Below are 72089 nucleotides of genomic sequence, written 5' to 3'. Positions count from 1 at the left end.
CCGGATTTGACTAACACTGTGCTAGACCTGCATTATCTACTGGGAAAATGTTTTAGCTAAAACTGTGCTAGTTTGCATATTTGAATTGCTATAAAATGTTTGATTAAAAACTATACCAACAGTAAGAAATACATTCCTTCAGAAAGACACTTATAACTTACTATAAATGAAAGATATCTTTTAAATCTTTCATATACATCTCCTATACATAAAGGAGTGTAACCTTACATATATATCCTATTAATAAAGGATGAATTTAAATCTTTCATATGCTTATCCTGCAATATTCAGATATATGTTTAAATAAAGTTCTCGACCCTAATTCTCCTGAAAGCTACCGCCCCATATCACTGCTTCCACTAACATAAAAAGTCCTTGAAAAACTAGTTTACAATCGCCTAACCCACTTTCTGTCCGCCAACTCATTGCTTGACCCCCTGCAATCCGGATTCCGCCCCACGCAACTGAGACTGCCCTTACCAAGGTTACTAACGGTCTCTGTGCTAAAAATATTGGCCACTACTCTATACTCATCTTACTTGACCTCTCAGCTGCCTTCAACACAGTTGACCACCCCCTCCTCCTACAGACCCTTAGCTCTTTTAGCCTCTGTGACACTGCTCTTTCCTGGATTCACTCTTATCTTTCTCACAGGTCTTTCTGTGTCATTTGCCGGCGACTCCTCTCCAATGCCTCTGTCTGTTTAAGTACCTCAAGGATCTGTTCTGGGTCCTCTACTCTTCTCCATTTATACTTCTTCAATTATCAACAGTTATGGCTTCAAATATCACCTCTATGCTGATGACACCCAGATCTGCCTCTCCACCCCTGCTCTCTCTCCCTCTGTCTTTTCTCACGTCAACGACTGCTTATCTGGTATTTCTTCCTGGATGGCCTCTCACCACCTAAAGATTAACATGTCCAAGACTGAGCTCCTTCTTATCCCTCCTCAAGCTCTACGCCGACTTGTGACTTCTCTATCCCTGTTGACGGCATCACCATTTCCCCATCGCCCCAATTCCGCTGCCTCGGAGTTACACTTGACTCAAATCTATATTTCGCCCCCTATATCCAATCGCTTTCTACATCCTGCCGCAACCATCTACGCAATATTTCCAAGATTCAACCTTTTCTGTGTGCTAGCACCACAAAGAAAATAATCCACTCCCTTGTTATTTCCCGACTTGACTACTGCAATAACCTACATAACCTACTTACTGGCCTTCCTCTTTCCCGACTCTCCCCCCTTCAATCCATCCTAAATTTCTCTTACCTAACAACATTTCCCTCATCTAACTCTGCATTAACATCTTTCTCAATCTTGCAGTCCTCACCTCCTGTTTCTCAACCTCCTACCCTTCTAGATTGTAAGTTCCCACTGGAATAGGGCCCTCAATTCCTCCTGTATGTGTTTGTAAATTTTGTCCTGTCTCTTATAAGTTTTATATTATTGTTTTATTTAAATGAACTGTATCCATGGACAGCGCTGCGGAATATGATGGTGCTTCATAAGTATAATAATAATAAAGTTCTTTTACAATATATAAGATTTATAACTATGTTTAGTGGAATTAAAATAGCAACAAATGATGTTATATGATTTTCTGTACTAAAACTAAAATGGAGGATTGTTTAACCTTGTATTAGAAAATCCTAAAATGGATGCTCATTGCAATAATTACAAGTTCGTATGTCTAACTCAAGACCACGTTGTTGATGTACAAAACTGTTGATGCTAGAAAAAGCTAGACAAGTTTTGTTGATGTTATAATGATGCCAAAAATACATATAAAATGAAAACAATAAATGATGATGTTATCCAAATAAAAAACACTATAAATACACCTTGTAAACATGAGGCAGGTGACTCTGACAGGATGTTATAGAGCATCTCAAAGTATAAGATTTGGTTGCTGGAAGTCATTTCGAGTGGTATAAAAACAATTGTTATTGAAAGCAAGTTTAACTGATAGTCTTTTAACTCTGTGTATTTTGGATTTAAATGAATTTATTTTTTTTATTACTTCTGTAAGCTAATTTGTCTGCATAATAAAAATGTATTAAAAACAATATTTCTCGGACTTCCGGTGGGCGGAGCTACAGACCGGCAGCATAGTGAAAGAGCTCCTCAGATTGTGCTGCGTTTAAGCCAAAAAACTGCCGGTCTCTGCTACCCACACACGCCATCCTTGTTGGGGTATTATCTGGACCCTAGCCCCAACGGACTAGAAAGTGTGAAGGGCCGAATATCGCCCTAGTCCCTGGAAGGAACGAAAGTGCACAACGAAGCGCAAACCGCGGGCGCCATCTTGGAGTGCGGCCCACGCTAGCATCGCATTGGAACCGGCTGCTACCCGGCTACCAGAGGACATTCTTCGCCGCTGTATGTTACCGGAGGGAGTGAGTACAAGCCCTACTGAATGCATCTTAGCCCCACAAGCAGTGCATAAACATAACAAGTGCAAGAACGGAGGTATTGATGCATGCAGGAGACCGTGTAAAACCTGATACACGCACATTCAGAGGTTTTTTATCAGAGGTACACCCCTAAAGACTTACATTTGTGGGAGGTTGGGAACACTTCTTCTGTCTGGACTATACAGCTCACAATAAAAGAAGTATCATACAATCAACGGGACATTATTTCAAAGCATTTATTGTGAAACATATGACATATTATGCTGAACGTTTACTAACAACAGAATAAAAAAAAAAATGGTTGTCTCATGAAACACTTGTATTAAGATCATCGATGGGGAGTTTGTTCCTTTTGGCTTGCTGATACGTGGGCTGATGCTGCCACTTAGAGGACTCTCACACTTAACAAGAGAACTTTGTCTATACTGTAAGCAAATTAGTGCAGGGTTTGCATGAAGCTAGATCATTACTTTAAGCCTGTATCAAACACACTGGCTGACAAAATGACATCCAGGCATAAGCAAGCAGATAAGAAGAGGCCTGCACCAGAATTACATACTGAATCCCCACCCTCTCCCAAATCCTCACATGTGATCACATCTGACTCCTCTGCTCTCCTCCAGGAACTTAAGTCCTTCTTTCTACCGAAGATGGAGTCCCTTCAGGCTGGGGTAGATACATTGACCAGCGAAATACGCCAATTCTCTACCAGAATGTCCCACGTGGAGCAGCGTGTGTCAGATGTAGAAGACAGACAAGAATCAACCTCTACCTCAGTAAGGCAGCTACAACGCCAAAACCAAATCTTGCAAGAAAAGGTAGACGACCTCGAAAATCGGAGTCGGAGGAACAATCTCCGAATGGTGGGTGTACCTGAAACAGTGAAAAACAAAGATTTGCTTGAGTTTACCGCTTTAACCATCCCTAAACTGCTGAAAATGAACCCAGATCACTTACCCCTTGACATAGAGCGAGCCCATCGCATAGGCCCGGATAGAGGCCTTGAGACTTTAAATTCTCGCCCACGCCAAGTGATTTATAAGTGCCTCAACTACCAGGAAAAACTCGCACTATTGCAAGCTTATAGGGCTCATACGGGAGATTTGATTTTTGAAGGAAAGAAAATATTGATTTTTCAGGACTTTTCTGCAGAGGTTACCAAACTCCGGAAAGAATTCGCTCCACTGTGCTCTCGACTTCACAAGGAGGGGAGACAGGCTTCACTGCTATATCCTGCTAAATTAAGACTGCAAACACCAGCTGGTCCCAAGTTTTTCAGTTCCCCCAAAGATCTGCAAGCATACCTTGATAGAGATAAAGATGACCAACGAGATGTACACTGAACATAGAAGAATTTCTTTTCAGCCTCAATTTTCTCCAAGCTCTCCGTTACATAATGGAGGGATGGAGTGCTGCAACATGCCCAGTGGCAGAAAGAGTAACTGGGACTAATCTCAGGCATACTGAACTGCATGAAAGGCTCATGTGGGAACTGCAGAAACTCCCAGGAACTATGCTATGGGGGCATATACATTCTCCCACTTCTTGGTTCATGAAGACCAAACTTATACATTTTGGGGAGATACTGGTTTGGTTCCTCAATGTTATCTTGTTTTGTGTTACAAGTTATGTTCTGCATGCATTTTCAAAGACAGTAATTTATGCTTTTTGTCTCCCAGGTCTGACACTAACCCCCTCCCCACATAAAGGTAGAGGGATAGCATTTTTTCTCCTCCCAGGTTTTAAAACTAAGCCATGCATGGGGTCCCTATCCTCTAACAGGGCTGGCAAGCTTCCCTGCCCTTGCTTTAAACCTTCTATACCCAATATTCAAACAGCCTGGGAAAAGGCCCAAAGTGGCTTTAATTCTAATTACAGTACTCCCAGCCAAGTAGAACCCCACTCCCCCTTAACCGTAACAGAGAGATATTTCAGGCTCCTAGCCCATGTTTGCCTAACCATTTCTCTCTTTTTGTTACTATTACATGTGTCCTTAGGGATGTTTATGTTTATGCTGAGATTGACATGCTCTTTGTTAGGTGCCAAGCCTGCTACCAGGATACTCTTATGTTAAAGCAGGGTCTCCAACCGCTTTCTCAGGCTGATGAAGTCTGCTGGTTTCTGGGTGGAATTTGTTTGTTATGTTTATGTGTTTTGCCTACAGTGTCAATGTTATGTGATGCACTAATGCTTTTGTGTCTCTGCCTCCAGCAACAGATGCTCCTCCACTCTGGGGGGTCCCCACACCATGCAATCCTTGACACATGGAAACCTTCTGGTTTGGCTTCCCGACTCTCTCCCATCTGGCTGATTCGTGAGTACAACTCCCTGGCACAAATTGATATCATGCCCTCCCGATACCACATTTTTCCACATACCTTAAGGTACCCATGTTTTATCCTATTGATCCGCCTGCTCCACAGACCGCACCTCAGAATAGCAGAGCTGCAGGAACATTCCATACTTTCATTAGACAATGGCGCAGCGCTATAATGTAGTATCTTGGAATGTTGGAGGTATCACCTCTCCAGGTAAAAGAAGCAAGATACTCCACTACCTCAACTCAATCCACGCAGATATTGCACTGTTGCAAGAAACCCACTTGACACAGGAAGAGCACGCTAAGCTGAAGGTTAGATGGGTAGGTCAAGTTATAAACACGCCAACGACAGGCAGAAAAAAGGGGGTAGCGATACTGGTCAGGAAAGGGTTACCAATAGTGCTTACAGATACACATATCGACGTGCAGGGAAGGTATATCATCACTAGCTTGCATGTATCTTCCAAAACCTATACACTTTGCAGTGTCTATGGGCCGAATAGTCTCTCTCCCCACTTTTGGTCCCAGATTCAATCACTCCTAACTAAACGTAATAGCTCTCAAATCCTCATGGGAGGGGACTTCAACATGGCCCAACTATCCCCTCTCGATAGATTTATAAACCCCTCACAACCCTCTAGCATAAAACAGGGCTCTCAGCGACAGAAAATTGAATCTAAAATTACTTTAAGGCTTAAGGAGGGCTTGGGATTGGTTGATTTATGGAGATTGCGTAATCCAGAGGTTAGGGACTACACCTGTATGTCTAAATCACACCACACATTGTCCAGGATTGACTACTTCCTCACGTCTCCTGCTCTCACCCCTTTTATACCCTATACTAAAATACAACCCATCACCATATCAGATCACGCCCCTATCACACTGGTGCTGGACTTTACCCCCGCCGATAATTTACACAAAACATGGAGGTTTCCCTCTCATCTTTACAACAATGTAGATTTCCGCCAAAACTTACTTGCATACTGGATAGACTATGATGCAGATAACGCCCAACACCACGACAACACGGATCTCTTTTGGCATGCCTCAAAGGCTGTGCTAAGGGGGAGAATTACAGCATACACTTCACATCATAAGAAACAGACTAAGAGGCTCACTGATCAAATGCTAAGAAATCTCACAGATGCATATAATACATATCTGCAACACCCGACCAGCCAATCGAGGCAACACTATTACAACTTGAAGCAAGAAAGAGACACCCATATCCAAATGGTAGATAACATACACACATTGCACAGGCAGGGACAATTCTACAGGTACGGGAACAAGGCAGGGAAAATAATGGCAAACATGGTCAAAGTGGTCACCCCTAGATCTAACATTCCAGCAATCATTACAGATAAGGGCCTTTGTAATGACACCCCTACGATTATGAAAGAGTTTGTGTCATACTACACTAAACTATACACTAAGCAGGACATATCAGAACATAATAAACAGTCATTCTGGCGCAATGTCACCGTCCCCACCATGACCCAGGAACAATTGGCTACGCTTAATGCCCCTATTCAAATACAAGAAGTTGTGAATACCATACGAAGCATTAAACTAGGGAAGGCGGCGGGACCTGACGGTCTCCCCGCAGAATATTATAAAATCTTATGCCCGGCGATAGCGCCCACTTTGGCAAAGCTTTTTTCAGACTACTTAGCAGGGAAGTCTGTACCGGACTCTAGATTTACCGATGCTAACATATGCGTCATTCCCAAACCGGATAGAGATTCGACTCTGCCGTCTTCTTATAGGCCGATTTCTTTATTAAATGGGGACTATAAGTTAATGACCAAAATCCTCGCTAATCGGCTGGCAGATGTTCTGCCACTGCTGGTCCACCCAGACCAGACGGGTTTTGTCAAACACAGATCATCAGTTATCAATTTACGCAAAGCACTGGCAGTCATAGCACAATACCATCAAGCCCGACATAACCGGTCAGATGCCTCACTACAGGATGCCTGCTTCCTCTCTGTCGACGCTGAGAAGGCGTTCGACAGGGTGGAGTGGGATCACTTATACACTACGCTTATTAACTTTGGTATCACAGGCCACTTCTTGGATGCTGTACGTAGACTATATAATTCACCCTCGGCATCCATCATTATCAATGGTGGTCTCTCCCCTTCCTTTAAGCTAGAAAGGGGCACAAGGCAAGGTTGCCCATTGTCCCCGCTCCTATTCGATCTTGCCATTGAGCCGCTGGCTTGCTATATCCGACAACACTGTGCTGGCCTTAAACTACACGCACAGTGTCTACATATCTCATTGTTTGCTGATGACCTCTTGTTGTATATTAGCAACCCTGATCTTAACGTTCCTCAAATATTACAAGTAATGACAAAATTTGGTACCTTTACTGGATACAAAATAAACGAAGACAAATCTGAAGTCACTTGGCTTCAAAACCAGGGAGGCAGCTCCCTACAGAACATGAGTCTCAAGGTCACGGACGGGTCTTTTAAGTATCTGGGGATTCACTTACATGTAGACCCCACAAAGATTTATCAACTTAATATCCCAAAAGTTATACTTAGTTCACAGAACACCATCCGAGGTTGGAGGGGTCTTCCCCTCTCCCTTCACGGTAGAATTCATTTATTGAAAATGGTAATACTACCAAAAATCTTGTATCCCTTGCAAATGCTCCCTCTTCTGCTCCACAACAAGGACATACAGGTAATCTCTTCTACTTTTGCCTCCTTTGTGTGGAACCAAAAAAAGCATAGGATCAACACCACCAGACTCTCTATGCCACTGGGGGTGGGGGGACTTAGGTTTCCGAACATACAGTGGTACAATTGGGCAACACTAACTAAGCTGGTGCTTGGCTGGTTGGCCGGATCTGAATACTTCAGCCATGCTGTAGAGGCGGACTGTGCGTCACCGCTGAACTTGGCCTACCTCCCACACTCTACCTTGTCTGCCTTACCCCATCACATTTCTCAGAACATACTGTTTAGAGACCCGCTGAGAGCATGGCACAAGCTATGTCGATTCTGGGGTAGTGATCACAAAGTGACCAAATATCTGCCCATACAGGGAAACCCTACGTTCATACCTGGTTTCACCACCAGGGCCTTTCAGAAATGGAGGGCCTCTGGCCTGACCTCTATTGCACAATTTATCAATCCTAACACGCTTCAGGTTCTCCCTTTCCAGGAACTGAGAGAAACCTTTGCTATCCCCGCTGATACCATGTTCGCATATTTTCAGTGTAGGCACTTTGTCAGGGCTCTCATCTTAGACAATCGGCTTACTAAAGTAAGTTCTGGCGTGGACAGACTAGTCCGCATGACGAAACAAGGATCATATTCCATAACCCGCATATATAACGAAATCACAAGTCACTTAGAACAACCTGTCCTTCAAACAATACACAACAAATGGCAAGGGACAAGAGACATACAGATTACGGCACAAGAGATCGAAGATAGCTTTCAGAGAGTAAGAGCAGCTACCCTTTCAGCTTATTCTAGAGAGGCACACACTAAACTAATACATCAGGCATATATCCTCCCTAAACTAAGACTAAGGTGGGCCCCTCAGGCAGTAGATAAGTGTAACAAGTGCTCCTTTGCATCACCTGATCTCACACACTTAATATGGGACTGCCCCAAAATAAAAAGACTGTGGGGTAAAGTTCAGTTTTGGCTCCAGAGGGTACTCCAGCAAGAGATAGCTTTAACTCCCTCCACCATTATTTTTCTGACAGACCTGGGGATTACATCCCAACATCAGAAATTTCTGAACTCTGTGATTCTGCTCTCTAGGCGACTAATCATGCAGTATTGGGTAAGGGATAAGGCCCCACCCTTCAAGAAACTGTTGGGGGCAATACACACTCAGGTTTTGGTGGAACAGGCGGACGAACAGGGAGATCTTGATAAAAGAATAAAATCTTATATATATAAATGGGAACCTTATTTACTGTACATCTCTCCACAAGTAAGACATAGAATACTTTATCCTTTTCGCAATTCAACATTTATCATGGAGGAAAATCTGAGAGGGAACTGGTGTCTTTCTCTGTCGCCCCCCCCCCCCCCTCAGCCAACCTGACCACATACGCATAGCTTCGTAGTAGCCCTTAAATTCTCTTTGACATAAGTGCCAGGGAGCTCAGTCCCCCCCCCCCTCCCCAAAATCTATCCCTACCCCCCCCCGAAGTGGAAGGACCTGATTCGATTTGATTGGATTGTTTACTGTTTATGGTTTGTATTAGTTACTTGATGCTTTATAAAAAAAATGGAAAAAACCAGATTAACATCTCAGTATGGAGATATCTTATTTTGGGAAGGCTCTTTCCCCCGGACTGTGGGGGAGGAGGGTCGTCGAATTCCCTTTCTGTATCTTAAAATGTAAATTCTGATGTATTACATACTATGACTTCCATGTTGTGATGGATCTGGATTATAAATAAAGTTTAAAAAAAAACAAAACAAAAAAAAACAATATTTCTCTCTCAATACCATTTCTTATTATTGAAACTTTCCTTATAAGAAATGAGATCTGTTTCACTGATATAATATTTAAAGGTCAGTGCTTGGAAATCATATTTCCATATAACTGTGCATTAAGACTTTATAAGTGAATTAGGTGTGAACCACTACAATAGTGATCACGAACGCCAGCCTGTTGGGCTGGAAACTATGAATTTGGGAGGAGTTGGCTCTTCCCTTAACCATTTTGGAGTTGAGAGTGATCTACAATGCTCTGAGGGCTTGGCCTCAGTTGTCTTTAGCCCTTTTTTTTAGGTTCTAGTTCATCAATCTCCTGGGAGGAAACTGGAGCTCCTTAGCTATGATAGAGGTGGTGTTGATTGTTCAGTCGGACATTCGCAAATGTTATCCACATTCCAGTGGATACTGGGAGCGGACTTCTTGAGCAGTCAGACATCTCTTTCCGGGGGGCGCCTTCCGGAGGTGTTCTCCAGGTTAACCCTCAAATGATGGGTGCTGGAGTTGGATCAGATTGCAGTTCGCCAAGCTTCCAAGGTACGTTTTAAGGTAAAGAGATCAGCAGGTTGCCCTGATAGATGCTCTGTCGGTTCCTTGGGTTTTTAGTCTAACATACCTTTTTCCTCAGTTTGCTCTCCTTCCACGAGTCATTGCTCGTATCATATTAGAGAGAGCATCTGTAATTTTAATAGTTTCTGCGTATTCTCGCAGGATCTTGTATGCAGACCTTGTTGAGATGTCCTATCTTCCCCTTTGGAGGTTGTCCCTGAGGAAGGACCTTCTAATTCAGGGTCCATTCCTTCATCCAATTTCGTTTGTCTGAAGCTCTCTGCTTGGAGATTGAACGCTTAGTTCTGTATAAGCATGGTTTTTCTGAATCGGTCATTGAGACCATGCTTCAGGATCGCAAACCTGTTACTGGTAACTTTTACCATGAGGTATGATGTAAATTCCTTTACTGGTGTGAATCCTAGGGCTACTCTTGGAAGTAGGGTCATGATTCCTTAGATTTTGTCCTTTATCCAGGTAGGTCTGGAAAATGTGAGTCAGTTCCCTGAAGGATCAGATTTCTTTTGAGCCTTTGCCTTCCATAGATATTAAGTTGTTTTATTGGAAGGTTTTCTTTCTTTTTGCTTTCTCTTCTGCTCAGAGATTTTCAGAATTCTTGGTTTTGCAGTGTGATTCGTCCTGGTTTCGAATAGAAATTTTAATCGGGAACTTGTTGTTCCTTCTTTATGTCCGAATCCTTATTCTCTTAAAAACGTTTGATGCGCAGCTTGGTTGTTGTGCGTGATTTTAATACTTTTTAATTCTGTCGATTAGGATTTTTTGCCAGTCTTCTGCCCTGTTTGTTTGTTTCGCTGGAAAGCTTAAAGATCAGAAAGCTACTGCTACTTCTCTTTCTTTCTGGTTAAGAAGTATAATTCGGTTTTCTTATGAGACTGCTGGTGTGCAGCCTCCTGAGAGAATTACAGCTCTTTCCTCGAGAGCTGTTTCCTCTTCTTGGGCCTTCAAAAATTAAGCTTATGTGGAACAGATTTGCAAGACTGCAACTTGGTTCTCTCTACATACTTTGTCTAAATTTTACAAATGTTATACTTTTGACTCGGTTGAGGTTTCTTTTGGGAGTAAGGTTCTTCAAGCGGTAGTGCCTTCAGTTTAGGTCTGCCTGTCTTGTTCTCCCTCCCTTGTCATCTGTGTCCTCTAGCTTGGGTATTGGTTCCCAACAGTAATTTAGGGCGTCTTAGACTCACCATATCTTAGGAAAGAAAACAAAATGTATGCTAAACTGATAAATGTCTCTCTTTCCGGATATGGTGAGTCCACGACCCCACCCTTTATTTTAAGACAGTTGTTTTTGACTAAATCTCAGACACCTCTACACCTTTGTGTTACTTCTTTTTTCCATTTCCCTTCGGTCGAATGACTAGGGTTTGTGGAAAGGAGAGTGATACTTAACAGCTTTGCTGTGGTGCTCTTTGCCTCCTCCTACTGTCCAGTAATGATATTTCCAACAGTAATTGAGGACTCACCATATCCAGAAATAAATACATTTATCAGGTAATCATACATTTTGTTTTTTTCTACATTCCTCTGAGTTTCTATAATGTAGGGTTTCCACCATGTCTGAACTTAAAGGGACAGGAAATCCCAAAAATTTCTTTCATGATTTGGATAGAACTTACCATTTTAAACAACTTTCCAACGTACTTCTATTATCAAATTTGCTTCATAATCTTGCTACCCTTTGTTGAAGGAACAACATTGCACTACTGGCAGCTAGCTTACCACATCTAGTTAGCCAATCACAAGAGACAAATGTGTGCAGGCACCAATCAGCAGCTAGCTTCCACTAATGTAGAATATGTGTGTATTATGTTTCAACAAGGGATACCAAGAGAACAAACCATATTTGAAAATAGAAGTGAATTAAAATGACATGCTCTATCTGAATCATGGAAGTTTAACTTTGACTTAACTATCTCTTTTAAGTTTTCCTTGTATCTAATTCTAATGAGAACAATTATGGACAGACAAAAAATAGGCACTAAAAGAGACTGCCCAAACAAGGCTGTGTTGAACATAAGATTATCCAACAGCATTTCAGAACAATCTTGGTTTGCACAATTTTTTTTTTAATTTATATTTTTATTGAGGAGTTGCACATTACAAATACATTTTTTATAAGAATATACATTGAACAAAAATGCAAGTGTATAAATAATATAAAACAAAGTTGTATATCTTAGCTGATGTTCCTCATTTTAGTCCCCAATACAATGACTGTGGATCACTTTTGGATCTTTATAAATGTTAAATTGTAAATAAATATATATATATATATATATAGATAGATAGATAGATAGATAGATAAAAGCCTTAACTAAGCATTCTAAAAACATTCAGAAGAAAACATAAGCTCTATGTTTAATATTAGCTAGAGGGATTACATAGCAGATGTCATGGTGAGAATATTATAGCAGGAAAGATTCCTGATCTATTTGTTATAAGCAATCGTACTTAGTCTGTGTAAGTATGACTTTGTACTCCACAGAAGGATTGTGTGTATGAAGACAGCTATCACTGTAATAGGGTATATTGTCCCCTTAAAATACTTTAAGTGTTCGCTAAAGCTTAGTTCTCTTTGATAAGAGCAAGGTATATCTTACATGTATCTCCCATCTGGCCTTGGCCGCTGGCCACGAGGGATACGTTGGCAATTTATCAAGCTTATAAATATGAGTGAAGGAAACAAGTTCCCGTGTGTATTAGTCTCACTGGGGGGGCCCCCCACATACCCTCTAAAAAACACACAAGTATAAAGTAATAACATTGTGGCAATAACAGTGTCTCCATCACAAGTATCAGCAGAAGTATAACAGTGAAATACTAGGGTTTCATACAGTATTGCAATAAATGCTTGTGGAGTTTAGTAATGCAGCATAGTAGCTAAGTGTTGAAATAAAATTTTAAACAATTAAACCTACTCACGCTAATCAACTGATGTAAACAAACTAACACCTAGATTACGAGTTTTGCGTTAGAGGCTATGCGGTGCTAACGAGCAGTTTATGCTCACCGCTCACTTACAGACAGCGCTGGTATTACAGGTTTTTACAACCCAGACAAGAAGTGAGGGCTGAGCAAAATTTAGCTCCTTACCGCACTCCAATACCAGTGCTGCTTACGTTAGCGGTGAGCTGGTGTAATGTGCTCGTGCATGATTTCCCCATAGTAAACAACGGGGAGAGCAGGCTGAAAAAAAGTCTAACACCTGCAAAAAAGCAGCGTAAAGCTCCTTAACGCAGCCCCATTGATTCCTATGGGGAAATAAAAGTTATGTCTACACCTAACACCCTAACATGAACCCCGAGTCTAAACACCCCATATCTTACACTTATTAACCCCTAATCTGCCACCCCCAACATCGCCGCAACCTACATTATAATTATTAACCCCTAATCTGTCGCTCCGGACTCCCCCGCCACCTACATTATACTTATGAACCCCTAATCTGCTGCCCCAACATCGCCGCCACTATAATAAACATATTAACCCCTAAACCGCTGCACTCCCGCCTCGCAAAAATTAGTTAAATATTATTAACCCCTAATCTGCCGGCCCTAACGTCGCCGCCACCTACTTACATTTATTAACCCCTAATCTGGCGCCCCCAACGTCGCCGCCACTATATTAAAGTTATTAACCCCTAAACCTAAGTCTAACCCTAAACATAACACCCCCTAACTTAAATATAATTTAAATAAATCTAAATAAAATTACTATAATCAACTAAATTATTCCTATTTAAAACTACTTACCTGTAAAATAAACCCTAAGATAGCTACAATATGACTAATAGTTACATTGTATTTAGTTTAGGGTTTATTTTTATTTTACAGACAAGTTTGTATTTATTTTAACTAGGTACAATAGTTATTAACTATTTAATAAATACCTAGCTAAAATAAATACAAAAGTACTTGTAACATAAAACCTAACCTAAGTTACAATTACACCTAACACTACACTACAATTAAATTATTTCCCTAAATTAAATACAATTAAATGAAATTATCTAAAGTACAAAAAAACAAACAAACACTAAATTACAGAAAATAATAAAAAAATTACAAGATTTTTAAACTAATTACACCTAATCTAATCCCCCTAACAAAATAAAAAAGCCCCGCCAAAAGTTAGGGGGTGTTAGGGTTAGACTTAGGTTTAGGGGTTAATAACTTTAATATAGTGGGGGCGGCAGATTAGGGGTTAATAAATGCAGGTAGGTGGCGTCGATGTTAGGGACGGCAGATTAGGGGTTAATAATATTTAACTAATGTTTGCGAGGCGGGAGTGTGGCGGTTTAGTATATTTATTATAGTGGCGGCGATGTCCGGTTCAGCAGATTAGGGGTTAAAAATTTTCTTTTAGTGTTTGCGATGTGGGAGGGCCTCCGTTTAGGGGTTAATAGGTAGTTTATGGGTGTTAGTGTACTTTTTAGCACTTTAGTTAAGAGTTTTATGCTACAGCGTTGTAGTGTAAAACTCTTAACTACTGACTTTAAAATGTGGTACCAGTCTTGACAGGAGAGGGTGTACCGCTCACTTTTTGGCAGACTCGTAATACCGGCGCTATGCAAGTCCCATTGAAAAAAGAGGATACGCAATTTACATAAGTGGATTTGCGGTATTTCCAAGTCTGACCAAAAAAGTGAGCGACCTGCAAAACTCGTAATACCAGCGAGCGTTAAAAAGCAGCGTTGGGACAGGCCAACGCTGCTTTTTAAGCCTAACGCAAGAATCATAATCTAGCCGAATGCTATGAATAATTTAACTAACAGTATGAAATGTGATCAGCTTAGAGATATTGCTAATCTTTCCTAAATACTAATAATGAAGGTAACATGGTATAGATTTTTGTTGTTTCCCCCCCCCCCCCCCCCCCCGGGTTTAATTTTGGAAGGGAGAGCGTCCATTTCGGTGTTTATATATTGTCCTGCAATCGGTTGTCACTCTGCATCAATATATGGATAAGTCCAGTGTTAGTTGTCTTTAGTGTCCCTCCAAATGAGTCCACAAGTAACAAATTTCTGTGCAAGTTGTGAGTGATCATCAGCTGGCAGTCGGCTGTTTCGCCGGTACCGAGCAGGTCTATGATTGCAGATGAGAAGCCTGTCTGGTTTTTGGTATTGTCTTCTCAGGAGGTCCTCCCCAGACTCCGTGTGGATATTGCTTGTACCAGAAGTTTTCCCCTCCACAATAGTTTGCTTCGTATGCCGTGCGATTGTTTGGCCGTTTGCGGTGATCTCAGTGAGCTGTTTTTTTTCTTTATTGGTGCTTTGCTCAACATCATCGATGGTGTTTTTTCTAGTTGAGATCCATGCTTTGCGGTGTAAGTAGATTTCAAGTATGTTGGTTCTCCCTTCTGATAGCTTAGGTTATTAAATTTAATCTCTATGATCGCACCATCAGTTGTGGCAGGTAGATCTCTTTTATGGCAGGGGTTCAATAAGAAATCCAAAGGGGCACGGTCAATAAGATTTTGAAATATCGACTCTAGTTTGTGCCAGTGGGCGCCAAAAATGTCCATCGAATCTGTTACCTCGGCAGGGGCCATTTTAGCTGTAACGTTTTATTAAACCGTTCTCTTTCACCCCTCTCAGTCAGTTCTCTTCACTTATTGTTCTGTTGCGTTAATAAGAGCTATGTTGGTATTGTGGCAAAGTAAGGCAAGAACCCTCACGCACAAGGCCCTTTTCGTCTGTTTCCAACCTCTAGTTTCAAGAATACAGCTGATAGTCATGCGTGAAGTATGCCACAGGTTAGCCTGCTAACCAGGTGCCAAAATCAAATAGGTTTGCTGTAAAAGATTCCTTTTATTCGGCAGTATATAAAGAGCTCAGCCAGAGCTCAAAAGGATGCGACCTTACCGGATCGCTGGTCAGACACGCCCCCCTGCACAAATGATTTTTTATTGCCCAAATTATATCTATCCATAACTGTTTGAAGACAGAAATAAATAGAAAACTAATTTAAACATTGTGGTGCACATTGTTTTATAGAAACTACTTCATGGAAACTAGCTTTACACCTCTTTAATATATAAAAAAGTAACATAATAATTATTCTAAGGTTAAGCTTTGCTTTGAATACATTGTTATATATAACATGTATTTAGTGTTTAATATCCCTTAACCCAAAAGGACGTATATATATATTTCATGCGGTACTTTGCCTATCATACCGCATGACATATATATTAGGGGTGCTGAAAATAATCGCCATTGCGATGCATCTCGATGCAGCCATTAACGATGCTGCATTGATGCAGTGCAGACCCGAATCGATTCAGGGGTCAGTTGCATCGTCACGTGACCCCGCCTCCGGGAACGACACCAGTTTGCTGTTCAAGCACTTCAAAGCTCAGTACTTGCGCAGTGACTGTGAAACATGCTGGCCCAGGAGTCTATAAAATCAGTTTTGGTAGGTCCTCCCCCCTGTCTCATGAGGCACAGCAGTCAGAGTGTTGCGCTGGGTACCATGGTTAACCGAAGAATGCTGCTGCTTCCCCGTGCACCCCCAGGATATAGGTGACATAGTACTGGGGTTTAGGGTGATAGAGGACTGGCTAATATGGTGGAGGTGTGGGCTGTCTGGTTGAGGAGCACTGGGTGATGCTGCGATTTAGGATTTAGACAGTGACAAGGACCAGACAGTGTGGCCATAACTATAAGTGAAAAATAAAACTGCTATGACCAGTGAGATCGTCCATCCGTAGGGTACCACAGCATTCCAACCCCTGCATAACCATTCTTACTGACACGTAGCTTGTGACAGTCAGGCATATACTAGAAAAATTATTGAAATGGGTGAAAACAACTAGCTGACAACCCATTGTAGGGTTTTATAGTATTAAAGAGTAAGAATGCTGTGGATGAGTTAGGCACAGGGTAATGTGGATGAGCAACAAGCTGAATGCCGTGGCTGGGACAGGAACAGGGTGTTATAGAAGAGAACTAGGCTGAGCGTGCTATGGGACATTATTAAAACTAAGGCACCAAGTGCTCTGGAAAAGGTAGGGGTGTCAGGGACTTAAATGCCTGAGTACTGTGAAAAATTTAGACACAGGAAGCTCTGTGGGAGTTATCTGCTCTTAAGAAAGTGGGGAGAGATTGCTTTGGGAAATTATGTGACCAAATGTAAGGGAGCCAGCTGCCATAGGGACCTTATTGGGGACCAAGGGACTGAGTACTGGGGTGACATTGTGTGGGGCATATGGCAGAGTGGTGTGATGAATTTGATGGGCACACGAATCTCTAGAGTATCTAAGTGCTGTAGCAGAGCTTGTATCTAGCTGTTCTATGTTCTTGTATGAATGTTGGTTGGGTAATGGGAAAAGGAGAGACTGTTAATGCATTTTTTGTGTGAGATGTGGAAGATGTTGAGTAATGGAATAGCTAGTTTTGTAGTGCAGCCAGGTGTAAGATGAAAGCGTAGCATTGTTCAAGGTGATGGAAAGTGGCTGATGGACTTTTCAGGGACAGGGCATTATGTAGGGGATGGGTTGAGGTTGTTGGAGTAACTTTGTGTGCAGTGTCATGTCAAATCATGATATATTTTGGACTTTCTTATGTGCGTAACCATGTAAAATATTTCCCTGGATCCTTAAATAGTATGGCTATCTCCTTAGCATTCTAGGTCCCTCCTAAGTTTTAGACAAATGAGGGTGGAGCATATACTAGCATAGTGAAGAGTTAGACACAGGTTTTTTTAAGGTGGTGAGTAAAGACAAGGGAGTAGTTTTCTTTAGGGTGATAGGCTGTGTATACAGTTACACTTCTGTGGAAAAGCTGGGTATACAGCGGTTGAAATACAACAAATGTAATGAAGGAGATTACTGCCTAAATTGTATTCCAGTTAAAGAAACATTTTATCCACATTGATTTCTTACAATTCTTCTGAATAAAGTCTAAGCAGATTTTTCTAGATGATAACGGGTTTCTATTTGGAATTTGTCTACAAAGCAATGTGTTCATATAACACAGAAGAGAGTTATGTTGGAAGACTCATATATATGCCTATTTTGAAAACGGGGGCAACCCCGAAACTTCAATAAAGACATTGTTTGTTTCTACAAGACCCTGTGAGTGACTCCCTTACTTTACGGATTTGTATTTCACTTGGAGTGCACCCAGGGAACCACGGGCCGGTTTTGGGCCTTTGAAATTTACCAGGAGTGCTTCTACCATCCTCCTTTGCCTATATATATATATATATATATATATATATATATATAAATAAAATATGGAATAGAACAAGTTCATGAAAATCATGGGCAGTAATCGTGATGCATCGCGGAATCGAATCATTGACAGGATAAACAATCGAATAGTGAGACCAGTGAAGATGCACACCCCTAATATATATACACGTCTGAGCTGCACGAAGCTCCAGCAGTCTCAGCTGAAAAGTTACAGCAGAGAGCTGGAGTTCCTGTGCTCCATGCATCTGCCTGCATATGTAACCCAAGCACGATCAGTGCTCTGGTTCCATATGAAGGCAGATGCCGGTAAGGATCATCTTCTGGTGCTGGCGGGAGGTGTGGGAAGGAAACCAGGAGAAGGGTGGGCGGTCCAGCAGCAGAGGTGGGAAGGAGGGAGTGGGATGGCTCTACACTGCAGAAAAAATAAATAAAGGGAGAGGGATGGGGAGCTACACTACAAAAAAAGGGGTGTGGGGGTCCTAAATAACAATTGCAGGAGGGGGGAGGTGGGGGGACCACTACACAACATTTAAAAAAAAAAAAATATATGTTTTAAAAAATATAAGCATTCATGGGTACTAGCAGACAGTTGCAAGTACTAAATATGGCTACAATTAGTGGGAAAGGGAGGGTTAGAGAGCTTTTTGTGGGGATCAGGGAAGGGGAGGTTTGAGGAGGATCACTAAACTGCAGAAAAAAAACAACTAAAAAACCTAAACTGCATACTAGCAGACTTGCTGCTAGTACCTAAAATAGTGGTGACCAGTGGGTGGGGTGGAGAAGAGAGCTGTTTGGGAGGGGTCTGTGGGTAATCTCTACACTTAAAGGGACACTGAACACATTTTTTTTATTTTGTGATTCAGATAGAGCATGCAATTTTAAGCAACTTTCTAATGTACTCCTATTAGCAAATGTTCTTCATTCTCTTGGTATCTTTGTTTGAAAAGCAAGAATGTAAGTTTAGACGCTGGCCCATTTTTGTTGAACAACCTGGGTTGTTTTTTCTGATTGGTGGATAAATTCATCCACCAATAAACAAGTGCTGTCCAGTGTACTGTACTTTCTTTTTTAAATAAAGATAGCAAGAGAACGAATTTTTTTTGATAATGAGTAAATTAGAAAGTGGCTTAAAAATGCATGCTCTATCTGAATCATGAAAGAAAAAATTTGGGTTCAGTATCCCTTTAAAGGGCCACTGTAAGTAAATATTTTCTATGCCTGTTACTAACTAACTACCACAAATACGCTTTTTATCAATAGCATTTCATTAACATATCTCTACCGTATATCATAAATCTTGTCTGCAAATTTAATTGTTTTCCAAACCCACTCCGTGGGTATCCTTTGCTCTGTACCAATCTGTTTACAATACCTAGGTTTCAAAATGGCGCTTTAAACACAAAGTTATTGGTTTAAGTATTTTGAACATGCAGTGCTGAAAATAGTGGGCAGGATAACGTGACATCATCTGCGAATAAAAGATATAACTTTTAGAACGTTATGAAACTTCGTTTTGGAGAAAATATAGGTCAGTAGGTTTTAATTAATGTTTATTAACTTTAATATGTTAGTTGTTTAGCTTAAAAATTATAACAGAAAGTAATCCTTTAAGCTAAAATTAACCTTACAAGCTAACTGATTAACCCCTTCACTGCCAGGAATAATAGAAGTATAGTGTGCTGCTCCAATTCGTGGCATTCTAATTACCAAAAAGCAATGGCAAAGTCATGTATGTCTGCTATTTCTGAACAAAGGGGATCCAAGAGAAGCTTTTTGCAACCATTTATGTCATGATTGCACAAGCAGTATGTAAATATATTTCTGTGTAAATGGAGTGATAGCAAAATGCTATAAATTCTTCTATGAAAGTCCTGGTAACGAAGGGGTTAAGTATAGATACTTGTGTTATGATGAAATTTTATTAACAGTTAAAGCTAATCCAATACAAAATTGAATGTGTTCAACTTTTAATATGAATTTAATTACTAAATATATAGTTTTCACAGGTAAATAAAAAAATTAAGCTCTATTTCTGTTTAAATATAGTGATAGCAAAAATGCTAAAAATTCTCTGGTATTTTAGGCAAGTTCTTCTATGAAAGTCCCATTAGTGATATGGTTAAAAGACTTCTATATATGTTGGGTCGTACAAAGAGATGGAGAGGTGATCCCCAAGTCTTCCAAAGCTAACTTTGTGGCAAGTAATTCTAAATCAGAAGCATGATAGTTTCAAAATGGGATAGCTTGCATAAAATAAAAATAATGGCCACCAGATGGAAATTATAGGGGGCGACAGAAACAGAACTGTTATGAGTTTCTAAGAAAACATCCATGCTGGGGGGAAAAAAATGCAATTTTCAATTAAAGGGACAGTCTACTTCAGATTTTTTTATTGTGAAATAGATAATCCCTTTATTACCTATTCCCCCATTTTGCATGACCAACACTGTTATAGTAATACACTTTTTGCCTGTTATTACCTTCTTTCTTAGCCTCTGCAAACTGCTACTTATCTCAGTTCTTTTGATAGACATGCATTTTAGACAATCAGTGCTAAATAATTTCAGGGGAGTGAGCACAGTGTTTATCTATACGAGACACATGAACTAGCAGTGTCCAACGGTCAAAATGCACTTAAATAGAGGCAATTCAACAGCTTAGAAATTAACATATGATCATACCTATGTTTAGCTTTCCACAAAGAATACCAAGAGAGCAAAGCAAATTTGATGATAAAGTTCATTGGAAAGTTGTTTTAAATTCCGTTCCCTTTTGGAATCATGAAAGTTTAATTTTGATTAGACTGTCCCTTTAATAATATAACTTTTAAAATTAATGGATTGTGGTTTAAAACATATCATAACCGCTTGTACTAATTTTTTTTTGATGAAAATGTTTTAAATAAACACATTTGTGCTGAAGAATTTGTCAATTTAAAGGTGATAGTTTCCTGGAATCGCTAAAACTGGTACATACACTCCAGGTGCCGTATAAATTGGAAACTTTCCAACCTGCAGAACATATTTACATTTTACAGGTTAGTAGACTAGCTACAAAATGGGGAAATTAACTGGCATTAGTCAAATGCTGCAAAGAATAACAGAGCGACTTGAGAGACTGTTCTAGGGTTTTCACTGTGGAGACCATTCTCTAGTCTAAAGCTTTCTCATCACTCCATTTACACAGAATAATATAGAAACTGGGAAGCCAAATCTGGCCTTGGTTGCTGTCTACTTACTTTAGGGCTGTCCCCTGTATAACGTTCAGAACAGCATCTCAGACAGCAATCTTGTGCTTGTTGAAACCGTTCTGCTTATGAAACCCCTGAAACATCATGTTGCTAACTTTAGGTTAGGGATAGGTACTCCAACTACAAATGACCATGACGACATCATGGCTTTGATATTTTAGCAATATTATTGCTGTTGTGAAGACACTGGGATTCACTGATTATTCAGCTCTTATGTTAATCATTTGAGACCTGCCCATTACTTAGCTGCACAGAATATCATAAGATTAAGAACTGGAGAACCTACAACTAGCCCAGCCTATATCCCTGCCAAATGTATGCCACCCTCTAGTACCTACAGCCCACCCCTACTATGACGTTATTCATTTGATTAACCTGCTTTCACCCAACAAATAATGCGCTGGCACACAGGTCATGTGATACACTGACACGTGAACTGGTCATATGATCGACTGATCTTGTGAGTTAAGAGGAAGTTAACTTTCACTGGTAGAGAAGACACCGAAGACCGAACCTAGCGACGGTAAGCGGCTAGAGGTAGGTTGTGACGGTAGCGAGGGCATGAAATGAGGAGGGGAGATTAAGAGGTTCTGGAGGAGAATGCAGTGAGGGATTAAAGTGAAAGCTGTGGGTTCATAATCAAAATATCAACTCTTATTTATGAGAGTGCATTTCATTACATCAAGTTCCTAGTTGCTAAGGGGTTAATCTTTTTCAGGTCTATTTTGCAATAAAATGGCGCCTTTGGGCAGTAATATGGATACAGTGGCCGCAAGCTTTTAGTGTCAGGTGCTGTCCTATAGATGTTGAGGGGAGGGTGTTCCCTACTATCTCTTTTGCTCAAGTGACAGGAACCGTATAATATGTAACCTATTTCTTTACTCTCTCTTCAGATGTATTTTGTTCTTCTTTACTGTGTGTTTATTGGGGCTATGTCTGTAGAAGCTGCTGCCCCTGATGATGAGATTATTTACTTACCAGGGCTGCATAAACAGCCCTCTTTCCACCAATACTCAGGATATCTCAGTGTGATAGGAGGCAAACACCTCCATTACTGGTAAGTGTCATTCTTTCTGTAACTCTTAGGTTTTTCTTTTTTTTTTTTTTTTTTTTTTTTCTTCTTAAAGGACAACAATACAATGCTGTAATATGTTTGAAAATTGCATTATTGTTTACATATCACTGTGTGCTTAAAGGGACAGTCAAGTCCAAAATTTTTTTCTCCATGATTTAAATAGGACATGCAATTTTAAACAACTTCCCAATTTACTTTTATCACCAATTTTGCTTTGTTCTCTTGGTATTCTTAGTTGAAAGCTAAACCTAGGAGGTTCATATGCTAATTTTTAGACTGCCTCTAATCTGAAAACATTTTGACCACTAGAGGGCTTTAGTTCACATGTTTCATATAGATAACATTGAGCTCATGCACGTAAAGTGACCTAGTAGTGAGCACTGATTGGCTAAACTGCATGTCTGTCAAAAGAACTGAAATAAGGGGGCAGTCAGCAGAAGCTTAGATACAAGATAATTATAGAGGTAAAACGTGTATTATTATAACTGTGTTGGTTATGCAAAACTGGGGAATGGGTAATAAAGGGATTATCTTTCTTTTTAAACAACACAAATTCTGGTGTTGCCTGTCCCTTTAACTCCTGAAAATTGGTTAACATGTACAGTCAGCAGCAGTGTACTATTTGGAGCTAAAAAATAATATATATATATATATATATATATATATATATATATATATATATATATATATATATATATATATATATATATATATATATAATTATACAGTGGATATAAAAAGTCTACACACCCCTGTTAAAATGTCAGGTTTCTGTGATGTAAAAAAATGAGACAAAGATAAATAATTTCAGAACTTTTTCCACCTTTAATGTGACCTATAAACTGTACTACTCAATTGAAAAACAAACTGAAATCTTTTAGGTGAAGGGAAATAAAAATAAAAAAATAAAATAATATGGTTGCATAAGTGTGAACACCCTTTTATAACTAGGGATGTAGCTGTGTTCAGAATTAAGCAATCACATTCAAAATCATGTTAAATAGGAGTCAGTATACACCTGTTATCATTTAAAGTCCCTCTGATTAACCCTGAATAAAGTTCAGCTGTTCTAGTAGGTCTTTTCTGACATTTTGTTAGTCGCATCCTACAGCAAAAGCCATGGTCCACAGAGAGCTTCTAAAGCATCAGAGGGATCTTATTGGTAAAAGGTATCAGTCAGGAGAAGGGTACAAAAGAATTTCCAAGGCATTAGATATACCATGGAACACAGTGAAGACAGTCATCATCAAGTGAAGAAAATATGGTGCAACAGTGACATTACCAAGAACTGGATGTCACTCCAAAATTGATGAAAATATGAGAAGAAAACTGGTCTGGGAGGCTGCCAAGAGGCCTACAGCAATATTAAAGAAGCTGCAGGAATATCTGGCAAGTACTGGCTGTGTGGTACATGTGATGGAAATTTCCCGTATTCTTCATATGTCTGGGCTATGGGGTAGAGTGGCAAGACGAAAGCCTTTTCTTACCAAAAAAAAAAAACATCCAAGCCCGGCTAAATTTCGCAAAAACACATCTGAAGTTTCCCAAAAGCATGTTGCAAAAGGTGTTCTGGTCTGATGAAAGTTGAACTTTTTGGCCATAATTCCAAAAGATATGTTTGGTGCAAAAACAACATTGCATATCACCAAAAGAACACCATACCCACAGTGAAGCATGGTGGTGTCAGCATCATGCTTTGGGGCTGTTTTTCTTCAGCTGGAACTGGGGCCTTAGTCAAGGTAGAGGGAATAATGAACAGTTCCAAATACCAGACAATATTGGCACAAAACCTTCAGGCTTCTTCTAGAAAGCTGAACATGAAGAGGAACTTCATCTTTCAGCATGACAACGACCCAAAGCATACATCCAAATCCACAAAGGCTTCACCAGAAGAAGATTAAAGTTTTGGGATGGCCCAGCCAGAGCCCAGACCTGAATCCAATTCAAAATCTGTGGGGTGATCTGAAGAGGGCTGTGCACAGGAGATGTCCTCGCATTCTGTCAGATTTAGAGTGTTTTTGCAAAGAAGAGTGGGCAAATCTTGCCAAGTCAAGATGTGCCATGCTGAAAAACTCATACCCAAAAAAAAGCTACACTACAGAAAAGGTCATTTAAAAAAATAAAAAGGCACATTTTTTTTACTACACTGGGTACTGGCAGACAGCTGCCAGTACCCAAGATGGCGCCCATTAAGGCAGAGGGGGAGGGTTAGAGAGCTGTTTGGTGGGGGATCAGTGAGGCTGGGAGCTAAGGGGGGATCCGACACAGCAGCATATGTAAATATGCTAAAAAAAAGCCCAAATATAGCTTTTATTTTAGTACTGGCAGAGTTTCTGCCAGTACTTAAGATGGCGGGGACAATTGTGGGGTGGGGGAGGGAAGAGAGCTGTTTGGGAGGGATCAGGGGGTCTCATGTTTCAGGTGGGAGGCTGAGCTCTACACTAAAGCTAAAATTAACCCTGCAAGCTCCCTACAAGCTACATAATTAACCCCTTCACTGCTAGCCATAATACACGTGTGAAATGCAGCGGCATTTGGCGGCCTTCTAATTACCAAAAAGCAACGCCAAAGCCATATGTCTGCTATTTCTGAACAAAGGGGATCCCAGAGAAGCATTTACAACCATTTGTGCCATAATTGCACAAGCTGTTTGTAAATGATTTCAGTGAGAAACCTAAAATTGTGAAAAATTTAACGTTTTTTTTAATTTGATCGCATTTGGCGGTGAAATGGTGGCATGAAATATACCAAAATTGGCCTAGATCAATACTAGGGGTTGTCTACTACACTACACTAAAGCTAAAATTATCCCTAAAGGCTCCCTACATGCTCCATAATTAACCCCTTCACTGCTGGGCATAATACACGTGTAGTGCGCAGTGGCATTTAGCAGCCTTCTAATTACTAAAAAGCAACGCCAAAGCCATATATGTCTGCTATTTCTGAACAAAGGGGATCCCAGAGAAGAATTTACAACCATTTAAGCCATAATTACACAAGCTGTTTGTAAATAATTTCAGTGAGAAACCAAAAGTTTGTGAAAAAATTAGTAAAAAAGTGAACGATTTTTTGTATTTAATCGCATTTGGCGGTGAAATGGTGGCATGAAATATACCAAAATGGGCCTAGATGAATACTTTGGGATGTCTACTAAAAAAAAATATATACATGTCAATGGATATTCAGAGATTCCTGAAAGATATTAGTGTTCTAATGTAACTAGCGCTAATTTTGAAAAATAATGGTTTGGAAATAGCAAAGTGCTAATTGTATTTATGGCCCTATAACTTACAAAAAAAGCAAAGAACATGTAAACATTGGGTATTTCTAAACTCAGGACAAAATTTAGAAACTATTTAGCACGGGTGTTTTTTGGTAGTTGTAGATGTGTAACAGATTTTGGGGGTCATAGTTAGAAAAAGTGTGTTTTTTTTTTTTTTCAATTTTTTCCTCATATTTTATAATTTTTTTTTATAGTAAATAAGATATGATGAAAATAATGGTATCTTTAGAAAGTCCATTTAATGGCGAGAAAAACGGTATATAATATGTGTGGGTACAGTAAATGAGTAAGAGGAAAATTACAGCTAAACACAAACACCGCAGAAATGTAAAAATAGCCTTGGTCCCAAACGGACAGAAAATGGAAAAGTGCTGTGGTCATTAAGGGGTTAAGGGTGTTCACACTTATGCATCCATATTATTTTTATTTCACTTTACCTAAAAGATTTCAGTTTGTTTTTCAATTGAGTTGTACAGTTTATAGGTCACATTAAAGGGGAAAAAAGTTCTGAAATTATTTCTTTGTCTTTTTTTTTTTTTTTTTTTTTACATCGCAGAAACCTGACATTTTAACAGGGGTGTGTAGACTTTTTATATTCTCTCTCTAAATATGTGTATGTAACCAGCTACCTATCAGTAGTGTGTTGCTGAGGAGATGTACATGTGCTCTAATTTGAAAATAAGCTATACAAAGGAACAAGTGCAACCTCAACTCGCAGTATTGCACCAATTGACAATACATGCACACTGCACTTACTAGAAATTCAAAATAAAAGAGCCGTAGTTAACCAAACCTTATGGGAAAGGCATCCCTCGCTTCTGTTAATGTTAAAGGGACATAATACCCACATTTTTTCTTTCATGATTTAGAAAGAGAATGCAATTTTAAACCTCTTTCTAATTTACTTCTATTATCTAATTTGTTTTCTCTTGATATTCTTTGCTGAAAAGCATATCTAGATATGCTCAGTAGCTGCTGATTGGTTGCTGCACATAGAAGCCTCGTGTGATTGGCTCACCATGTACATTGCTTTTTCTTCAACTAAGGATATCTAAAAAATGAAGCAAAATAAATAATAGAAGTAAATTGTAATGTTGTTTAAATTTCTGTTCTCTATCTGAATCATGAAAGAAAGATTTTGGGTTTAGTGGCCCTTTTAAGGTTTGATTGTACATCACAGCCACAGTCAGTCCTTGTCTGTCCCAACACCCAATCTGTTGGTGAACTTTTGTTGTGCTCAGTTCATATGGGGGATCTATAAAGTCTAATATATTTGTGAATTTACTGTTTGTAATTTTGCTATAGAGCGTTGTCTTGTGTTGTGTTTTTTTTTTTTTTTTGTGTTAAATTTGATAATAGTATTTTAATTCTATCTGAACCATGACCGTTTATTTTAGATTTTCATTTCCCTTTTAAACTTTGTCTTCCAGGTTTGTGGAGTCCCAAAAGGATCCAAGTAATGATCCAGTTGTTCTTTGGCTGAATGGAGGTCCTGGTTGCAGTTCTTTGGATGGACTATTGACTGAACATGGTCCCTTCCTGGTGTGTGCAGATGTTAAGGACATTTGATGTTAATTTATGGGATGAATATTTTCTTTTAACCCTTTTGTTTCCTTTTCCCAGATTCAGGAAGATGGCAACACTTTGGAATACAACCCTTACTCCTGGAACATGGTAATTATTCATGATCTATCAGTCGTCATTTGAAATATTTAGAAACGGCTCTTCTGTTTGCCCTAGACCCTCTTATGTTTATTTCTTTAGTTTAATGTCGCTAAATGTATGTTCCATTCCATTTTTGCTTAGATTGCAAATGTTCTCTACCTGGAAGCCCCTGCTGGTGTTGGATTTTCCTATTCCAATGATAAAAACTATGAGACTAATGATACTGAGGTAAGATAACTTGATACAATGATAGTGTGTTTCTGTATGTAGAGTACAGTATTTTGCCTATTTTATTAGTCTTGCAGAGCTTCTTTTCGTTTTAATCATATTTATGTAATCATAAATATTGCTTTGACTTTAAGAGACGTGTTAGTCAAAACTGAAATGCACACAAATGTGTGTGTGTAATCCATCTGTGTTCTCTACAGTATATGTTGCCTGCCGGGTGGCATTATGAAGTATCCGGGTCCCTGGGTGCTCACTGGCACTCACAGGAACCTGTGGTGTCCCCAGAGTCACAGGCAGTTAACCCCAGACAGGCCTGGGTGCATGAACCGTATGGGAAATTGCAAAAAACTAATTAAAGGGACAGTAATGTCCAAAAAAACTTTCATGATATAAATAGGAAATGTAACTTAAACAACTTTCCAATTTACTTTTGTCATCAATTTTGCTTTGTTCTCTTCATATTATTAGTTGAAAGCTAATTCTAGGAGGTTCATATGCTAATTTCTTAGACTTTAAAGACTGCCTCTAATCTGAATGCATTTTGACCACTAGAGGGCATTAGTTCATGTGTTTCAAACAGATAACATTGAGCTCATGCACGTGAAGTTACCCTGGAGTGAGCACTGATTGGCTAAAATGCAAGTCTGTCAAAAGAACTAAAATAAGGGGGCAGTCAACAGAGGCTTAGATACAAGATAATTACAGAGGTAAAAAGTGTATTTCTATAACAGTGTTGGTTATGCAAAACTGGGGAATGGATAACAAAGGGATTCTTACTTTTTAAACAACAAAAATTCTGGTGTTGACGGTCCCTTTAATATAACACACAGAGAAAGTCCAGCATTCACTTGCAAGCTCTCAGCTAAGATTAAAATAAAAATGGATTAGTTACCCCATCTGGCCAAATGGGACTAGCCCAGGTACCTTTTCAAGGTCCCTTCCAAAACCTGGGACCCTAAAACAGCCACACAATGCAAGCTCTCAATCCAACAAAATGGGAACAAGGGAAGGGTGCACAGGCTTAAGTAATCACCCTAGACATATACAAAACACGGAAGGGGACTGCACTCTCAGACTGGACTGGGTACACATCCCATGGCCTTGCAACATGCTTAGCCCTGGGTGTTAACTGTAACTCACAGGAAGCTGTGCTGTCCCCAGAGTCACAGACAGTTAACCCTTTTAACTGAGAGCTTGCAAGTGAGTGCTGGACTTTCTCTGTGTGTTTTATTAATTTGTTTTGTAAATTTCCCTATGGTTCTTGCACCCATAGTTTTTATGTGTTGCTCGAAACCATAATTACTATTCAAATTTTTATATATATATATATATATATATATATATATTTATTTATATATATATATATATATATATATATATATATATATATATATATATTTTTTTTTTTTTTTTTTTTTTAATTTGAGGTCATAATATAAATACTGGCTGTTGAGAAATAGAAGTATTGATTTACTCATCAGTATTTACAGATATACCAGGACACCAATTTCCCTCTTAGGGTACAGCTGAAATAAGAACTGATTAAATGGATACAAAACATGATTCAGATAGAGCATGCCATTTTAAACAACTTTCATAAAATGATCTTTGTTCTCTTGGTATCTTTTCTTCTTAAACGGGGAGAGTCCACAGCTGCATTCATTACTTTTGGAAATTCAGAACCTGGCAACCAGGAGGAGGCAAAGACACCCCAGCCAAAGACTTAAAGGGACATAAAACCCAATTCATTTATTTTTATTTCATGATTTAGATAGAATATTACATTTTAAACAACTTTCTAATTTACTTCTATTAAATTTTCTTAGTTTTCTTGTTATCCTTTGTAGAAAAGCAGAAATTTAAGCTCAAGAATGTGCACGTGTTTGCAACAATGTTTTACATTAGCAGGGGCACTAGATGGCAGCACTATTTCCTGTTGTGTAGTGCTTCAGGCATGTGCACAAAGAATAACATGAGAATGAAAAAAGAAAATTGATAATAGAAGTAAACTGGAATTTTTTTTTATATCCGCTATCTGAATCATGAAAGAACATTTTTGGGTTTAACGTCCCTTTTTTTTTAAATACCTCCCCCACTTCCCTTATCCCCCAGTCATTCTTTGCCTTTTGTCACAGGAGGTTGGCAGAGAAGTGTCGGAAGATTCAAGATAGTCTCTTATGGAGGGTAGTACTCTAAGGAATGGGACTGGAGTTAAGTAGTCTTGTCAGCCTTTCAGTGACAGCATGGATGAAAGTTAGAGTTCGGAGATGCAGGGTGAGTCTTTCTGCGAAACCATCCCGACTCATATTAACAGCTCCTTAGCAATCGGCGTTGACGAGTTTCGCTGCCTGCTTTCTTCACTCAAGTCCATGTCAGAACGAGGCTACTATCTGTCACGCTTGAAGGGCTGTGTACCTGTTCCACGGCATAGATTCTGGTAAGATCATTTCATTTTACTTTGATATGGAAATGTGATGTGAACGAAGAAGTCCGGGTCTCAGTGGGACTCCTTTATCTTATGGAATCAAGGGTTAATATCTCCTGAGGGGGGTTATTGAACAGGGGGGACTTTAATCATGTTTGTTATGTGATTGTGTCTAATGTTTAGTGATGCTTGTAGCTATATCGGAACATAACTGCCTTTTTGTCAGGCTGCGCGTCTCTTATAGTTTTGGCGCATTCTCTTTGGCCTGCACAGTGTTCCTTATGACCAGATGTGGTCACGTTTCTAGTCTCCATTTCCGTATTCCTGACGAGTGGCGATGGAGAGAATCTGTTTCGCTAGTTGTCTTGGTCATAGGAGGTGGTGAGTGCCCCAGCCATTGGAGGTGTAAGGTGCTGTTTTTATTTTTTTCTATCCAAGTTATGGAGGATTCTGATTTTATTTTTTTTTAAAAAATTTTTTTGAGACAGATGTTTGATTCAGATTCTACTTTTTGCGAAGAGTATGAAATGGCCCGGGTAATCCATGCCCATCAGTTATGTTACGCATGCTGTTTTAGAGTGCCCTTTACTCCCGAAACAGGGAACTTGGAGTCTGCTGAGCCATCTGCCCCTGGGGACCCCATATCCCATGGGGCAAATACCCTAGAACCTTCTTTGGCTACGCAAGCAGGTGTCCCTAATGCCTTTACTCCTCCGGAAGGTGGCTTGTTTCCTCCAGAGGTTATGACACGGTTCCGTGTGGCCATTTCTTTGGCATTGGCGCATTTCCATCTTTCAGGGAGGGAAATGTTGGTGAGATACTGTCCGTGTTCAGTTAAACAGGGCTCGTCAAGCGGGGGATCGTCTGGGTCAGATCAGCCCTCTGGGGAAGCGGTTTCCCCTGAGACTTCAGGGGCCCTATCCTCGGGTCAGGGTCGTCAGTTCCCCCGGCAGAGGTAAGTTTTGCCTTTCTTTATAGACTGGCGCACCTTCATGTCCTGCTGCAGCATGTTTTGGCACTGGTGGAGGACCCCAGTCCTGATGGGTTGAAGGGTCCTCTGTCTTCTATCCAGGACGGCAGACTGGGTTAGACATGGGTTAGACATGGGGGGGGATGAAGTTAAACCTCCTTGTCTCCAATTTACTTTTTATTTTGGGTATTTTATTCCAGTTCTGAGCTTCGGAAGAGTGGAGTCTCTGATTGGCTGGTCCTGTTAGTGTACCCACTTTTCTTGGGCGTTCACCTACGAGTGCTACCCTCCTATTTTTTTTTTTTTTTTTTTTATTATATTTTTTTTTTTGTTGATCCAGTTAGGATGTATTTGTTTTCTTTTGGAAGCTCATGGTTTTTTTTTAGTTTCTCTCTTGGGAAACATTTCTTCTCTGGAATTTGATAATAGCGATTTTTTTTTTTTTTTTTTTTTTTGGTTAAGGTTCGTTTTAAGTTAAGGTGTTAGTTACATAGTTCTATAGATCCTTTGTCGATTCCCTTCTGGGATTTAAATTTTTCTGTCTCCTAGTTCAGTACTTAGTACCCTCTGTAGCAGGCTGATCCTGGTCTGACGTGGTGCTGGTGTATCTGGCTGACCTGGTTGGGTGGGGGGGTTACACTCTCTCTCAGATAAGGAGTTCGTTATGCTATGGCTCCTCTATCAAAACTAATATCTTCCCTTTTTGGATAGGGGTTTCTGTGGAGAGGAAAATCATGAGTTTTAATTTTTTGCTTTTGAGAAATCTGCCCTGTACCGGGCTAAGAGAGCAGGCTTTTTCTTTTAATGACGTCAGGCTGGTCCTCGTTGCTTCTGTTGGATGGGGCATCAAGGGGTTTGTCCTCAGTCCTCTTGGTCCCGTTCCTATTTGTTGGTGGGGTTTTAAAAGCCGATCCTGCTAAGAAGGGTTTCGAAGGTTCTTTGACCTCGGAGCTAGAATCTACATTCCAAATTGGACTGTAAGTTTAGATGCCTTTTTTTTTTTTTTTTTTTTTTTTTTTTTTAATTTTGTTTTTTTTTTGTTGAGGTTTTGACCTTGGTACCTCTTCCTTCCGGGGTCAAGGTGACTTGGGCTTCCTTTTCCTTCTGGGGAGGGTTGTTGGGTCATCGGTTCTGGAAGTTTAGGAATTTGAGCTTTTTTCTTCCTCATGCAGCTTCTCGTCTGCTCCCATGTTTTTCAGGGCTCTGGAGAATGCGTTGGTCTCTCTTTTGCCCTGGAGCTACCCTTCTTACAACATGTCGGGTTGATAGGTAGTTTCCTGGGATATCGATGCTTGTTTTTAATTTTTCTCTTGGTCTAGGGGGATTTCCGAGAGGTTGATCCAGATGGATCGTTTGGACACTATATTGCAGACTCTGTTGCAGAGCTGTGCTATTTATTTCAGCTGCTTAGCTGTTGGTGTTGGGGGGTATTATCCCTCAAATCTTGAGGAGTTATATTCTCTGTCTCTGGGATGCTTAGTGAACGTCCAGTGTCCCAGGACTTTTTGGATGTGGCTGAGATTGCATCTCATAAGGTTCTTGTTTCCTCAAGGGTTCCTAGCTGGGGCCGGCTCCGGTTTCCGGGTGCTGGTTTTTCTGGACATGGTCTAGGCTATCTGATCAAACCACCTAGTTGGTTCTGGCTTAGTAGTTTAGCTTGTAAGTCTTGTTGCATATGGTTGGGGTTTGCCTACCCTTTTGATACCGTTTAGTCCTTCTTACTTCCTTTTTGGAGATCTGGGTGGTCCAGGGAATTATTTCCCTACCTTTGGACATGCCAGTCGTTGGTGCTGGGTCCATTACCTCGGTGAAGCAGCCCATGTAGCCTAAGGGTGGGCTTTTTGGCTTGCATCAAAAAGGGTTGTTGGTTTGTATCCAGCTGCTGATACTGGTTATCCTTTTATCGGTATGAGGTCTGTTGGTTCGCTTTAGCCTTGACAGCGTTTCTTCTTCGCGCTTGTGATCTCCCCTTAGGTGGAGTTTAGCGGAGTTTCTCACTCGGCAGGGATCTGTTCTCTGCTGGGGTTTGGATGTTTCTGCTTACATCTTCTTACCTGTGAGGGAGTGGGTTCCTGCACTCTTGGAAGGTTTCCTCTGTGGGAGTTCCTGGTGCAGTTCCTATCTTGATAGGCTAGTTTGTGGCCGGTGTCTACTAGACTTGTGTCGCAGCGTTGGAGCTGGAGGCTTCATCTGGAGCACAATAAGTTCTTATGGTGCTACTTTTAGGCAGTTCCGGGGAGTGACGGTTTATCCCTTGATCGCTCTTTCATGAGTGCGGTCTGCACTCTGTGAGTTTTGGGATCTGCCTTGTCCCTCTGGGTTTTCTTTGGGATGTTTCATGGTCCTTTGGACTTCCATTCAGATAGGGTTAGGGTTTTTTTTTTCCCCCTCACTTCCTTCTGTTCGGGTGTTGGAGTTCATTCTCTATGCATTTTTTTTGTCTTGTTGCTGGGGTTCCTTTTACCCTAGTTGCTGAGTTTTTAGATATCTTGTTGAGTCTTTCCCTGTTTAATTCCTTTCTGGGAATATGTTGAAATTTGTACGGGCTTGAAGCATGCAGGTTTTGTCTCTGGGGGCTTTGTGCTCGGAGGAATCTAGCGATTTTGAGTGTTCTTTATCTATCTTGGCCTTGCTGGATTTAACTGATGGGCAGTTACTTAGTCCTTTCAGTTTTTGTCCTTCTGTCCTGTACAGCAGTTTTTTTGACTGGTTTTGCTAATTTCAGGCTGTGGTGCCCTTCAAATGGCCGCCTCGTCTACCTGCCCTTTTTTGCAGTCAGTGCCCTCTATAGCTTGGGTATTGTTCTCCCAAAAGTAATGGATGCAGCTGTGGACTCTCCCCATTTAAGAAGAAAAGCATAAATTATGCTTACCTGATAAATTTTCTTTTCTTCTGACGGGGAGGGTACACGGCTCCCCCGCCCACGTTTTTTATGTGGGGCGGCTGTGTTAGTAGTTTTTTTTTTTTTTTTTTTTTTTTTTTTTTTTTTTTTTTTCACCTGATATTTCTTCTACTTTTCCTTGTTCCCTCGGCTGAATTACTGGGGGATGAGGGAAGTGGGGGAGGTATTTAAGCCTTTGGCTGGGGTTTCTTTGCCTCCTCCTGGTGGCCAGGTTTTGAATTCCCAAAAGTAATGAATGAAGCTGTGGACTCCCCGTCAGAAGAAAAGACATTTTTCAGGTAAGCATAATTTATGTTTTTGTTTGAAAAGCAGGAACCTACGCTCAAGAACGTGCACGTGTCTGGAGTACTATATGGCAGCAGTTTTGCTAGAATGTTATCTATTTGCAAGAGCACTAGATGGCAGCACTATTTCCTGCTATGTAGTGATCCAGACACCTACCTAGGTAGCTCTTCAGCAAAGAATACCATTAGAATGAAGCATATTTGATCATAGAAGTAAATTGGAAACTTTTTTAAAAAAAAAAAATTGTATGTTCTGTCTGAATCACAATTTATTTTGGGCTTTTATTTCCCTTTTAAAAAATTTTTGTGCTATTTGTTCTCACTTCTTTCTCTTTTACCCCAACTAAATGTCCTTGTCCTTTTATCCATTCTGTTGGCAGTTTTCATCTCCATAACCTTCTCTTGACATAAGTCTTTCATTTATCTTCACTCTGCTGTTCTGACATTCGTCTCTCTGCCCGTCTTGTCCGTTTTTGCCTTCTCTTGCATCATTCTCCCTGCTGGCATTACCTTTTTTTTGCTTACCTTTCACCAATGCCTTATATATTTTTATTTTATTTTTTTTTCCAGGTTGCTCATAATAATTATTTAGCCTTAAAGGAATTTTTCCGTCTTTTTCCGGAGTACAGTAAAAATGATTTTTACATTACTGGCGAGAGCTATGGTGGTGTGTATGTGCCAACACTGGCTGTGGAAGTGTCTCAAGATCCTAGTATAAATCTGAAGGTGAGTCACAGGAGATGCAAATTGGCAGTTTAAGCCAAACTAGTGGGGAGGTGCAAGGCTGATATTGTGCATTTGGGGGAAAATATATTCTGAAATGTACATCCATACAGCGGTGTGCACTTTCAACCAGCAAAGTTATCTGTATAACAAAAGAAAAAGCAGGCATTCTATGGACACTTAATTAGTGCAGTGGTGACGTTTTAAAGAAATCGGTCTGATTCCCTGAAACGTCACAACTGCGCTAATAAAGTGTGAACATGAAGCGTGCACCTGAGCCTGGTTATACATCTTCATACACTAAACAGGGAGATATTGCCATATTTTTTTTTAAATAACAAGAGACAGTATTGCCAAAGGACACCAGTAAAATGTGAAATTCAGGCGGACAGGTCCGTGAAGACAAACCTGGCTATATGTAATGAAGACTACATTTAAACTATTTGATTTCATATTAAAACTTATATCTGGAGGGTCTTGCGTCTATTTTTAGAGCAAAACTTCTCTGAACTGATAATAGAAACATATAAAAGTAGCATAATGGCACTGAAACATCATTTGAGTGTGAATTTGGATTGTAATACAGCTCTTTACCTTGTGAGAGAGACTCTACAATATGTAGTGTCCTCAGATTAGTGTGTATTTAGCCTTTATTCCATCCCATAGCTCACTAAGCTGTCTGTACATGTTTTTGTTTAGGGTATAGCTGTGGGAAACGGCCTGAGCAGCTACGAGAGTAACGACAATTCACTGGTTTACTTTGCTTATTACCATGGCATACTGGGCAATCAGTAAGTCAAACTGAACATGTTTATGGTCCTTATTAGATAACCCTAACTGAAAGAAATTAAAGCACAATTGGTTTATTCAGGTTGGATTTAATTTAAATGAAATAGATTAATATCACTATTTAAAGGGATAGTCTACTTTTTTTTTATTTTTTATTATTGTTTAAAAAGATAACGCCTTTACTACCCATTCCCCAGCTTTGCACGACCAACATTAAATCTAAAGTCAAAATTGACAATAAAAGTTTCATGATTCCGATTAAGCATGCAGTTTTAAAAAACTTTCCTAATTCCTTTTTCAAACGTGCACATTTTTTTTATATGCTCACTTTCTAAAGCTCCCAATGAGCGTGTGAAAAGTGCACAGCATATAGGCATTTTGTGATTGGCTGATGGCTGTCACTTAATACAGGGGGAGGGAAATGTGGATTTCTCTTTATTTCATATTTGTGCTGCAAAGAAAAGGCCTGTTATCTCTGCAGACACACACAAATAAATAAACAAACACTATCAAAAATAAAAAACAATTCCCTGCCTGTAAGTCGTTATCTTCTCTGCCTGTGTCTTTGGTTCGTTTTTTTTGATGGTTCTGAAATGCAAATAATAGTGTATATTTATTTAAAACGACAAATATTACCTTTCTGACGGTACTATGTATAAGCTGTATTATCACCTGTAAATATTGATTAAATGACGTAAGATATTGTTTATACTTGGTCCCATCCCCTCACCAAACTTTGGGTTTTGGAATATTTCCATCTTTAAAATGGCAAACTATTCCGAAATCCAAACCTTTCCGGTCTCAAGCAGTTTGGATAAAGGGCTTTCTACCTGTAATACATATCAGAGCATTGGAATGTATAGAGTAGGGGGTTCAGAAGTAAATTTGCAAACATTCTTCAGCCAATGTTGCAGGAATAAATACAGAAAGTGGGCTGAACTATATGTATAGCACGGAGGTAAACTGATGGATGTGCTGGTAGTTATCTACTTCAGCCTGTTCTTAAAAGGGCACTAAACAACCTTTTGCTTTTACACACAAACAATAGTTTTAATATCCCTTTATAGCCATCATGTGCTTGGTGCTACTGCTTTCATTCCCTTACAATATTTACTTACTCCTCAGGCTATGGAAAGAATTACAAACGTACTGCTGTGAAAAAGGATCTTGTCAGTTCTACAACAACCCTGATGGGAACTGCACCCTGCAGGTAAGTACATGGTTTCGACAAATGGGGGATGATTTGTGCCAGGTTGGTGGTTGATATAAACACATTCACCCCTAATGTGTGCTGCTTCTATAATAGGAGAGGAGCGTTGTGTTCATTATTTAGAAATGTTTCACACACCAAGGTGCTCTTATTTCTTTGTATGCAGGTTCAAGAGGCTATGCATGATGTGTATAGTACTGGACTGAACATCTACAATCTGTATCAGTTATGTGCAGGGGGAACTCCAGGAGAGGTTCGGTATGTCCTGTTTAGGCTGAGTTGGGGGGGGGGGGGGATTTGTAGCCCCCTTTTTGCATGGTAGTTGTAGATATATTCATTTTTGTATTTCCGTTTATCTGCAGGGATGAAGGTGATCACATCACTGTCTATCATCCTGGAATTTTCTCTCCCACAATTCTTAGACACTGGAATAGAGTAAGATTATTATTATTATTATTGTTGGTGTTGGTTTTTAATGTATTTATTGATCACCAGAAATACAAAAATATAAAAAAGTAATAAGTACTGTGAAGAAGATACTATAGGGATACAAAAGTCAAAATTAAAACCAAATGCTGGTGCATGGGGCACTCACAGCATATGTGCATATTCCAATTAAAAACAGTAATCACTTTTTACTGATGGAAGTATATTGGCAAAGTACTGCTATTTAAAATGTAAATGCACGTTTCATATCTGACCTGGTTTATTCCATTAACAGAACATCTACAACCAGTCCTCATCTCCCAACTCCGCTAACTGTTCATGAAAGGCCAACAGTCTCCTTATGAGCTGTCTAGTGCCGTCACAAAATACACAAACATGATAGCCAAGCAAGGACAACAAGTTCCAGCCTCTGTGAGGCTTATTTTGTTGGTGTCTGGAAGTGACATCTTAGTTCCTTCAAAATGTCCCATGTATTTCAATTCAGTAGTCCTGTATGTCTCTTCATATTTATCCGGTATATTTTCTTCATATTTTCCATGTCTCCTTCAAAGTTCTATAATATGCAGAGTGGGTACTTAAAGGAACCTGAAACACTTTCAGATTTTACTATAAATTGTTATTTAACTTATTATTCAAAGAACATTGCAGTATACTTTTATTTTGGCTTTTTTCCTGAGGTTTTTTAACGCTAAGAATTATGGTTTTTCTTAATTCAGAGAATTGGGAGTTCACTAGCCTAGCCCTGCTGCATATATGTCTGGGGGATTATATAAGATACTGCATAACAACATTTTGTACTACAGGTGAAAGCTTTATGTGTATTCCAGTCACAAGTCTGGATTGTGTCCTTATAATGAGGAAAGTTAAAACACAATAACAAATCTGGAAACATAATGGTGACGGGTTAAACTCATATTGGTTTCACTGGTTTACTTTACCTATCTGCCTGCGCATTACCTACTTAGGCTGCTTTTTCATTACCTGACAGTATTATCTATGAATTTAACTTTCACTTCTTTGTGTCTTCTCCTCTCCACTTTTGCAGAAGCTGTTGTCTCTGTCTAGCATGCAGAAGCCTATACGTATGGACCCTCCCTGTGTAAACAGCACTGCCTCCAGAATGTATCTAAACAACCCGTATGTGAGGAAGGCTCTGAACATCCCTTCTGAAGTGCAGCAGTGGGAGGTCTGCAGGTGAGAGTTATGGGCAGTGATGAACTTAATGTTCAACAAACATAACAGCAAAGAAGAACTAGAGAGAGGATACATAATGATACACTATGGACTTAAAATTTCCACTCCTAACCTACTATCCAGGCCAAAATGTCACACGCCACTTCAGATTCCACCCTCTCTTTGCATATGTTTAGCCATTGTAAAATGCAGTAACTTATTTTATACTATAACAAATATGATGATACCACTAATAGTGTAGAAAGAGAGTGCGGAGGGTCACAGCGGATCTGGAGATTTTGTCCTAATAATTTTCAACTCTGACTTCTCTCAACTTTCTCCACTCCCTTCTTTCTTCAATTTCTCTTTTTACCCTCTCCCTTTTCTCTCAAGTCATATATTCTGTTTACACTCTTTTCCCCTCTCTCATATCCACTCCCTTTCTTTTTATCTTATTCCCCACTCTCTCAACTCTATTTCCTTTTTCACTTTTCCTCTCCAATCTCTCTCTCTGCACCCGTTTACCCTTTTTAGAAGTGACAGTCTAAGCACTAATGGGGTCTTTACAGTCCTATAGGAGTAACATATCCTTGCCCTTTTGTGGATTTATAATATCCCTTTTAGCTAATATTTTTAGCACATAGCCCAAAACATGTGTTTGTCAGTGCTGCAATAAGAGAGTACATTGTGCAAATACAATGTGCTTACTTTGCTACATATAAAACACCACCAAGCTTTGGACAGTGAGTGAATGCCAATTAAACATTCATTCACTATCTGACACTCGCCAATAGCTAGTGGGCGAGTGGTAATTGAGCCCTGATACTTACTTTTATAGGATAACAGAATTTCACGCTCTTCTTGCAAATCAAGAAATTTCTTATTAAAGTTATTTATCCCATTTTTCACAGCATAAACACGTGCTGTTTCTACAGTGCAGGATAGCATAGACCCCAATTTTACACTGAGCAGACATTTCTTACCTGCATTCTGGTGAGGTCTGTGATCAGTAGGCTGTTGCTAGTCCTGTAACTGTACAGATATAGGGGGGTAGTTATCAAGCCGTCAACCTCAAATACGCTGGAATGCCGCAGCATATTTGTGGCGAGGCTGATTCGCCTTAGTTATCAAAGGCTCTAGACCGGCAAAAGTAGAATTTTGTGACGCAAGCTTCGATCCGCCGGACTCAGTCCGACACAGATCGATTCTTACGTCACTCCAGATGTTCCGCACACAAGTGCGGCACATTCTCACTACTTTTGCTAGTTATCAAAAAACTAGCAGGTACGCTCGGCACTTTTCCGGCCCAGCGTACCTGGTTTTCAAACCGCCACCCCTGGAGGCGGCGGATCCCATAGGAATCAATGGGAGTCTGACTATAGCGAAAGTACAAGTAAGCTGCTGCCAGACATCCCATTCATTCCTATGGGAGCTGTCTACACCTAACATGTTCCCCGAGTCTAAACACCCCTAATCTGCCCCCCTACACCGCCGCAACTAAATAAAGTTAATACACCCTAAACCGCCGCTCCCTGAACCCGCCGTAACCTATAATAAAATTATTAACCCCTATCCTGCTGATCCCGCACCTCGCCGCAACTAAATAAATAGTTTAACCCCTAAACCGCCGCTCCCTGAACCCGCCGCAACCTATAATAAATTTATTAACCCCTATCCTGCCCCCCCTACACCGTCGTCACCTATAATAAATGTATTAACCCCTATCCTGCCCCCCACTACACCGCCGCCACTGTAATAAAATTATTAACCCCTAAACCTAAGTCTAACACTAACCCTAATGCCCCCCTAACTTAAATATTAATTAAATAAATCTAAATCATATTTCTATTATTAACTAAGTTAATCCTATTTAAAACTAAATACTTACCTATAAAATAAACCCTAATATAGCTACAATATAAATAATTATATTCTAGCTATCTTAGGATTTATTTTTATTTTACAGGCAACTTTCAATTTATTTTAACTAGGTACAATAGTTATTAAATAGTTATTAACTATTTAATAGCTTACCTAGCTAAAATAAAGAGAAATGTACCTGTAAAATAAATCCTAACCTAAGTTATAATTACACCTAACACTACACTATACTTTAATAAATTATTCCTATTTAAAACTAAATACTTACCTGTAAAATAAACCCTAATATAGCTACAATGTAATTAATAATTACATTGTAGCTATCTTAGGATTTATATTTATTTTACAGGTAACTTTGTATTTATTTTAGCTAGTTAGAATAGTTATTAAATAGTTATTAACTATTTAATAACTACCTAGCTTAAAGAAATACAAAATTACCTGTAAAATAAATCCTAACCCAAGTTACAATTAAACCTAATACTACACTATCATTAAATTAATTAAATAAACTACCTACAAATAACTACAATTAAATACAATTACATAAACTAACTAAAGTACAAAAAATAAAAAAATAAGTTACAAACATTTTAAAAATATTACAACAATTTTAAGCTACTTACACCTAATCTAAGCCCCCTAATAAAATAACAAACCCCCCCAAAATAAAAAAATGCCCTACCCTATTCTAAATTAAATAAATTTCAAAGCTCTTTTACCTTACCAGCCCTTAAAAGGGCCATTTGTGGGGGCATGCCCCAAAAAGTTCAGCTCTTTTGCCTGTAAAAGAAAAATACAACCCCCCCCCCCCAACATTAAAACCCACATACCCCTAATCTAACCCAAACCCCCCTTACAAAAACCTAACACTAATCCCCTGAAGATCATCCTACCTTGAGGAGTCTTCACTCAGCCGAGCAGCGATGGAACCGAAGTGGACATCCGGAGCGGAAGAAGTTAATCCTCCAAGCGGCGCTGAAGAAATCTTCCATTTAGCCAATCAGATTCAAGTTCAATCCGATTGGCTGATCCAATCAGCCAATCAGATTGAGCTCGCATTCTATTGGCTGATCGGAACAGCCAATAGAATGCGAGCTCAATCTGATTGGATCAGCCAATCGGATTGAACTTGAATCTGATTGGCTGATTCCATCAGCCAATCAGATTTTTCCTACCTTAATTCCGATTGGCTGATAGAATCCTATCAGCCAATCGGAATTGAAGGGACGTCATCTTGGATGACGTCCCTTAAAGGATCCTTCATTCGTCGGGAAAGGAGGATGTTCCTCGTCGGCGGGATGAAGACTCAAGACCCGGCTTGGAAGATGACATCGCAAGGATAGAAGACCTCTTCAGCGCCTCTTGGAAGATGACATTGCCCGGATCGAAGACTTCTTCAGCGCCGCCTGGATGATGACTTCATCGGATGGAAGATTTCTTCAGCGCCGCTTGGAGGATTAACTTCTTCCGCTCCGGATGTCCACTTCGGTTCCATCGCTGCTCGGCTGAGTGAAGACGACTCAAGGTAGGATGATCTTCAGGGGATTAGTGTTAGGTTTTTGTAAGGGGGGTTTGGGTTAGATTAGGGGTATGTGGGTGGTGGGTTTTAATGTGGGGGGGGGGTTGTATTTTTCTTTTACAGGCAAAAGAGCTGAACTTTTTGGGGCATGCCCCCACAAATGGCCCTTTTAAGGGCTGGTAAGGTATAAAAGCTTTGAAATTTATTTAATTTAGAATAGGGTAGGGCATTTTTTTTTATTTTGGGGAGGGTTGTTATTTTATTAGGGGGCTTAGATTAGGTGTAAGTAGCCTAAAATTGTTGTAATATTTTTAAAATGTTTAACTTATTTTTTTATTTTTTGTAACTTAGCTTTTTTTATTTTTTGTACTTTAGTTTATGTAATTGTATTTAATTGTAGTTATTTGTAGGTAGTTTATTTAATTAATTTAATGATAGTGTAGTATTAGGTTTAATTGTAACTTAGGTTAGGATTTATTTTACAGGTAATTTTGTATTTCTTTAAGCTAGGTAGTTATTAAATAGTTAATAACTATTTAATAATTATTCTAACTAGCTAAAATAAATACAAAGTTACCTGTAAAATAAATATAAATCCTAAGATAGCTACAATGTAATTATTAATTACATTGTAGCTATCTTAGGGTTTATTTTACAGGTAAGTATTTAGTTTTAAATAGGAATAATTTATTAAAGTATAGTGTAGTGTTAGGTGTAATTATAACTTAGGTTAGGATTTATTTTACAGGTACATTTCTCTTTATTTTAGCTAGGTAAGCTATTAAATAGTTAATAACTATTTAATAACTATTGTACCTAGTTAAAATAAATTGAAAGTTGCCTGTAAAATAAAAATAAATCCTAAGATAGCTAGAATATAATTATTATTTATATTGTAGCTATATTAGGGTTTATTTTATAGGTAATTATTTAGTTTTAAATAGGATTAACTTAGTTAATAATAGAAATATGATTTTAGATTTAATTAATATTTAAGTTAGGGGGGCGTTAGGGTTAGTGTTAGACTTAGGTTTAGGGGTTAATAATTTTATTACAGTGGCGGCGGTGTAGTGGGGGGCAGGATAGGGGTTAATAAATTTAATGTAGGTGGCAGCGGTGTCCGGGAGCGGCGGTTTAGGGGTTAATACATTTATAAGACTTGCGGCAGGGTCTAGGAGCGGCGGTTTAGGGGTTAGTAACTTTATTTAGTTGCGGGGGGCTCCGGGGGCGCCGGTATAGTGGGTAGAACAGTGCAGTTTAGTGTGAGTGCTTAGTGACAGGCTAGCAAAAAAGCTGTCAAACAGCCGAAGAGCAGCGAGATCGGATGTGTGATAACTCTCACAGTCCGCTGCTCATCACCCCGCGGCTTTTTGACAGCTTTTTTTTTGATAACTTAGGCGTATTTTTTCAGGTCCGCGGCGGCGAAGGTAGGCGAGCTTAGGCGGGCGTATTGGGCCGGCAAAGGCAGGAAAGTAGACACGTTGATAACTACCCCCCATAGTGACATCGTCACATGTTTGTGTGTTTTAACTTGTTCTATTTTGCTATTATGCCCTTTAAACAGTTGCGTGTTTTGAGACTACACTTTTTATGTGTGTGTTTATCCCGTGACAAATGGGATTAATAACTTTGATAATAAAGATATATATATATATATATATATATATATATATATATATATATATATATATATATATATATATATATATATATATATAGTAAATCAGCTTCTTTTAAATACTTGTTAAGGTTTAAGAGGATTTTATTTTAGACGTGCAATAATTGTCAGTTTATTAGTTTGCAAAAGAAATGAGTCAATGTGAACTAAATTAACTAACGGACATAGAAGTTCAAAAATAGCTAATTTTATTGTCTCACTATTGCTTGCATATTTGTTTAATCCATACAGCGGTATTAAACGCATAGATAATGTAAGCTTCAAAGCAGCTGACCACATCTTGGGAGCCAATGACAAATGTGTGTAGCCACCACCTATCTCCTAGTAGTGCATTGCTGCCCCTGAGCCTATCTACGTATAGGGACTATAGTTTTGTATATCAGGCTTAAAGGAACAGAATAGAACTTAAAGGGACATGAAACCCAAAAAAAAATTATTTTGTGATTCAGATAGAGAATATAATTTTAAATAACTTTCTAATTTACTAATATTATCTAATTTGTTGCATTCTCTTGGTATGCTTTGCTGAAGGAGCAGCAATGCACTAATGGTTTCTAACTAAACACATGGGTGAGTGTGTGTGTGTGTGTGTGTGTATATATGTATATATATGTGTGTGTATGTATGTATATATATATATATACACATATACACACTGCAGAGTATTTTGACCACATCATCCTCTTTATGCATGTTGTCTTACTCCAAGCTGTATAGGCTCGAAAGCCTACTACCAATTAAGCATATTAGGTGATGTGCATCTCTGTAATGATAAGGGGTGTGGTCTAATGACATCAACACCCTATATCAGGTGTGCATAATTATTAGGCAACTTCCTTTCCTTTGGCAAAATGGGTCAAAAGAAGGACTTGACAGGCTCAGAAAAGTAAAAAATAGTGAGATATCTTGCAGAGGGATGCAGCACTCTTAAAATTGCAAAGCTTCTGAAGCGTGATCATCGAACAATCAAGCGTTTCATTCAAAATAGTCAACAGGTTCGCAAGAAGCGTGTGGAAAAACCAAGGCGCAAAATAACTGCCCATGAACTGAGAAAAGTCAAGCGTGCAGCTGCCAAGATGCCACTTGCCACCAGTTTGGCCATATTTCAGAGCTGCAACATCACTGGAGTGCCCAAAAGCACAAGGTGTGCAATACTCAGAGACATGGCCAAGGTAAGAAAGGCTGAAAGACGACCACCACTGAACAAGACACACAAGCTGAAACGTCAAGACTGGGCCAAGAAATACTCAAGACTGATTTTTCTAAGGTTTTATGGACTGATGAACTGAGAATGAGTCTTGATGGGCCAGATGGATGGGCCCGTGGCTGGATTGGTAAAGGGCAGAGAGCTCCAGTCCGACTCAGAGGCCAGCAAGGTGGAGGTGGAGTACTGGTTTGGGCTGGTATCATCAAAGATGAGCTTGTGGGGCCTTTTCGGGTTGAGGATGGAGTTAAGCTCAACTCCCAGTCCTACTGCCAGTTTCTGGAAGACACCTTCTTCAAGCAGTGGTACAGGAAGAAGTCTGCATCCTTCAAGAAAAACATGATTTTCATGCAGGACAATGCTCCATCACACGCGTCCAAGTACTCCACAGCGTGGCTGGCAAGAGGGTATAAAAGAAGAAAATCTAATGACATGGCCTCCTTGTTCACCTGATCTGAACCCCATTGAGAACCTGTGGTCCATCATCAAATGTGAGATTTACAAGGAGGGAAAACAGTACACCTCTCTGAACAGTGTCTGGGAGGCTGTGGTTGCTGCTGCACGCAATGTTGATGGTGAACAGATCAAAACACTGACAGAATCCATGGATGGCAGGCTTTTGAGTGTCCTTGCAAAGAAAGGTGGCTATATTGGTCACTGATTTGTTTTTGTTTTGTTTTTGAATGTCAGAAATGTATATTTGTGAATGTTGAGATGTTATATTGGTTTCACTGGTAAAAATAAATAATTGAAATGGGTATATATTTGTTTTTTGTTAAGTTGCCTAATAATTATGCACAGTAATAGTCACCTGCACACACAGATATCCCCCTAAAATAGCTATAACTAAAAACAAACTAAAAACTACTTCCAAAACTATTCAGCTTTGATATTAATGAGTTTTTTGGGTTCATTGAGAACATGGTTGTTCAATAATAAAATTAATCCTCAAAAATACAACTTGCCTAATAATTCTGCACTCCCTGTGTATGTGTGTGTATGTATGTATGTATCTCTATCTCTATCAGCAACTGGAGAGCACTCTCACTTCCAAAGTCAATCCGCCAGGGTGCATGCAGGGGTTGAATACTATAATGAATGAAAGGCCGCACTTTCTGGTCCTTTACATATACAGTTTTATTTGTGACGTTTCGGGGACCGAATCCCCTTCCTCAGACAGCGAACACATGAAGAATGCATTCATTTTTACAAGCAAACACCAATGAAACATAAGACCCACCCCCAAACAGTGAAAAAAAATGCCAAAAAGGTTGTCATAGCAACCATATAAACAATATACACCCACACCACTCGCCCAATAGACAGGCAAGAGAACATAAAAAGTATCATAACAATTCTCCTAAATACAGATTTAAACACATATTGCATACTTAAGCAATGAGAAACCACTCAATTACAGTAAATAAGATTTACACAAAACCTGCATGAGATAAACTGCGCAACCCACAAGACCATCTATACAATGACATATGTATGTGCTTATTTCAACGGCAGGTGAATGTGCATATGTACATACTGATATAGCTAGACATAAGTATAAACTAACGGGTGCATACCTCTTTTGATGCATATTTTCACAACCGCCATGCACACAGCGTGTATATCAGGGCAGCACTATCGATCTGTCTCTCAGAAGCGACGCGTAATACGTCATGACGCAGACCCAATGAAACCACAACTGCTGTCATCTTAGAGACACGCCCATACTGCTTGCGAGTGAAAGAAACCCCGGGCATCTATAGTCCATATAGGGGTATAATAGCTAAAAGTGGCGATGATCAATATATGCTGATCAAAGGGAACCGTTACCATGGTAATGAAATAAACACTGGATATAGCCATATCCGTAACAGAAGCACGAAGCAATGGCAACTAATAGTAACTAATAGTATGCTCATATTGCCAATAATTTATGTATTTTTCAAAGTTGCCATTGCTTCGTGCTTCCGTTACGGATATGGCTATATCCAGTGTTTATTTCATTACCATGGTAACGGTTCCCTTTGATCAGCATATATTGATCATCGCCGCTTTTAGCTATTATACCCTAATATAGTGATATGGCTTTTATAATTGTTGTGCCTGATAGGGGCTGTCATTTACTTATGATATGGACTATAGATGCCCGGTGTTTCTTTCACTCGCAAGCAGTATGGGCGTGTCTCTAAGATGACAGCAGTTGTTGTGGTTTCATTGGGTCTGCGTCATGACGTATTACGCGTCGCTTCTGAGACACAGACCGATAGTGCTGCCCTGATATACACGCTGTGTGCATGGCGGTTGTGAAAATATGCATCAAAAGAGGTATGCACCCATTAGTTTATACTTATGTCTAGCTATATCAGTATGTACATATGCACATTCGCCTGCCGTTGAAATAAGCACATACATATGTCATTGTATAGATGGTCTTGTGGGATGCGCAGTTTATCTCATGCTTAACATCTAGTATCTCATGTAGGTTTTGTGTAAATCTTATTTACTGTAATTGAGTGGTTTCTCATTGCTTAAGTATGCAATATGTGTTTAAATCTGTATTTAGGAGAATTGTTATACTTTTTATGTTCTCTTGCCTGTCTATTGGGCAAGTGGTGTGGGTGTATATTGTTTATATGGTTGCTATGACAACCTTTTGGCATTTTTTTTTTCACTGTTTGGGGGTGGGTCTTATGTTTCTATGGTGTTTGCTAGTATAAATGAATGCATTCTTCATGTGTTCGCTGTCTGAGGAAGGGGATTCGGTCCCCGAAACGTCACAAATAAAACTGTATATGTAAAGGACCAGAAAGTGCGGCCATTCATTATATATATATTTATATTTATATTTATATTTATATTTTTTTTTTTTTTTTTCAGAACAATATAAATAAAGAGATTTGCCACAGTAGAGCTATATGAGATACACATGCTCAACATCGAACACAGATTTATTCACAAATAATACTGTTAACATAATCGCATCATATCTACAAGAAATAGGAAAATCTACTACCACTGCAGTGGATGAGCACCTATTAAACTAGAAATGAACTAGTATAACATATAGCCCACTGATTCATAAAGAGCATATAAAATGTCATAAGCAAACAAATTACATATAGTGTGTATATGGCTATACACAGACGGATGTTTGTAATCTTATACGACCTGATAATATCAAGTTCTCCTTATAGTTCTGTTATTGCTGGAAAGCTGTCATTCTTAACGATATGTGTGTCGTAACCAAGCTTGGATTTAAAGAGACATTTTCCTAGCCCAAAAGGAAGAACATTTTTGGATGGTGTAATCAGGCCAGAAACACCTAAATTCAAATGCTAGAACATCGAGGTAAGAACGTCCTCTTCAGCTAGCAGCATTGCAACTGTGTAGCTTATCACACTCCAAGCTCCAGATGCCGGTTGTTTCGTAGTGCCTTTTAAATCCCTCCTGATATATTGCGACCACTTTACAGAGGAACAAACAGTCCCAAGTTCAGGTATTTTCGTGAGGTTTACTTGTAACGTCTGGACAGGTGCTTCCGACTGCTTACATATTATCACTTCCACTATTCAGCGGCATTTTCACCTTGCTCACAGGGACTGCGACTATAGCAGGTAAGATCAAAGAGCCTCATTCACTTCATCCGAACTGGGTTTAGCTGTTGTATACTTCACAGGTGTCTGTCGACGTGCGTTTTGCCCCAGAATGCTGAGCGAAAGCAAGTGCCTCGTCAGGACTACCTAACACCTGAGTCTCCAGACTTTTATTGGGTTCTACCTAAAACAAGGGTGTGTCTTTATTTGGCATATCTCATATTCAAATAGTTACACCTAGAGAGAACCTTTAAACAAATATCAAGAGAACAAATTAGATTTGTGTTTAAGCCCGTCGTACATGTTGAGACTGTGTGCAATGTTTAGCCAAAAATCGCCTATTTTTTAACACTTGATTTGATTTAGAGTTAAACACATATATAAAGCAGTTTCCTAGGAAAACCGAAACCGTGCACTGTTAGATATTATAATTATATAGAGGTTATTGCAGGGTATTTTTCACAGAAACTCTCATCGTTTTACACAATTATACCTTAGGCTGACTTAAGCTTTAAATTAGCCCAAGAAAGAAGCATACTCTATTCTTTCGTTAAGCCCATGTGGAGTGACTGTATTTAAAATATATGTCCATCTGGCTTCTTTATTTAATAGACATTTGTTTTCATCTCCACCTCTACCATTTGTTATCCCACTATCAATTGCCACAAATTTAAGTGACATGGTACTACTATTGTGTACCTCCTTAAAATGACGTGCCACACTTGTCTCTTTCATAGAGGATGTCATCCCTGTGCTCCTGCACTCTGTCCTCGAACATTCTTTTCGTTTTTCCAACATAGAACAGAGGGCAGGAGCACTGCAAAAGGTAGACAACCCCTATAGTATTACAATTGGCAAAATATTTTATCAAAAATCTTTCCTGTATTAGCAGAAAAGGTTTTGCTTTTTCGCATGTAGGGGCAGTACACAGTGTCCACATGGGTAATTTAACCTGTTGGCGTTTTTTAAGCCGGTTACTCTCTTCTTCTGACCTCACAAACCTACTTTTCACAAGCTTTATCTTTGAGATTGGGTGATTTTTTTTTTTTTTATCGTTTTGGGGATTGACAGTATAAGTGAACATATTGAACAGTATGTGGACCACTTTCTCAGGCCCTTTCTCACCACACTCCCCTCCTATGTAAAGGATACACCCGACCTCCTTAAAAAGCTAGATGGTGTTTCAGTTAAATCAGATACTCTCTTGGTGTTCCTAGACGTAGAGAGCCTCTACTCCTCCATACCCCACACAATAGGGATCGGAGCATGTAAACAATTCCTTAAGACAAGAGGATTAGGCAGTGACAGACACACAAAGCTGATTATTGATTTACTAAGCTTTATTTTATACAATAATATATTTCAGTTTGACATATCCATCTATAGACAGGTCAGGGGGACAGCCATGGGGGCAGTGTGTGCCCCAACGTATGCATGTCTCCACCTGGGGGCATGGGAGTTAGATATATTTGAAAAATATGGTGAGACGTTTGATTCCCATGTCTCCATGTGGGTTAGGTATGTGGATGACATACTCATGCTATGGGATGGCCCTCTGGCCTGTCTTCATGAATTTGTCTCTGATCTCAATAAGAATGAAAAAAATATCTTCCTAACATATGCACATAGTGACAAAGAACTGCCCTTCCTTGATATTTTAATCAGAAAAGAAGATAATAAAATCTCTACAGAGAATTACCGTAAAAGCACAGCAACAAATAGTATTTTGGAAGCAACAAGTGGTCATCCAGAACCATTGAAAAAGGGCATCCCATTTCGTCAATTACTAAAACTGAAAAGAAATTGCTCCTCAAAAACCAAATTTGAGCAGCATGCTGATCAAATGTGTAAAAGATTTATTGATAGGGGGTACTCTCATAAATTACTTAAACATACTCTCAACAAAGTAAGGAAAATGAATAGGGATGACCTCCTGTATTCAAAAAGAGAGAAAAAGGTTGGTAATAACTTAAGGTTTATCACAAACTACAAATGCCAGTGGCAAAGTATTAAACATATATTGGCCCAGAAATGGCATATTCTTACCCTCGATGATAAAATTGCAGATAAGTGGGAAGCTATCCACAAATGACTGCTAATAAAATCACCCAATCTCAAAGATAAGCTAGGTTTGTGAGGTCAGAAGAAGAGAGTAACTGGCTTAAAAAACGCCAACAGGTTAAAGGCAATTACCCATGTGGACACTGTGTACTGCCCCTACATGCGAAAAAGCAAAACCTTTTCTGCTAATACAGGAAAGATTTTTGATATAAAATGTTTTGCCAATTGTAATACTATAGGGGTTGTCTACCTTTTGCAGTGCTCCTGCCCTCTGTTCTATGTTGGAAAAACTAAAAGAATGTTCAAGGACAGAGTGCAGGAGCACAGGGATGACATCCTCTATGAAAGAGACAAGTGTGGCACGTCATTTTAAGGAGGTACACAATAGTAGTACCATGTCACTTAAATTTGTGGCAATTGATAGTGGGATAACAAATGGTAGAGGTGGAGATGAAAACAAATGTCTATTAAATAAAGAAGCCAGATGGACATATATTTTTTAAATACAGTCACTCCACATGGGCTTAACAAAAGAATAAATAGGGGTGGATGTGGGGAGCGCTCTAAAAGAGCTGTGAGTATAAACTGTGATAGAATGTGTATGGATTTACCAAAATTTCACAAATATAATTTAATTTTCTTGAATCGTGTTGGAAGTGTATCGACTCAGATGCAATAAACAATGTGTCGGTTTGTTGAAAAAAGTTTCCCTGCGTGGCTCTAGTGTTAAATTGTGTCTCTCCAAAAATATGTGAACAAATAAACAAACAAAAAGCTGACTCTCAAAATTCCTCAAGGACAATTATATAAAAACTCGTCTATTTCTTCAAGATGTGTATTAGTGTATTAGTGTATCCACCGTGTATTATCACTGTACCTCTAAATGAATTAATACACAAATTTTACTTCTAAGTGAATAAACAAACAAATCGTGATAAATTTAAAAAGACATTTACTAAGATAAAAAACAATATAAAATCGTTTCAGTAGTATTATATGGTTGTACCATTCAGTGAATCTGTTTAGAGCATATGGGGGTACATCCTTATCGTATAAAATTGCTGAAAGTTCGGATTTGTAATCCTTGTGATTTTCTTAAGTTGTGGCCACAACTAATTCTGAAACAGTTAAAATCCAAATGTAGTACTGTGCTGATGTAGGTTTACAGTTTATTCTCCCCCTAACCGGACCTCTGATATTCCTTACCTCCGTGTTTGTTTTCTTTGTATTACCTTGGGTTCTGGGAAGAGTGCTTTTGTAAATAGGTCGAGTTCTCCAAGCGGCTTTGCCGCTGTTTGAATTTCTTCCGCAGCTACTTCCTACCCTGATGTGCGTGTGACGTTGACGTTGTACACGGAGGACCTATCAGGCAACCGGATCGTGGGGGGAGTGTTTCTTGTACTGGAGCCAATCTTTCCACACTCTATGTCAGGTTTTCTACGCGTTTCAGCGCCGTAACTTGCGCCTTTATCAAGACTGATAAACGATAACGAAAGAATAAAGTATGCTTCTTTCTTGGGCTAATTTAAAGCTTAAGTCAGCCTAAGGTATAATTGTGTAAAACGATGAGAGTTTCTGTGAAAAATACCCTGCAATAACCTCTATATAATTATAATATCTAACAGTGCACGGTTTCGCTTTTCCTTGGAAACTGCTTTATATATGTGTTTAACTCTAAATCAAATCAAGTGTTAAAAAATAGGCGATTTTTGGCTAAACATTGCACACGGTCTCAACATGTACGACTGGCTTAAACACAAATCTAATTTGTTCTCTTGATATTTGTTTAAAGGTTCTCTCTAGGTGTAACTATTTGAATATGAGATATGTCAAATAAAGACACAACCTTGTTTTAGGTAGAACCCAATAAAAGTCTGGAGACTCAGGTGTTGGGTAGTCCTGACGAGGCCCTTGCTTTCGCTCAGCATTCTGGGGCGAAACGTGTGTCGACAGACACCTGTGAAGTACACAGCAGCTAAACCCAGTTCGGATTAAGTGAATGAGGCTCTTTGATCTTACCTGCTATAGTCGCAGTCCCTGTGAGCAAGGTGAAAATGCCGCTGAATAGTGGAAGTGATAATATGTAAGCAGTCGGAAGCACCTGTCCAGACGTTACAAGTAAGCCTCACGAAAATACCTGAACTTGGGACTGTTTGTTCCTCTGTAAAGTGGTCGCAATATATCCGGAGGGATTTAAAAGGCACTATGAAACAACCGACATCGGAAGAAGCCGCTTTTGTTTACATATGAGTGCAGAGTGAAAATACCCAGAGTTTTGCCACACCGCTATTTACTGTTTAGCGGCATCAGTCTTTGCCTAAAGTATCAACGGATTTTGGATTGCAACAAGTTACACATTTGTGATGCTAGCTGGAGAGGACGCCATTACCTCGATACTCTAGCATCTGGAGCTTGGAGTGTGAAAAGCTACACAGTTGCAATGCTGCTAGCTGAAAAGGACGTTCTTACCTCGATGTTCTAGCATTTGAATTTAGGTGTTTCTGGCCTGATTACACCATCCAAAAATGTTCTTCCTTTTGGGCTAGGAAAATGTCTCTCTTTAAATCCAAGCTTGGTTACGACACACATATCGTTAAGAATGACAGCTTTCCAGCAATAACAGAACTATAAGGAGAACTTGATATTATCAGGTCGTATAAGATTACAAACATCCGTCTGTGTATAGCCATATACACACTATATGTAATTTTGTTTGCTTATGACATTTTGTATGCTCTTTATGAATCAGTGGGCTATATGTTATACTAGTTCATTTCTAGTTTAATAGGTGCTCATCCACTGCAGTGGTAGTAGATTTTCCTATTTCTTGTAGATATGATGCGATTATGTTAACAGTATTATTTGTGAATAAATCTGTGTTCGATGTTGAGCATGTGTGCAATTGTTTATTGGTCCTCTACAGAAACTGTGCCATTCACTGTAATCGTAGTATTGAGCAGCTTCTCTGAGTGCTGATATCCCCCAACTTTACACAGTATCTCATATAGCTCTACTGTGGCAAATCTCTTTATCTATATTGTTCTGAAGTTTATATATTATTTAGGGGGTCTGCACCAGGTCTAGCATACGGCTAACACCGCCTAGACTGACTATAACAAAGAATTTGTCCTATTTTGTAGACAAGTTCATTTTTTTATATATGATATATTCTCTCCCTAAATTTATCTATATATATATTTTAAAGGGATAGGAAAGTCAAAATTAAACTTGCACGATTCAGATAAATCATGTAAGTTTTTTTTTTTTTTTTTTTTTTTTTTTTTTGACACTCTTTAAATTCACTTCTATTTTCAAATGTTCTTTGTTCTTTTGGTATATCCCTTGTTGAAAAAGAATACGCATATATCCTACATTAGTGGGAGCTGGCTGCTGATTGGTGCCTGCACACATTTGTCTCTGTGATTGGCTAACTAGATGTGTTCACCTAGCTGTCGGTAGTGCAAAGGATAATAAGATAATGAAGCAAATTTGATAATAAAAGTAAATTGGAAAGTTGTTTAGAATTGTATGTTCTATCCAAATTATTTTTATTGGAGGGGGGTGCAAATGTGTAGTTTAATTAGTAACAGAAGCATTTTTTGCAATATGATTCTAGTAAAAGCTGCTTTAGCATCATAAGGACATATGTTACGCCTGCGCGACGCACCACCATTTAAAGATTGTGCCTGCTCATTGGGTCAGTGGTGATTTGTAATATACAAAGTTGTTGCTGACTCTGAGCTGGCAGTGTTTACATAAGGGTACAAGCACCATTGCAGCATATGCGTGTATGCTGCTGATACAGTCATACATTTTAAGAGAACATTTTTGCTAATACAATTATATTGCAAAAATACTTATGTTTAAAATTGAAATGCACTCATGCACATTTGTTTTAACTATTACATCCCTGTAACTGACAATCCAGTTCAGCCCAGAGGGCTGCATATGCAACTCAAAATGACACCTTTGTTCTTTTAATAGTATGGTCTAGTGCAGAAATAAAATGCTCTGTTTTGTTAGGAATTTGATTAAAAATAAAGGATGGTGCTGCAGTACTTTTGTATCCACACCATAGTGTTGTAGCAAAAATGAATTGCCAGATGCTAACTTTCCAGTACAAGAGCGTAGCACGAGGATGCTACTGTTATGATAAAATACATTTAGTGAATTATAGGGACAGTAAACACCTTGGCGTTTTAATATAAAATAACTGCAGCAATATTCTTAAATAATTCTGCCCCATTTGTTGTAATTGTAGCTCTGAAAATTGGGAATCTTCTAATATTCAGAGCTTTAAATGCACCATGCTGACTTTTCAAGGCCAATCCTGCTACATATATTTTTGTGATTGTCTTTTAAAGAACAATAACTGCAAAATAATGCACTAACATAATGTTTGTGTCTAGCCTTGTTGACTGTAGACTCAAGCCCAGATTGGCTCCTCCAAATAAGGCAAGTGGTAGGTGGAGTTTGACTTGAAAACCATTTGCAGCAATCTAGATGTTAATGAATTTTAAATATGGGTGATATGTTATTCTACAGCAGAGCTTTCCAAACTTTTCATGTTGGTGACACACTAAATCATTTCGCGACACAGTACTAGCAAAAAGGAGGTTAAACTAACTTGTTTTACGAGATACAGACACATACATAAATTATATAATAATGAAATGTTTTTACAAGTAACAGTATGTATGTGCAAGAATTTAAAAAAAAAAAAGTTTAATAACACCAATAGCTACTATTTTAATGGGATATATGAGGTTGATGGGATGAACACAATTACTGAATATTTGGTGGAATATTATATAAAGACACTTGCATTTCATCATCAAGCATTTTTAAGCTTCCACTTCCTATCCATGTATCAAGAGCAGGAGCAGCAATGCACTACTGGGACTGGGATCTAGTTGCAATAAAACCCCACTGTGACTTCTGACTTAAGCTCAGCGTTTAAGCTGCCACCCTCAGAGCTCCGTAAATCTGATTGACTACTGTCTGTGCTGCAAACACTCTGCTGTCCACTCACTGACTACACATGCAGTCATGAGCAAATTAAGGAGACTTCACGTGCAGTCAGGAGCCAATGTCCCGCCAAAGCCGCAATGGGAATAGTTTCAGTTCCCACTGAGCTGCGCCAATTGGTTAAGATGATCGGTGACCCACTAGGTATCAATCACGTGTCAACCATGTAATATGCGTAGCAGGCAGGCGGAAAGTCAGAAACACAAAAAAATAAAAATTTGTGCTGAAGCAGGGACACACCTACACACTGCTGCCGACACACTAGTGTGTCCCGACACACAGTTTGGAAAGCACTGTTCTACAGCAACACAACAGCAATGCCTATTTAACTTAGACACAGTATGTATCAGGCTATGTAGGAATTACTAAAAAAAAAACTTAACAGATCTTATGTTTTCTACAGTGCTGATGTTTACAGCATGTACGGTCGAGTGTACCTAACCATGAAAAAACAGTACCAGGCACTTCTTAGTGATATGGTGAGTAGATCCTGAACTACTACGATATTGAGTGCTGGCAAAATAGGATGTAACAAAAATTGGGTATAATGTATGCGGATCAGCTCTGATTAACCCTGCTCTTTGTACATGTAAAATAATCTTGCAGCATTATGGCTCTGATATCCCAGTTTTAGAACTAATCTATATAGTGGTGAATGCATTCTATGACCGCAGTAAAGGGGCATGAAGCCCAAATTGTCTTTCATGATTCAGATAGGGCGTGCAATTTTTAACAACTTTCCAATTTACTACTATCTAACTTTTTTAAATTGGTATCCTTTGTTTAAAAGCATACCTAGGTATGCTCGGGAGCAGCAATGCATTACTGGGAGATGGCTGCACATATATGCCTTTTTGTCATTGACTCTCCAGATGTTCTCAGATAGCTCCTAGTATTGCATTTCTGCTCCTTCAACAAAGGATAACAAAAGAACAAAGCACATTTTTATAAAATAAGTAAACTTTAAAATTGTATGCTCTATCTGAATTGTGAAAGACAAGTCTTGGATTTTATGTTCCTTTAAGGATGATACCTCTACATGCCACATGCAAAATGGCATAAGCTTCAATACTTTACTAATTTATCCTATTTGCAGAGATACAGAATCCTGGTGTATAACGGAGATGTGGACATGGCTTGTAACTTCCTCGGTGACCAGTGGTTCGTGGATTCTCTGGACCAGAAGGTAAATTTGTTCAAAACCAGAATATCTTACCCACTTCTCGTGTCCTAGTCTTCACCAGCTGAGGCAGTGAGTCTTCTCTAGCCCCTTGCTTGTGTGTCTGTCCCCCTGTATATATTTTATATCTCTTAACACCCTATATCCTATAGCTGCAGGTTCACCGGCGCCCATGGCTGTATAATGAGGGGGAGCAGCACCAGATTGGCGGCTTTGTGAAAGAATTTACCAACCTCACCTTCCTTACAATTAAGGTAAAGTGAAAGGGCCTTCATGATGCTCACACTGCTGTTTAATTTAAATTAAGTATGATTTGTAATTTTCCTCTGTCTTTAACTTGGGATTCCTACATCTTTACCTATTCCAGTAGTACTTTTATCAGATAAGTTCAATTATGTCTTCCTCCTGTGTTGTGGTCAGTCATTTTGTATATGATTAATATATAGTAACAATTATAAAACATTTCATTTTAAGGCAGATTAAGTATTGATAGCAAAATGTGCAGGATTTTGCCAACGGGGATACCTCGAGTATAAATATCTTATCTCCTTGGAATCAGATGTAAATGAACCCCTGTGTAGCATGTTGCAGCGGGAGTTATTAGAGAGAGCTGTAATATGCAGTGACATCCTCCATAAGATGAGGAACATCGGATGTAGGTGTCTTGCTTTACTAATATGTACTGTTTATGTTTTATATGGTTATAAATCTTTCTAATATGTTCACAGGGTGCAGGACACATGGTGCCTACAGACAACCCCAAGGCTGCCTTCATCGTGTTCAGCCGGTTCATAAATAATGAGCCCTTTTAATTCTTTCAATGAAATACCACTGATACGCAATTGCCAGTACCGATGCACAACATCTGTGATCTTCGTCTAAGGCTCCGCAATAACTAGATTTTTATGTCTTAAATTGTTTAACACCAGGAGTTCCTTCAGCTTTCCACATTCCCTTAACTGCTATACCTTATTGGTCACTGGTTCTTCTGCATATCCCCTTCCTGAATCTCATTTGTTGCCTTCAACAAATAGGACCAGACAAAGTCCCTATTTCTGCACCTTGGCTTGTCTACCTATTGTTTAGCTGGACTGAGGGCACTGCGTGCGGGTGATCATGCTTAGTCTAACAGTTGGGCACTGGAGTCTCTTATCGCTGCTTCTAGTTATACGTTCTAAAATGTTCTTTTCCTGATGACATTTAATTTTAATGTTTATCAGATCTGTGGGCAAACGGCTAAGAAGAAGTGATTTCCTGTACAAGATACAAACTTACTGATTTGGTTTAAATGGACAATAGCCCTTACAGATAAACACTCAGAACCAAATAAGTAGTTTTTAGTATTGTGTTATTAATGCAACGTACAGAAATTTCCTGAGATTGCTCCTTACTCAGAGTGATGCTAAAACAAACATACTTTTGTCAAACAAATCTGTTTTTTTTCTAAGAAAAGCTATAAAGATTGCTAATTTTGTAAACATGTGCAACTCATCTCATTAAGGTGGATTGGTCTTTACTGCAGTTTCTAATACAAAAGATTTAGGTTCCCCCCCCAAAACTAAGCTCTAATACATAAAGTGCTGAAACTAGCTCTAAAGGTAATACTGATAACTATATTCTAGATTGTGGCATTCTCATTTTAATCAGTTTCGTCCCCGTTAATAAACATGAAAATCTCTCTTCATAGGAGTGAACATAGCATTTGGTTAATATTGTATTAAATTATGGAGCTGTTGCAATTTCAATTAAAAAGTTTCTTTTTTTTAAAAATGTGATTGTGTTTATTCCTTCTGTAGTGTGCAAGCGCAAAAGTGTGTAAAAAAAACAGAGCAAATGAGTTTAACCATCCCATGGAATAAGCAAGGCATTGGAGAGAAGTATTTCTGGGTGTATATTTAATTTGTATAGAAATAAAAACTAAGAAGGTTAATGGGACATGAACTCCCAAATTTTTCTTTTGTGATTCAGACAGAACCTAAAACGTAAAACAGCTTTCCAATTTATTTCTGTTATCCATTTTGCTTCATTCTATTTGTATCCTTTATTGAAGGCAGAGCAATGTACTACTGTGAGATAGCTGAACACACCAGTAAGCAAATGATGAGGTATATATGTGCAGCTACCAATCAGCAGCTGTCTCCCAGCTTCTTGGCCTACCTAGTTATGCTTTTTCTTCAAAGGATACCAAGAGAACAAAGCAAATTAATAGATAATAGAAGTAAATTGTAAAGTTGTTTAAAATGTGTATGCTCTATCTGAATCATGAAAGAAAACTTTTTTTTGGGTTTCATGTCTCAAGTTGACAAGGAAAGAAAATATATCATGTATATGAAAGTAAAGATGAACCTTTTTAATGCAAATAGAAACAGTATACATGGTAGGGTTCAAAGAGTTTACTACAATTTGGCTTTTATTTCAGCTTTCTGAAAAGCTAATTTGTTTGGAAAAATATACACAGGCTTGTAAATCAGCAACTGGTAAATGGCTTTTGGGTTGTATTGCAGTTGTATATTTAACTCCATATCATAAATAGTTTTTGTTTAAAGGGGCTTATCACTGCATATGTGCTGAGCACCTTCAACCCACAAAGAAAAATATAATTCTGTTTTTGAAAAGGGTTTTGACCGTCCCATCATAGTTTATGATTGGCTATACAAGGCAGTCAAGTTTGCAGTATAAAGAAATCAAAGCAAGTAACTGTATTTCAAAGTTGTATTACCTAACCATTCCTCAGACAACTCCTTACTGTTCCAAATGACATATACAGAACTGTCTTCTGGAGATCTGTTTGTGTTGCAAGGGAGTTCAGTGTTAAAATAAATAAATAATATATATATATATATATATATATATATACATATACACATAAACACACTATAAAAAGTCTACACACCCCTGTTAAAATGGCAGGTTTCTGCGATGTAAAAAAATTAGACAAAGATAAATCATTTCCGAACTTTTTCCACCTTTAATGTGACCTATAAACTGAAATCTTTTAGGTAAAGGGGAAAAAAAAAAAATATATGGTTGTATGGGATGTAGCTGTGTACAGAATTAAGCAATCACATTCAAAATCATGTTAAATAGGAGTCAGTACACACCTGTCATCATTTAAAGTCCCTCTGATTAACCCCAAATAAAGTAGTAGGTCTTTCCTGACATTTTGTTAGTCGCATCCTACAGTAAAAGCCATGGTCCGCAGAGAGCTTCTAAAGCATCAAAGGGATCTCATTGTTAAAAGGTATCAGTCAGGAGAAGGGTACAAAAGAATTTCCAAGGCATTAGATATACCATGGAACACAGTGAAGACAGGCATCATCAAGTGAAGAAAATATGGTGCAACAGTGACATTACCAAGAACTGGATGTCCCTCCAAAATTGATGAAAAGACGAGAAGAAAACTGGTCTGGGAGGCTGCCAAGAGGCCTACAGCAACATTAAAGGAGCTGCAGGAATATCTGGCAAGTACTGGCTGTGTGGTACATGTGACAGCAATCGCCCGTATTCTTCATATGTCTAGGCTATGGGGTAGAATGGCAAGACGGAAGCCTTTTCTTAAAAAAAAAAAAAAAAAAAAAAAAAAACATCCAAGCCTGGCTAAATTTTGCAAAAACACATCTGAAGTTTCCCAAAAGCATGTTGCAAAAGGTGTTCTGGTCTGATGAAACCAAAGTTGAACTTTTTGGCCATTATTCCAAAAGATATGTTTGGGGCAAAAACAGCACTGCATATCACAAAAAGAACACCATACCCACAGTGAAGCATGGTGGTGTCCGCATCATGCTTTGGGGCTGCTTTTCTTCAGCTGGAACTGCGGCCTTAGTCAAGGTAGAGGGAATAATGAACAGTTCCAAATACCAGACAATATTGGCACAAACCTTCAGGCTTCTGCTAGAAAGCTTAACACAAAGAGGAACTTCATCTTTCAACATGACAACGACCCAAAGCATACATCCAAATCAACAAAGGAATGGCTTCACCAGAAGAAGATTAAAGTTTTGGGATGGCCCAGCCAGAGCCCAGACCTGAATCCAACTCAAAATCTGTGGGGTGACCCGAAGAGGGCTGTGCACAGGAGATGCCCTCGCATTCTGACAGATTTAGAGTGTTTTTGCAAAGAAGAGTGGGCAAATCTTGCCAAGTCAAGATGTGCCATGCTGATAGACTCATACCCAAAAAGACTGAGTGCTGTAATAAAATCAAAAGGTGCTTCAATAAAGTATTAGTTTAAGGGTGTTCACACTTATGCAACCATATATTTTTTTTTTTATATCCCTTTACCTAAAAGATTTCAGTTTGTTTTTCAATTGAGTTGTACAGTTTATAGGTCACATTAAAGGTGGAAAAAGTTCTGAAATTATCTTTGTCTCATTTTTTTACATCACAGAAACCTGACATTTTAACAGGGGTGTGTAGACTTTTTATATCCAGTGTGTATGTGTATATATGTGTGTATGTATGTATGTATGTGTGTATATATATGTGTGTGTATATATATATATATATATATATATATATAATGTATTGAAAGGAAAACATGTATGCTTACCTGACAAATTAATTTCTTTCATGGTAGTGAGAGCCTACGAGCCATTACTACTGGGATTCAACTCCTGGCCACTAGAGCAGGCAAAGATTCCCAAAGCTCTAAGAGCACTTAATTCCTTTGGTATTCTAGTCTGATATATAGCCAAGGAAGGAGAAGTAGGAAAGGACAAAGTAGGGAAAATGAGGTGCCAACTAGAAATGCCACCAGAAAAAAAAATTCCTTAAAAAAATTAAAATGGGTGGTTCTTGTGGACTCTCACAACCATTTTGTTTTCTTTCATTAGATGATGAGAGTCCAGGAGCCATTACTCCTGGGAACTAACACCCAAGCTGTGGAGCCCATGAATAATAGGGCAAAACGTAATTTATTTTTTTTAAGGCAGTCATCTAATTACCAGACACTGCTGCCTGGAGGACTTTCTTACCAAACACAAATTAGTAGAATTTAGAGAAAGTATGTTGCTGCCTTACCAATTTATTAAATATAATACATAGTCTTGAAAACCCAAGAAGAAGAAAATGATCTAGAAAAAGGGCAATAATGTGTTTTGGAAAATACTATCTCGCCTCCATGTAAACCTTGGTAATCGGGAGAGGTATCTAAACAAACTGTTCCTTGGTCCATTTTAAAAGTCAGAGCCTCATCAAACAAATTAATGGATTGTCTAAAAAACCTTTTGTAATTTGAAAGTAGAAATCTAGTGCTCTTACAATATCTAATTTAAGAACAAGACCATCAAATTTAATTCTTTGGATTAGGACAAGGATCCTAATTGATGATATCCGAAAAATCACTTTAGGTAAAAAAAAAAAATCCGTCTTCCAGCAGAAGCTATTGCTGAAAACAGAAACTTCCACTGGCAGAATATAAATGTCTAAAGGGTGTAGGTTTAAAAAGTGAAACCTGAAAAGCTTATAAAGATATAAAAAAATTGTTCCAAAGAGGAGAACACTTAGCAATTTTCCTATATTATGAAACAGAAAGATCAGAATATGACTCAACTTTCCAAATCATTTAAGATTGTTTTCTTTATGGCCTGATAATAAGGTATTATTTAATACAGCATCAATGACACCTCTTTATTATAAAACATAGATATACAATTTCTAATCCATCAAGATGAAAGACTCTCTAGAATCAGATTCACAAACCAAGTTCTGTAGGTCCTGACTGGAAGAGTTCAGATTAATGAAGAATGCTCTATTCAATTCAAACTATGACTCTTGGAAACCAAAGTTATCAGATCTACCTCTGGGAGACTCCATAGTTACACAATCTAGTAGAAAATTAGTTGAAGGAGAAAACATTTCTGTTGAACGGATTTAACTAGTAAGGAAATCTGTACCAGGTTTCTCGTAGCGTCCGTTTACACGTCCTGATTACTCCTAGCATTTACACAAATATTTTGTGCTTCAGTTACAGAACTCTGGACCTAAAATTACGGAAGCTTGTAGGGGATGCAAATAGAGCCCGTAGCGGCCTTTTTCAAACCGTGTAAATAGATGCTACGAGAGACCTGGTGCCAAGGGAGATTGCAGGAGACTTAACAGAAACCTCTTGGTGTAAGTAAGACATAACACCTTGTTGTTTGGTTCTTCTCTGTTTTGGTGATTGGAATTTCTTTATATTCCAGCAATTCCGGCACCCTATTTTCCAGTACCATTCGGAAATCCTGGTTTGAGACTTTATGCATTGATGGACTTTCTCCAGCCATTGAATTATATGTGAATTTTACAATGTATTTTGATACTGCACTTTCAATCTATGTATGTCTGATCACTGTGTGTGATCACCTGAGTGCAACATTGTTTTAATTTGTTTTAAGATTTTTTTATTTATTATTGGATATGAAATGTTACTATTTGATTTTTTTTATCCTATATTCTGTCTAACAGTTACTGCAGAGCTTTCCAAACTTTTCATGTTGGTGACACACTTTTTAGACCTACGTCATTTTGCGACACAGTAATTCAGTTGCACTGGCAAACAGGAGGTTAAACTAACTTGTTTTAAGAGATACGGACACATAAATAAATTATATAATAACGAAATGCATTTACAAGTAACAGTGTGTAAGTATGTGTAAGAATTAAAACAAGTTTAACAACACCAATAGCTACTTACTATTTTAATGGGATGTATGAGGTTGACGGGATGAACACAGTTTATGAATATTTGGTGGAATATTAGACACTCGCATTTTTAAGCTTCCCCTTCCTATCCATATATCAAGAGTAGGAACAGCAATGCACTACTGGGAGCTAGTTGCAAAAAACCCCCACTGACTTCTGACTTCAGCTCAGCGTTTAAGCTGCCGCCCTTAGAGCTCGGTGACTGCTGTCCCACTCACTGACTACACATGCAGTCACGAGCCAATTAAGGAGACTACACGTGCAGTCAGGAGCCAATTAAGGAGACTACACGTGCAGTCAGGAGCCAATGTGCCGCCAAAGCCACCAATGAGAAAACTTTCAGTTCCCACTGAGCTGCGCCAATAGGTTAAGATGATCTGAGACCCCCTAGGTATCAATCACTTGTCAACCATGTGATATGCATAGCAGGCAGGCGGAAAGTCAGAAACCAAAAAAAATTTTTTTTTTTTAAATTACATTTTTCAAATATTGTGCTGAAGCAGGGACACACCTACACACTGCTGCCGACACACAGTTTGGAAAGCACTGAGTTACTGAATAAGCTGCAACTTGTAGCACAAACAGGACTTTCTCTCTCTCTCTCTCTCTTTATAGACTATCTGTACTCTGTTTTTATATATAGGGTTATAGGGATTCCTCTTTTATACTGTTTTGCTTTCAGTAACCTTCTTACAGCGCAGTAAGAAATTGGTCATACGTGGAGGAGGCATAGCCACCACAACTACAGAGCGCACAAACCTTTAAAACCTGTAGCAAAATCTGAAGCACTTCCTTGTATTGACGAAACAGAGAGAGGACAGAGGCAGGGGCAGCATTAGACTTTATTAGGCTCAATATATGATAAAACATTTTTTATACAATATTCATATTTAAGAAAGATTTTAAATAAGTATTTACTGTAAATATTTTACATTTGCTTATGCGAATATGCTATGTTTGCGCAATAGCATAAGCATATATTGACTTTTATGGGGAATGCGAAAATGCGATTGTGTTGCGAAAGTCGGGTGCTAGTTTTTTTGTTTGTTTTATTACTTTTTATTCTCCATTGATTTATACATGGGGAATACATGCACGCACACACAATAATTAAGATTTTTGCACTAGTCAGATTACCATTTACGCAAAATACGTTTAAAAAAAACAAACAAAAAAACTTATAATATGAGTATAACCCAACTAGCGCAAAAAGCTTGACTCTAGTGAAGTTTTCACAATTGGGAAAATGTATTTTACCACGCCACTAGTAATCTGGACAAAAATGCACAAAAAAACTCCCTCTAACATTGCCAAACATTTAATTCCCCTTTACTGTGTATATAACAGAGTATAAGGTTGCATTGAGATGTAGCTCCTGGGTGAATTAGCTGAATATTAATTAAAAGCTATTTACACATAATAAAGTTCTACATGTGAATGTACCCTGGCTATGATTTACCTCAGAATTGGTGTATCTACTAATACCCTGTGGGCTATGTGACTGCAATAAATTGCAGCACTTCCCTCAGATGCACACATTCTACTGTGTGTATATTGGCTGCAGAAAGTTTCTGGTAGAAAGCCCATTCAGTGCTGTGTACATCACAGCAGAGGCTCTATGTGTGGGATATATCAAGGACCCAACAGGAGGAGGCTAAGGGACCAATCCCTGAGACATCTGTGGCAGGCTTGTGACAAATTCCTTCACTGGGAGTGATTATATCACTGTCCAATACTGCAATCTCTCCTCTGTCTCTCAGTAGCAGCTCTCAGAGGGGAAAAATATAATTTATGCTCACCTGATATCTTTCCACAAGTCCCTGTCCATTGTTGGGTTTTTTCTGGCAACAGTTCCAGTATGCACCTCCTTTTTTTCCCTGTTCTTTTTTATATTGCTCTTATTTTCTTTTCCTACCTTCTTCTTTTCTGGCTTGGCTATACCTCAGATTAGTTTCCAGTAAGGTGGTAGGGGTTTTAAGGGCTGTTAGGGTATTAGGATCTTTGCCTCCTCCTAGTGGACAGAAGTGCAATTCCCAGGAGTAATAGCACGTGGACCCTAACCACCATGGATTAAATGAATTTATCAGGTAAGCATAAATGATATTTTCTTTCATAAATGCGGTAAGAGTCCATGATCCATTACTTCTGGGAACAAATACCCAAGCTGTGGAATTCACAAGTAATCTGGGTAGGACCAGAATTAAACTATTCCAAATACATTGGATGATTTGTATTTTTTCTGTTTCAAATGCAGAAAAAACTAATACCACAAATATTAAATGCCCACAAACAGCTGCCTGATGGACTTTTCTTACAAAAGCTCTTTCAGAAGAAGCAACATCATCAAAATGGTAGCATTTAGAAAAAGTCTGTAAGGAAGATGTATGCATGTAGTTGCCTAGCGAATTTGATTAACGGAGGTCTCATTCTTAAAGGCCTTCTGACCCATCCTAGAACCAGAAAAATGAACAAACAAGCTAGAAGATTATCTAAAATCTCCAGTAACCTGGAAATAGAAGTTCAAGCTCTGACCACATCCAAATTATTGAGAAGCATCTCCTTAGAACTCTTTGGATTGGGACAAAAAGAAGGAACAACAACCTCATGATTGATGTTATCAGAAGAAACCAACTTAGGTAAAAAGTCAAACTTAAGGGACACTGAACCCAAATGTTTTCTTTCGTGATTCAGATAGAACATGCAATTTTAAGCAACTCTCTAATTTACTCCTATTATCAATTTTTCTTCATTCTCTTGGTATCTTTATTTGAAAAGCAGGAATGTAAGTTTAGATGCTGACCCATTTTTGGTGAACAACTTGGGTTCTTGCTGATTGGTGGATACATTCACCCACCAATAAACAAGTGCTGTCCAGGGTTTTGAATTGAAAATTGGCTGGCTCCTTAGCTTAGATGCCTTCTTTTTCAAATAAAGATAGCAAGAGAACGAAAAAAAATAATTGATAATAGGAGTAAATTAGAAAGTTGCTTAAAAGTGCATGCTCTATCTGAATCATGGAAGAAAAAATTTGGGTTCAGTGTCCCTTTAGTTCCCAAATGCCTTTTCCTGATGAAAAATAAGATAAGGAGGCTCACAACAAAGAGCAGACAACCCAGAAAGTCTTCTAGAAGAAGAAATAGCCAAAATAAACAAGACCTTCCAAGACAAAACCCACACACAAGCAAATACTTAACGCAGCTTAAGGCTTATAATAGGGTGAAATAAGGTACCCAGTTACCCAAACATGAAAATGCCTTATATATTGGTCCCCAGACTATAACAAATTATAAATTGAGTGCCCACCAATAGCCTTCTAGCTAAAACATGTGCCTACAGACTTTATATACATTTTATAAACCCCACACTTACCTGCAAGGCACCTATACTACTGGACTTGCCATAAGCAACAGAAACTGCTTTCGGTAAATAGTCAATCCACTGCTGTATGCATGACAGCAGAGGATATAAATATATTGAGTATAACGTAAAACCAACAGGAGGATGCTAGAGATCGTTCACTGCGACAAATGTGGCATGCCTGTGACTAACACCCATAGGGTGTTCTTGGGGCACTACCCATACTCCGAAGACATGCCTATATCAAAACAGTAGCTCTCTGAGGGGAAAACCAGGTCTGAGCACCCTTCTCACAAACACCTGGAGTACTTCCCTTCTTCACCTTCCTCCTGCAAAGGCAAAGACAAGACTAGTTTCCAGTAAGGTGGGAGAGGTTTACATATACATACATAAATCCATACACACAAGCACACTCATACACACACACATTCATAAACACATACACACACAAACTCATACACACATAAACACACAAACTCATACACACATAAACACTCATACACACACATACACACATATACGCACATTCATACACTCATACACACACAAACACACTCATACACACACATTCATACACACAAGTACACTCATACACACACATTCATACACACAAACACACACACTCATACACACTCACACACATTCATACACACACAAACACTCATACATACACACTTATACGCACATTCATACACTCATACACACACTCACAAACACACTCATATACACACACACACTTATACGCACATTCATACACTCATACACACACTCACAAACACACTCATACACACACATACACACTTATACGCACATTCATACACTCATACACACACAAACACACTCATACACACATTCATACACACACACACACACATACATACATACATATTCATACACACACACATTTATACACACATACATTCATACACACATAAATACACACACACATATACACACAAACACATTCATAAACGCACACATACATACATACACACACCCGTGAGCACTGCAGTAACCAGTGACAAGAATCTGTAGTAGCAACAGTACGATGCATTTTTAACTTATTTTGACAATAACATATAGAATATGTTCTGTATCCAGGGTATAAAATGTACACACCAGTCTTATGCATATCAAATAGTGTCACCCCGATGGCTTACATGATTGGTTTATCATGAACCAATCAATTAACAAGCATATTAAGTGGGACGAATACCTCAGATATTAATTTGCCAAATTAGGAACAAACATTTTTATTGATACAGAAAGCAATATTTATAAATTTTACCTTTTAGAATACTTCTTGTTGCATAAAATTATCCTGTTGCACACAACTATTTGTGGACTATCAGTATCAGATGAGAGCACGAGCACCCCCACGGTTCACCTACTTTTCCACTGTGTGCCAGAGTCTCCAGAGGGAGTATCTCTCAAGTCACCATGCAGGAGGGACAAAGTGCCGCTAGCAGATGTGGTCATATAAAGGACCTTGCTAACTTCAATGAGCTGCCTGAGTGCCAACCCTCTCTGGACCACCTGACCCTCCGGCATATGTTGCAGTGAAAAACATAACACAGGTAGTGAAGGGGGCAGAGGTAAATGAGCGAGGTTGCTGGAATTACGTGCCTAAATGCTGTGTAAACTTTGCAGAGTCGTTGCCTACTTTAGTGCTGCTGATCTTCTCCCCTGACTGTCATGAGAAGCAGTAAGCAGGAGCCACACAGTCCAAATCTCCTGGATAATTGCTGGGACAGTAAATACATGGGACACAATGCAATATCCCAGGATTGTCCAGAGAGATTTTGGGCTGTTCGCAAATATGTGTCTGGTGGTTTCATCCCTCCTGAGCGTGTCACCCGGGAGCAGACCGCACCCCCTAAGTGACGCCACTGCCTCAATCCTTCCCCTTCCTCCTGTCAGGCAAAAAAATACCTAGACCATTAGACAGGAGGGAGGGATTAAGTGCTTTGGGGATCTTTAACTCCTCCTAGTGGCCAGGAGTGGAATCTCAGGAGTAATATCTCGTAGACTCTCACCATCATATGAAAGAAAACTGTTTTAAACAATAGTTTCTTTTACAAAGATACGACGAGTCCATGGATTTCATCCTTACTTGTGGGATTTATCCTCCTGCTAACAGGAAGTGTCAAAGAGCACCACAGCAGAGCTGTATATATAGCTCCTCCCTTCCCTCCACCTCCAGTCATTCTCTTTGCCTGTGTTAGTGATAGGAAGAGGTAAAGTGAGGTGTTTAGTTTAGATTCTTCAATCAAGAATTTTTTGTTTTAAATGGTGCCCATGTGTACTATTTTCTTACAGAGCAGCTTCAAGTAGCCTTTTAGACTATGGGGAACGGAGATGAATCAGTCATTGACTGACACTAGTGTACATATGTGTAGCACTCACATTCCTTTCAGGCCTGGTTGGATGGATAGGTAGAGAGAATGTGTGCGAGAGGGAGTGTATATGTTAAAATATAATCTTTAATAGAAACTAGTTAAAAAGGAGAAATGTTTGACATACACACAGAAAAAACAACTTAAAAACACAGGGAAATTGTGGTGTTATCTATTGCAGAAGTATATTAGTTAATCCACTATCAGTGACAATAGTAATCAGGAACTCTAACCTAGGATGTTGTTGTTAATCCATAGTCAGCATATATAGATAATACCTCACTGGTGAATCAACTACAGGGAGTTTAAACAAGCAGAGCCCAAGTATGGATTCAAATCTAAAGAGTAATAGTCTTCAGATATAGAGCTGCAATTAAACTTATAGTAAGGAGATATTTATCCAGCTATTATTGTGGAAATTTCGTACTCAGAATACTTAATAAAATGTATGTATTAACTTAAGATATCGATATTCCAAGCATGCTTATTAATTTGTGTTACAAGTACTTGTGTATAAACATTCAGTCTTAGCTGGTATGGATAACAAATTTATTGCCACTTTATAATAAGAGTAATAAGTGTCATATAATTCATAACATATTTTCCAGGTATAATTTTATCCTTAAGTTGTATTCGTTCCAAAGTATAGAGGGATGTTTATACAGCTGATACAATTGAGGGGATTATACTAAGTACTGAATAGCGTATTTATATTGACTCAGAATATGAGTATTCAGATCGTGTTTATAGATGAATATACAACGTGCTTGTGAAATACCATTCAGTCTTAGCTAATGTTAGTAACAAATTTAATGCCTCTTTTAGAGAGACATAATTAATGTCATATAATTAGTAACGTATATTATTAATATAGTTTTTCCTTATGTTTAAATTCGCTACCATGCATGGTCTGTATAATAGCTTCCCAAGTTATACTTATTTTACTTGCAGTACTTTCCTCTCAGTAATTGTGTCTTATTTATAAATAGTTCAATGCAATCGTTACCGTGTTGCTGTGTATATATTATAGACTTCCTAGTTTAAACTTAAAATAGGTGTTCAGTTAGTTACATATACGCTAAATAGCGGTTACTTGTATCATTTTAGTACTTGTGCGGTTAAGATAGATTGTAAGTAATATAGGTTTATAACCAAACACGTTTCCATATATGATAGTAAGTGATTATTACTGAAATTCAACTATAAAAGAGTTAAGATGAATCGTGTACAACAGCATTATATATTGCTATCTGCCTCAGATCAAATGACAGCGCTGATATTTGTAGTCACCGCATATCAATGAATACTTTTAGTGATTTGAATTACAGTAAATCGTGGTAAGTTACTATAAGCTAAATGCTTAAAAGAGCTGTGTTTGCTAATATAAGCTGAATACTTAGAGCTTTAAGTTAGATTCCATATAGTGGGTATATGTTCAACCGACACAAACAGTAGCTGCGGTGAACCGCTATAGCCGCTGTGTGTTCAATATTAAATATGGATTGTTTGTAGTTGGATTAAATATAGTCATCTGCTATGTACAATTTTCAAAGTCAAGTATCGCTGAATACCAGTAACCACCAGTGCCCAAATACACTGCAGTAGTTTTTAAGTAATAGGTTTAAATAAGTAGCTGGCGGTTACCACTTTAAGTATTACAAGTTTTAAAGTAAATTGTACGTGGTCAGAGTAAATATGACCGTCCACACTAACTAAGTATTACAATTTTAAAGTGATTTGAATTACAGTAAATCCCGGTAAGTTATTATAAGCTAAATGCTTAAAGGAGCAGCGTTTGCTAATATAAGCTGAATACTTAAAGCTTTAAGTTAGATTCCATATAGTTGGTATATGTTCAACCGACACAAACAGTAGCTGCGGTGAACCGCTATAGCCGCTGTGTGTCCAATATTAAATATGGATTGTTTATAGTTGAATTAAATACAGTCGTCTGCTATGTACAATTTTCAAAGTCAAGTATCGCTGAATACCAGTAACCACCAGTGCCCAAATACACTGCAGTAGTTTTTAAGTAATAGGTTTAAATAAGTAGCTGGCGGTTACCACTTTAAGTATTACAAGTTTTAAAGTAAATTGTACGTGGTCAGAGTAAATATGACCGTCCACACTAACTATTACAATTTTAAAGTGATTTGAATTACAGTAAATCGCGGTAAGTTATTATAAGCTAAATGCTTAAAAGAGCTGCGTTTGCTAATATAAGCTGAATACTTAGAGCTTTAAGTTAGATTCCATATAGTGGGTATATGTTCAACCGACACAAACAGTAGCTGCAGTGAACCGCTATAGCTGCTGTGTGTCCAATATTAAATATGGTTTGTATGTGGTTGGATTAAATATAGTCATCTGCTATGTACAATTTTCAAAGTCAAGTATCGCTGAATACCAGTAACCACCAGTGCCCAAATACACTGTAGTAGTTTCTTTCATGTAATTAGCAAGAGTCCATGAGCTAGTGACGTATGGGATATACATTCCTACCAGGAGGGGCAAAGTTTCCCAAACCTTAAAATGCCTATAGATACACCCCTCACCACACCCACAATTCAGTTTTACAAACTTTGCCTCCCATGGAGGTGGTGAAGTAAGTTTGTGCTAGATTCTACGTTGATATGCGCTTCGCAGCAGGTAGAAGCCCGGTTTTCCTCTGAGAGTGCAGTGAATGTCAGAGGGATGTGAAGAGAGTATTGCCTATTTGAATACCATGGTCTTCCTCTAAGGGATCGATTTCATAGGTTCTCTGTTATTGGTCGTAGAGATTTCTTCTCCTACCTCCCTTTTCAGATCGACGATATACTCTTATATACCATTACCTCTACTGATTCTCGTTTCAGTACTGGTTTGGCTATCTACTCTATGTAGATGAGTGTCTTGGGGTAAGTAAATCTTATTTCTATTTTTGACACTCAAAGCTATGGTTGGGCACTTTATATGTAAAGTTCTAAATATATGTTTTAAACTTATATTTGCCATGATTCAGGTTAATCAGTATTCCTTCTTTCAGACTGTCAGTTTCATTATTTTGGGAAATGCATATGAATAAATATTTTTTCTTACCTTCAAAAATTTTCAAATTGA

General features: G+C 38.7%; 1 protein-coding gene across 2 annotated transcripts; it reads left to right on the top strand.

Annotated features, from left to right (window-relative positions):
• The first annotated feature begins 21532 nt into the window (after window positions 1–21532).
• CTSA (cathepsin A) lies at window positions 21533–58326 on the top strand. Of its 2 annotated transcripts, none has more exons than XM_053689129.1 (15): window positions 21533–21758; window positions 22129–22292; window positions 27024–27135; window positions 27217–27267; window positions 27400–27486; window positions 34638–34793; window positions 35490–35581; window positions 36705–36789; window positions 36956–37047; window positions 37152–37224; window positions 38282–38430; window positions 55780–55855; window positions 56473–56562; window positions 56709–56810; window positions 57285–58326. In XM_053689129.1, the coding sequence occupies exons 2-15, from the start codon at window positions 22129–22131 to the stop codon at window positions 57366–57368; spliced, it is 1413 nt and encodes a 470-aa protein (XP_053545104.1). In that variant the 5' UTR covers window positions 21533–21758; the 3' UTR covers window positions 57369–58326. The 2 variants fall into 2 exon arrangements, with proteins under 2 accessions (XP_053545104.1, XP_053545045.1); XM_053689070.1 differs by having other exon boundaries at window positions 21534–21772.
• The last annotated feature ends 13763 nt before the right edge of the window (window positions 58327–72089 follow it).

This window comes from Bombina bombina, chromosome 1, assembly GCF_027579735.1.
Source record: "Bombina bombina isolate aBomBom1 chromosome 1, aBomBom1.pri, whole genome shotgun sequence".
Lineage (NCBI taxonomy): Eukaryota > Metazoa > Chordata > Amphibia > Anura > Bombinatoridae > Bombina > Bombina bombina.
Note: the sequence above shows the minus strand (reverse complement) of the source record. Positions and strands in the feature narration are given on the sequence as shown.

Bases quoted from the DNA above. Each gene is read 5' to 3' on its own strand.
- CTSA (XM_053689129.1), top strand. From the start codon at position 22,129: ATGTATTTTGTTCTTCTTTACTGTGTGTTTATTGGGGCTATGTCTGTA. The intron at 34,794-35,489 runs GTGAGTCACAGG...GTTTTTGTTTAG, and splicing joins ATCCTAGTATAAATCTGAAG to GGTATAGCTGTGGGAAACGG. The intron at 38,431-55,779 runs GTGAGAGTTATG...TGTTTTCTACAG, and splicing joins CAGCAGTGGGAGGTCTGCAG to TGCTGATGTTTACAGCATGT.